General features: G+C 38.6%; 17 protein-coding genes across 17 annotated transcripts; 7 read left to right on the top strand and 10 right to left on the bottom strand.

Moving 5' to 3' along the window:
* Positions 1-19,757: 19,757 nt before the first annotated feature.
* EAF02_012090 (uncharacterized protein) lies at positions 19,758-21,353 on the bottom strand (the record flags this gene model as incomplete). The annotated part of the gene is made up of 7 exons (XM_038908138.1): positions 19,758-20,100; positions 20,150-20,251; positions 20,316-20,698; positions 20,745-20,824; positions 20,879-20,915; positions 20,964-20,983; positions 21,083-21,353. The coding sequence occupies 7 exons, from the start codon at positions 21,351-21,353 to the stop codon at positions 19,758-19,760; spliced, it is 1,236 nt and encodes a 411-aa protein (XP_038752158.1).
* Positions 21,354-23,316: 1,963 nt separating this feature from the next.
* EAF02_012089 (uncharacterized protein) lies at positions 23,317-25,375 on the bottom strand (the record flags this gene model as incomplete). Its single annotated transcript, XM_038908137.1, has 6 exons — positions 23,317-23,540; positions 23,637-23,778; positions 23,837-24,626; positions 24,680-24,903; positions 24,959-24,986; positions 25,065-25,375. The coding sequence occupies 6 exons, from the start codon at positions 25,373-25,375 to the stop codon at positions 23,317-23,319; spliced, it is 1,719 nt and encodes a 572-aa protein (XP_038752157.1).
* Positions 25,376-27,231: 1,856 nt separating this feature from the next.
* Positions 27,232-27,735, bottom strand: EAF02_012088 (uncharacterized protein; the record flags this gene model as incomplete). The annotated part of the gene is made up of 1 exon (XM_038908136.1): positions 27,232-27,735. The coding sequence occupies one exon, from the start codon at positions 27,733-27,735 to the stop codon at positions 27,232-27,234; it is 504 nt and encodes a 167-aa protein (XP_038752156.1).
* A 633-nt stretch (positions 27,736-28,368) lies between these two features.
* On the top strand, positions 28,369-29,484 carry EAF02_012087 (uncharacterized protein; the record flags this gene model as incomplete). Its single annotated transcript, XM_038908135.1, has 1 exon — positions 28,369-29,484. The coding sequence occupies one exon, from the start codon at positions 28,369-28,371 to the stop codon at positions 29,482-29,484; it is 1,116 nt and encodes a 371-aa protein (XP_038752155.1).
* Positions 29,485-34,145: 4,661 nt separating this feature from the next.
* EAF02_012086 (uncharacterized protein) lies at positions 34,146-35,207 on the top strand (the record flags this gene model as incomplete). Its single annotated transcript, XM_038908134.1, has 1 exon — positions 34,146-35,207. One exon carries the CDS (start codon positions 34,146-34,148, stop codon positions 35,205-35,207), a length of 1,062 nt encoding a protein of 353 aa, XP_038752154.1.
* A 636-nt stretch (positions 35,208-35,843) lies between these two features.
* Positions 35,844-36,778, bottom strand: EAF02_012085 (uncharacterized protein; the record flags this gene model as incomplete). The annotated part of the gene is made up of 2 exons (XM_038908133.1): positions 35,844-36,487; positions 36,541-36,778. The coding sequence occupies 2 exons, from the start codon at positions 36,776-36,778 to the stop codon at positions 35,844-35,846; spliced, it is 882 nt and encodes a 293-aa protein (XP_038752153.1).
* Positions 36,779-37,874: 1,096 nt separating this feature from the next.
* EAF02_012084 (uncharacterized protein) lies at positions 37,875-40,892 on the top strand (the record flags this gene model as incomplete). Its single annotated transcript, XM_038908132.1, has 5 exons — positions 37,875-38,113; positions 38,360-39,190; positions 39,242-39,673; positions 39,727-39,944; positions 40,042-40,892. 5 exons carry the CDS (start codon positions 37,875-37,877, stop codon positions 40,515-40,517), a joined length of 2,196 nt encoding a protein of 731 aa, XP_038752152.1. The 3' UTR covers positions 40,518-40,892.
* Positions 40,893-42,266: 1,374 nt separating this feature from the next.
* On the bottom strand, positions 42,267-42,810 carry EAF02_012083 (uncharacterized protein; the record flags this gene model as incomplete). The annotated part of the gene is made up of 3 exons (XM_038908131.1): positions 42,267-42,382; positions 42,460-42,691; positions 42,766-42,810. The coding sequence occupies 3 exons, from the start codon at positions 42,808-42,810 to the stop codon at positions 42,267-42,269; spliced, it is 393 nt and encodes a 130-aa protein (XP_038752151.1).
* Positions 42,811-43,476: 666 nt separating this feature from the next.
* EAF02_012082 (uncharacterized protein) lies at positions 43,477-43,682 on the bottom strand (the record flags this gene model as incomplete). Its single annotated transcript, XM_038908130.1, has 2 exons — positions 43,477-43,589; positions 43,610-43,682. The coding sequence occupies 2 exons, from the start codon at positions 43,680-43,682 to the stop codon at positions 43,477-43,479; spliced, it is 186 nt and encodes a 61-aa protein (XP_038752150.1).
* Positions 43,683-44,401: 719 nt separating this feature from the next.
* EAF02_012081 (uncharacterized protein) lies at positions 44,402-45,294 on the bottom strand (the record flags this gene model as incomplete). The annotated part of the gene is made up of 3 exons (XM_038908129.1): positions 44,402-44,826; positions 44,876-45,005; positions 45,277-45,294. 3 exons carry the CDS (start codon positions 45,292-45,294, stop codon positions 44,402-44,404), a joined length of 573 nt encoding a protein of 190 aa, XP_038752149.1.
* Positions 45,295-46,095: 801 nt separating this feature from the next.
* On the top strand, positions 46,096-49,290 carry EAF02_012080 (uncharacterized protein; the record flags this gene model as incomplete). Its single annotated transcript, XM_038908128.1, has 7 exons — positions 46,096-46,248; positions 46,307-46,402; positions 46,521-46,589; positions 46,636-47,786; positions 47,836-48,376; positions 48,423-48,659; positions 48,760-49,290. The coding sequence occupies 7 exons, from the start codon at positions 46,096-46,098 to the stop codon at positions 49,288-49,290; spliced, it is 2,778 nt and encodes a 925-aa protein (XP_038752148.1).
* Positions 49,291-49,550: 260 nt separating this feature from the next.
* On the bottom strand, positions 49,551-50,060 carry EAF02_012079 (uncharacterized protein; the record flags this gene model as incomplete). The annotated part of the gene is made up of 2 exons (XM_038908127.1): positions 49,551-49,856; positions 49,911-50,060. 2 exons carry the CDS (start codon positions 50,058-50,060, stop codon positions 49,551-49,553), a joined length of 456 nt encoding a protein of 151 aa, XP_038752147.1.
* An 889-nt stretch (positions 50,061-50,949) lies between these two features.
* EAF02_012078 (uncharacterized protein) lies at positions 50,950-51,964 on the top strand (the record flags this gene model as incomplete). The annotated part of the gene is made up of 3 exons (XM_038908126.1): positions 50,950-51,112; positions 51,162-51,883; positions 51,935-51,964. The coding sequence occupies 3 exons, from the start codon at positions 50,950-50,952 to the stop codon at positions 51,962-51,964; spliced, it is 915 nt and encodes a 304-aa protein (XP_038752146.1).
* A 453-nt stretch (positions 51,965-52,417) lies between these two features.
* On the top strand, positions 52,418-53,372 carry EAF02_012077 (uncharacterized protein). The gene is made up of 2 exons (XM_038908125.1): positions 52,418-52,553; positions 52,657-53,372. Exons 1-2 carry the CDS (start codon positions 52,546-52,548, stop codon positions 53,264-53,266), a joined length of 618 nt encoding a protein of 205 aa, XP_038752145.1. The 5' UTR covers positions 52,418-52,545; the 3' UTR covers positions 53,267-53,372.
* A 124-nt stretch (positions 53,373-53,496) lies between these two features.
* On the bottom strand, positions 53,497-54,889 carry EAF02_012076 (uncharacterized protein; the record flags this gene model as incomplete). The annotated part of the gene is made up of 5 exons (XM_038908124.1): positions 53,497-53,703; positions 53,753-54,245; positions 54,294-54,385; positions 54,435-54,529; positions 54,589-54,889. The coding sequence occupies 5 exons, from the start codon at positions 54,887-54,889 to the stop codon at positions 53,497-53,499; spliced, it is 1,188 nt and encodes a 395-aa protein (XP_038752144.1).
* A 1,999-nt stretch (positions 54,890-56,888) lies between these two features.
* On the top strand, positions 56,889-62,024 carry EAF02_012075 (uncharacterized protein; the record flags this gene model as incomplete). The annotated part of the gene is made up of 2 exons (XM_038908123.1): positions 56,889-56,960; positions 57,537-62,024. 2 exons carry the CDS (start codon positions 56,889-56,891, stop codon positions 62,022-62,024), a joined length of 4,560 nt encoding a protein of 1,519 aa, XP_038752143.1.
* An 835-nt stretch (positions 62,025-62,859) lies between these two features.
* On the bottom strand, positions 62,860-63,699 carry EAF02_012074 (uncharacterized protein; the record flags this gene model as incomplete). Its single annotated transcript, XM_038908122.1, has 1 exon — positions 62,860-63,699. One exon carries the CDS (start codon positions 63,697-63,699, stop codon positions 62,860-62,862), a length of 840 nt encoding a protein of 279 aa, XP_038752142.1.
* Positions 63,700-71,284: the final 7,585 nt, after the last annotated feature.

Genomic DNA, 71,284 nt, shown 5'->3' with positions numbered 1-71,284 from the left:
TTGCTGAATTAAGCTTTGATGTTATTGAGAGTATTATTGATAATGAATCTGATTCTAAACATTATTATTTTATTAAGGAAAATATTAATAAGATATTCTTATCATAATAATATATTGATATTAATATCACTTTATATATATCTAACTAATGTTCTCTTTTCAGAAATCTAATCTATATTCTATAATAAAGGATAACGGTTGGTAAGGGAGCTATATACTCAGATAAACAAGGAATAATGAATATGATATACAAAAATGAGACAAGGATATCATTAGTTGGAGTGTTATATATACTAGGATTAGGGGTCAATCTATTCTCAGCTAAGAGAATTTGTGAGGTAAGGCTTAAGGGTATATTTAGTCTCAAGGAAATATATTTTATATCAGAAAATAATAAGAATAATAAGATTATCAAAGTTATAATAAAAGATAGAATATATATCATTTTGTATATAAAACCAGAATACAAGGATTCTGTATTCTTTATATTCTTTACAGAGATTATTGATAGAATAAAAGGGGAAATCGAAGAATTAATTATAACAGAAAAAGAAAGATACTTTCTTTAACATAAATACTTTAATTATCTCGATTCTAATAAAATCAGAAACCTGTACAAAGTTATTATATTCTAAAGATTAATCAAGATTCCTTCAACCTTTGATATTTATAAAATATATATTCTTATAAAAATAACTAATAGAATTCCAAGCCAATTAAATGTACAAAAATCTAAAAGATTGGAATTGATTTATTTTGATATTACTAACCCTTTTCTAAAACTATTTGAGAATATAAATACTTTCTTCTTATTATAAATAGCATTACAAAAGTAAATTAGATTATTCTATTAAAACAGAAAAGCAATGTAATACTTTTATTGAAAGTCTAAAAACAAGAGATTGAATTTGTTACAAAAGTAACTATAATTGCTGTTAGAATCGATAATGTATCAAAGCTTTTTCAAGCCATTCGGGAATAAAAGATTAATATATGATTAGAGGTTACAGTGATTATATTATCTCACCAAAATGACCCAGCTGAATGCAATATATACATTGCAGAAACCAATATAAGAATAATATTGAAAGAAGCTTATTTATTATTAAAGTTTTAGGACAAAGCTGTCGAATACAATATATACATTCGAAACCGTATTATATTAGCTTAAATACAAGTAGAATCGATCGAAGCCCACTTGAAGTATTTACAGACACATTATTAGATATCGATATATATAAGATCTGGGGAGTTGATATTATATTTATATCAATCCCAAAAACTATCCCAATAGAATAAAGGCATAATAAACTTTACAATACACAAGAATTGGAATATTTTTAGAATACTTAAAAGATATCATTAAATATATAAAGGTTTATTTACTAGAATTAGATTATATTTATTACTTTTATTATATTACAATCAATAAAAGCTATAAAGAAGAGGATCTGAATCTCAAACTCAGAAACTGTACAACCAGATTACAAGGTATCAAGAATATAAAACCTGATTGCAGATCTCGTGGTAGACCTAAGAATGTCCCTAAATCATTGTTTATTCCGATCAATCCATTAATATCACTAAATAGAATAATCACAGACTCGATAGAGATATGCTTGCTAATACTAAAACAAACAAAAACTAGAATATTATATTTAATAAAGACGAATATGGAAATATCCAATAAATAATTGATGATTTATTAAAATTAATAAAGGAAAACGACAAAGAAATAGAGATTATCTTATTTGAGATTATTTTAACTTCTGATTTTATATTATTGCATTCGATTATATTACTTTATAAAACTTTATTACTTATAGTATCTATATCCATACCTACTTCAACATTATCAAATTCGAGGTACGATTTTAGAAAAAAAGAGAAATAATAATGATGATATGGAAGGATATATCTCCAAGATCATTTGGTCTTTACTCACCTTCTTGAATAAGCCAGCATCAGAATTAATCGAGTATGCTATGATTGCGATCTTAAATATTCATTAATTCGAAATAAAAACAAATAATGAAATTGCTTCCAAGATCTTAATTCTTTTGGAGAATACACTAACAGAGATTGAAACCACTTTGCTAGCAATAGAAATACTAAGAATCAGGATACCAAATATATACAAAAATGTAATAGCAAACAAAAGGCATATAAAAAACTGGCAAACTGTAATTCAAAAAGAAATAAACTTATTAATCAAGAATAGCACTTGGGAAGAATTTATTTTACCACAAGGAAGCAATCTAGTTTCAACAAAATGGGTATTTATTATCAAAACAAAAGATAATAAGGTAAAGCGATTCAAAGCCAGATTGGTGGCTAGAGGATTTAGTTAAGTTTTAGATAAAAATTATAACAAAACCTTTACTCCTATAATTCGATTCGATACTTTTCGTTTTTTCCTTATCATTATTATAAAGAAGATCTTGAATATTCTTATTTCGATATCAAAAATGTATTCACCGAATTACACTTAAAAGAAGAAATCTATTTAATACCCCCTCAAAATATCCAAATTCGTTACGGTTGTATCCTACATATACTTTGGAGCCTTTATGGGCTAAAGCAAGCTGGTAGAGATTGAAATCTTTTTTTAAAGGAGAGTTAATTAAGATGGATTTCATATAAAGCCTTTCAGACCCGTGTTTATATATCAATCATCCGCGACAACTACTTCTCCTAGTTTATATAAATAATATTGTTATCACTGCTACACAAAAACAAAATATTAAATGATTTTATTACAACTTTTCGGCTCGATTCAATACTAAAGACCTAGAGGAGATTAATAAGATCTTAGGAGTACATATCATTCATAATAGATCTGAGAAAGTATTAACTATAAATCAAAAAAAAGTATCTAAATACAATACTTACCCGTTTCGGGATCTCCTATAATCAATATATTCCAAGGAAAATACCAATCTCGAATTATAACCAATTGTAATTAATATTTCTAGATAATGAGCTTACTAATGTAAACAAATACCAATAAGTAATCAGTAGCACAATCCACCCTATGGTTTATACTAGACCGGATATTGTATTTAGTCTTGGGAGATTAGCACAAGCTATATCGAATTCTGCTAAACATTATAGTATTGTATTCAAAAACCTTATGAAATATTTAAGGTTGATTATCAAACAGAAACTATGTTTTGGGTCTGGAGAAGTTCAATCAGATATTTGTAAAGAATATGATCTCCTACAACGAACTATCAAAGTATATACCGATGCAGACTGAGCAAGCAATAGAACTAATCGAAAAAGTATCTCTAATGGAGTAGTAATATTTTATAATGAATCAATCTTATAGGCAAATAAGAAGCAGATATCTGTAGCTATATCTAATACAAAAACTAAGTACATTTCTATAGCAATGTTTACCAAACAAGGGCAATAGATAGCTCAACTCTTGAAAAACTTAAAGCGACCATAATATATCGGGAGTAATAGTGAAGTTTAAATGCTTGGAGATAATCAAGAAGTATTAGCACTAATCAAGAATCTACATCTATACAAGCAATCAAAGTATATTGATATATATCATTACTTCATTCGGGATTTCACAAAAAAACACCTAGTCAATATTAGCTATGTTAATATAAGTAATATGGCTGTAGATGAATTAACAAAACCATATATAAAAATGATATTTGAAAGATTCAAGAATATGCTAAAGCTTCAAAACTAATTACAGAAGCTAAGAGAGTACACTCTCTGGAGAAATATTGGAAGTTGTGGCATGTACGCTACACTACTGTGCATATATTATTTCATTTTATAATTAGATTTTATCTTAATACTACTAATCTACATAGTCAATATTATATGCATTCCACTAGCCTGCTCCTTTATTGTGAACATTCCTTATATAAACCTTTATACTGAAATCAACTAACAAATCGATCAACAAGTCGATCGATAAGTCGATCGGCTTTTGATTATATAATACTTGTTCTGTGATTCCTGTTATTCTAGCTTATCCTTTTATCCTGAAGCCTAATCCCCTGGTATCACGGTGCAGGAGATAGGTACTAGGTAAGATGTATGATATTCTACAAGGAGTGAAGAAGGAGGCGGAGAGGCGCCGACTATATGGAGGGCGGATGTTTAAGGCATTCATATAGCTACGTATTGAACCTGTGACAGTACTTCCTCCTAATGGCTTGCTTGTTTTAAGCAAGCAGAAGAATTGGTATCCTGGTGCTTATTATAATATTTAAATCAAATGGACAAAGAAAATAAACAGCCTTTCATTATTTCCCTCTGCGGGCAGGCGGAATTATTCTTGTTTTTATTTTTGGTTTTCTCTTGGTTTTCTTTTGGTCTTCTCTTAATTACTTTTTGGTTTCTTTTTGGTTCCCTTCAGATTCGATTAGAGTTCGTTTGTTTTTTGTTTCAAGAAAATCTAACTTTTTTCTATCGAATTGATTTTCGAATTGTTGGTTCTATTGTTATATCAATTGCTGGTATTGGCAAAAGGATTGCTTTTGCTATGAGGTCTTCCAGGATTTATTTCGGTAGTCCGGGTTTCTCAGGGTGTGTATAGTGGTATTCTGCTAGGAGCTTTTCATTCCCTTTCAAATCTGAAGCTGATTACCAGGTAGGGGTGTAGTGTTTTTACTTGATCAGATAGTGATAGCCATCTTCATTGTGATTGTTTATAACTCTTTCGAAAATCTACTTTTGTATTGATTCGTCTTTGCCATTTTCTTTTTCGAAAACTTTGTTCCTAGTTATAGCTGACTCTGATTCATTAATTGCTGTTTATACAGAGAATCGCTCTTTATTATTGACTGGAAAAAGAAGGGAGTAGTGGAAGATTGGGAAAATACAAACGTTTTCTGGTAGTTGGATGAGACAAAAGCGTGGGTAGATTTTTAAGATTTTGTATGGTTCGATCCAGCGATTATCTAGCTTTTTTATTTTTCGAAAGATTTTCATATTTTTAATATTGATAAAGACTCTCTGTCCGATATTATAACAAAATGAATTGATTTGGTATCAATTTGTATTCTTTTTGTAAATCACAACCGCTTATCAAGCCAAAACCTGTAATTGAGATAGAATCCATTCCATTCTTTCAATAATCTTGTTGTCCTTAAAAAATTTGTGTTTCTGTATTAATATTATCCCTGATGGACACACAACAAATTTCGAAGGAAACTTTTTCTTCGAAATACGACCCTTTCGCGATCGATTTAGATCATAGTTATTAAACCAAATTGATTGCAATTGCCCCCAAGTGATTCTGACCAGTAGTTGTTGTGATACTGTTGTCGGCGCTCTAAACACGAAACTCACACGAAAATTCGCGTAAAATTTTCACTCCAAACCTCCAAAATAAGAATATAACTCCCAATATGGATTGTTGCAATAATCCATCAATACTTCGGGATACAGCTATGATGGAGGCTTCTTCTGAAGCCTTCATCATACCAAACACTTATCCCACTGTTGTCCTAGGTACCCCAATACCTTCAAGCCCTCCCCCGCCTTCTGAAAACCCTCAATTCGAAATCTCTAGCCCTATTCTACCAACCAACCAGCCAACCAGTTCTGGAAGAAGAGTTGAAGAGTTCAATCTACTTAGTGACCCCTTCATTACTCAAGATACAACCAATACTACCTATATATTCAATCAGAATAAGAAACGGTGCCCCACAATACCCCTTAGCAATCAGAACAAACAACCTAGAATACAAAATAAGGCAATTACACCAAAGGAAGCGATCCTAAAAGCAAGAGATCTTATAGTACTAGCCTCAACTCTTTCTCAATCACGTGATGAGCAATCGAAGCTATTAGATCTCCTAGAGATCTTTAGAGAATACACCGAAAAAGGAAAGCTCACTATAGCCTCCAATATTATCGCATCCCAAATCACTCACCTCGAATCAGCTACACGGAAAATCGAATCCCAAGCTAAAACACTAGCCAAAAATCCAATCCCAATTACTACAATACCAACTAAATCAACTTTTGCAACTATAGCAAAAGAAGGAGAATGGAACCTAGTCAGTAAAGGAAAAGCTATTAAGCCTACTCCAATAGACAAAAAGATTGAAATCACTCAAAGACGCCTAATCCTGATCAAACCAGAAATCCCAAACTCTACTTCCTTCTCCTCCTTAACTATTCGAAACAAAATAAACGAAGCCTTTCAAAAGAGTGGAATTAAAGGGCCAGTTATTGCAGCAGCTACTCTATCCTTCAATAACAATATCATTATTACAGCAAACGATCCCTTTACATCACAATTCCTCTTAGAAAAGAAAACTATTTGGAATAATATTATTAAATTCGAGAGGATTCAAAAGGATCAAGAATGGCATAAAGTTATTATCCACAAAATCCCAATAAGAGAATTCTCAGGACCGAAAGGAATGGATCTTATTTTAGAGGAAATCAAAACCTTTAATCCAGATTTCAAACCAATCGGAACCCCCTTCTGGCTCACACCAGCTTCCAAAAGAGCTCATCAATGAGAGGGAGCTATAGTTATTGCTTTTGCCACAAAATCAGAAGCAGAATTAGCTATTCGAAAGCGATTATATATTGCTGGAAGTAGTACAAGAGTAGAAAACTTCTATGAATCGAAACCAACTACACAATGCCAAAAGTGTCAAGGGTTTGGACACCAAGATGCTTACTGTAGAAGAAACCCTTCTTGTGGTTTATGTGGAGGCAAGCATATCACATCAGTACATTTGTGTATGGTATGTAACATCAGAGGAAAGTTCTGTCAACACTTAGCAGCGAAATGCTCGAACTGCCAAGGGAACCATGCAGCAAATTCAAAAACATGCGAAACCTATCAGGCTATTCAACAAAAATCGAACAATACTCATTAATGAATCACACCAATATTCGAATCATTCAAATAAATCTTAATCGGAGTTTACAAGCTACAGAGAACGTTCTACAGCTTGCAATAGAACTCAATATCGATCTTATTATTATTCAAGAACCTTGGATTATCAAAAATGGAAATGATTATTCAAATGCAAGATCGACTATACACTCTAATTTCATACAAACACTTCCGAGATTCGATCCCAAATACCGACCACGAACACTATTATACACTTCAAAAACCCTTCAATTTACAATCAACCTTTCTCCCGATTCTCCAAGAGATCCTGATATTCAGATCTTCGATTGTCGAAATGGAAATAAAACCTTCCAAATAGTTAATATTTACAATGAAGCTGATCAAGCTAAAGAAAAGGGCTTTACAATTGAAAGATGCTTATACAATTCAATGATTATACAAGAAACCATTCTCCTAGGCGACTTCAATTCTCATCACCCATGGTGGGATCCTTTTTCGGAGAAGAGTGGAAACGCTGATCAATTAACCGAATGGTTTGAAGACCAGAACCTTACTCTTTTTAACGAGCCTGGTTTCAGTACCTTTTATCGTACTAATCTCCTCAATCCAAGTATCATTGACCTTACATTAGCTTCAGAAGGAATCGCCTCTCAAATCCAAAACTGGCAAACACTTTCAGATACAGGATCCGATCATACAGGAATATTATTCGAGCTAAAGGGAAAAGAAGCAAGCCCCCTTAACACAACATCGCTAGCTAGATACAATACAAAGCTAGCTAATTGGGATAAATTCGAATCGATATTGAAATCAGAATCATTATATTCCCCTATTCTCTCTACTCTGGTATCAACAGTCTCATCTGAAGAGGATTCGCTAAACGGTTTGAAAGAAAGAAATAATTATTCTAATCTGGATCAAGCAGCAAGCGAACTTACAAGGATTATTCAAAAAGCTACTGAAAATTCCATACCTAAAGCTTTGTCGACTAGAAGAGCGAAGCTATGGTGGACTTCCGAATTAATAGATCTTTGAAAAGAGCTAGGAAGAGTAAAACAATCAATTGAATTGGATCTGGAGAACTCAAGCCTCAAAGAAGAATATCGAATTGCTAGAAACAAGTATTTTCAGGCTATTAAAACAGCTAAAAAGAATCATTGGAATGAATTCCTAGAAAAAGAGGATACACAGACAATATTCAAAGCAATGGCTTATACGAAGGATTATCAAGACCAAAGAATACTGGACATTTCAATAGAAAGCTCTTTTGAAGGAAAATGCTCTGCTTTTAGATCAACTCTATTCCTACCTCCTCCTATCACTCCAAAACCACAATGGGAAGGATACAAGCAATCCAAGAAATGGGAATGGCCTAGTCTTTCACAAATCGAATTAAGTAATGCTTGTTCAGCCAAAATCCAAGGAAAAACCCTTGGCCCAGATGGAATCACTCAGGAGATCATTATGAAAGCATACAAAGCAATTCCACGGATCTTTTTCAATCTATTCAGCAACCTAATCAATTCAGGATACCACCCACAATGCTGGAAACAAGCCATTGGAGCGATTCTAAAGAAACCTTCAAAACCCGATTACTCAGCCCCAAAAGCATATAGAGTCATTGCACTTCTAAACTGCCTTGGAAAGATTAGCGAAAGGATCTTAGCTCAAAGATTAGGCTATTTAGCAGAAACTACTAACCTATTACACAAGAGTCAAATTGGAGGCCGACAAAAGAAATCAGCAATTGATGCAGCCCTTCTTCTAACCACCGAAATCGAAAGAAACAAGCAAATCCACAAAAAGACTTCAGTTCTATTTATGGATATAAAGGGAGCCTTCGATTATGTTTCAAGAAATCGATTACTAGATATTTGTAAGAAATTGAAACTGCCAACGAATCTCATTTTCTGGATAGCCTCTTTTCTACAACAAAGACAGCTAAAACTTTCTTTCAATAATCAAATCGAATCCTTCAAGCCTATTTCGACCGGAATACCACAAGGCAGTCCAATTTCTCCAATCCTTTTCCTAATATATATTAGAGAATTATTCTTTTCAAAATCGATTAAATTTCTCTCCTATATTGACGATATTGCTTTAATCACAAACTCATCCTCATGGAAAAAGAATATTAGATTTCTTGAGAAAGCTACAAAGCAAATCTACGAATTCAGCTCGAAAAGTGCGATTCAATTCGACTTAGTAAAGACAGAATTAATGCACTTCTCAGTATCCAAGCTAACCAAAAACTTCCCAATCACATTACCCAATTCGGATATTATTAAACCTCAATCTTTAATTAGATGGTTAGGTATATGGTTCGACCCAAATCTCAAATTCAATCAACATATCAATATCCGAATCATACAAGCAAAAGGAGCCTTTTATCGAATGACTCGGCTAGCAAATATTGAAAAAGGCCTGAGTCCTAAAGCTCTTCGACAATTATATATAGCTTGTGTGACTAGTATAGCTGATTACGGATCAGTGATTTGGTGGAGAGGACAAGCCCACTTCAAGGATAAAATGCAAGCTTTTCAAAACCTAGCTCTTCGAAAGATACTAGGAGTTTTCAAAACCGCTCCAATTCTTCCAATGGAAATCGAATCGGGATTAAAACCAGCAAATATTCGATTAGACTCAAACATCAAGCAATACGCTTTTCGATTAACAAAACTCTCACCCAAACATCCAATCAATATCGAAAAAGCTACTCTAGCATACCAATACGCTAATCGGGAAGCGATCAACACTCCTCAAAGAAAGCTATACAAGCCAATTCAACTCGATAGAATTAGGGAATCAATTGATAAAAAATTTGATTCATTCTCTCTCGAAAAGATTATCCATTTTCACTTCCCTTCATGGAAAAAGGAAATCCCTTTCAAAGTTAATATTAGCCAGGCTTCAAAAGAAAATGCAGCAATACTCCACAATATCATTCTTAAACACAGAGATCAAAATACTATTTACATTTATACAGATGCCTCTTCCACTGAAAAGGGAATAGGTATTGGTATAGGGATAGTATCAATACAATCGAATGATCAGATTTCATATCAAGAACAAGTCAATATTGGAAGCAATCAACTAGTTTATAATGGAGAGCTATATGGAGTTACCCGAGCCATCGAATATGCTAGCTCAATCGCTAGTAGTGGAAAGAAGTTCAAGGTCTATTCAGATAATCAAGCAGGCCTTCTTCGATTGAAAACACCCTCAGACCACCCAGGGCAAGCATACCAAATTCGAGCAATCAAGGCAGCCGAAGCCATTATAGCTAAAGGATCTGAAATATCCTTGAATTGGGTACCAGGGCACACATCAGTTAAAGGGAACGAGCTAGCAGATAAGCTAGCAAAAGAGGCTACTACAATACAATCCACCTCGAATGAAACCAGTTTTGGATTGCTAGGAATGATAATCAAAGAATCCTCTCTCGATCAATGGAGTTCAACTCTCAATCAATATAAACTCAGATCCAATCAATCGGCATTAACCTATTCAAAGCTATTTCCATGGAAAATCGGATCGAAAATTAAGCTACCAATTGGAACCAGTCGAAATACTGCTAGTGCACTCTTCCAATTGAAATTAGGTCACGGATATATCAAATCATATCTATATCGATTCAATCACTCTAATAATAGATGTATATGCGGTAATATTGAGACACCGCAACACCTCCTGATTAGCTGTCCTATATACAAAACAGAAAGAAAAGAGATATTCCAGAATATACCATTATCGAAAATCACTATACAATTCCTATTGCATACCAAAATAGGTATCGAATTAGCTATCAAATTTATCAATATCACCAAAATCGCTACAAGGGCATGGCATCTAGCAAGAACTCTTGAACAAGAAGTAATAGAGGAAGGAGTAGTAGTGGAAGAGGAGAGAGAAGAAGAGAATGAAGAAGAAGCAGTTGAGGAAATAAGAGGGGGGCTTGACCTCCTCACAATTTCTTGATCGTTAGAATTTTCTTATTATATGCAATGCGTATAATGAGCGGGCACTGTTCCCCAGCATTTGTTTTCACTTCCCTAATAAGATCATAACCAATATTGTAAATCAAAAAGTTACCTGTTGGGCCCATCGGGCCCAGCCGTTCTATATAGTCTTAGACTGAAGGTGGACGTAAATTCAATCAATCAATCAATCAATCAATCAATTATCCCTGATGGGCATAATTTACTAGGCTCAATTTCGAGGTATAAATTGAATCCATAATTGGCGAAGAATGGGGAGTATCCTATAGTTTTAGATATCATATTGTTTGAAGCGAATTCAATTAGTAATAGTCACTGCATCCAATCGTCTTGATAAAAGTTTATAAAGACACAAAGATATTGTTCTAGAAACAAATTTACTCTTTCCATTTAGCTGTTTGTTTGCGGATGAAAAGCCGAGAAGTGTTTAAATATGACTGTTAAATACTTCGATAGTTAAAACCAAAACCCAAAAATGAATTGTATTCTTCGATTAGAGATTATATTATCTGGCAAATTATGTAGTATATAGATACAACTAATGAAGGTGTCAACAAGTTCATCCATAGTTAATATATGTATACCAATAAAGTATCGCATCTTAATTAAATAGCATATAACAACTAAGATATACTTATAATCAGAGTTATAGTATGCACAAATAGGAAGCAGGGTGATATAATCTATTGAGATATCTGACCAGATTCTAAATGGGATTGGTAGAGGGTGCAGAAAATTAGGTGGGGCTGATTTAGAAGACTTGGTGTGTACACAAAGTTGGTATGCTTGAATGTATGCAGCAATTTCCTAATGCATTTGGGGCTACCAATAGGTTCGAGAGATGAGGTCGATCGTTTTAGTTCTTCCAGAGTGTTCTGTGGGGCTGGAGGAGTGCATTCTATAAATTATTTGGACTTTCAATTCGTTGTTTAGTAGGATCCATAGCCTTCTGCAATAATAAATCTTGCGATCGACTAGGGTACAATCTTGCATAGAAATACATAGTATCTTTTTGAAAGCTGTAGGCCACTTTCGAATAAAGGGATCTTCGATTGCAGCGATTAGCTGCTGGGCTATATCTGATCTCTCATATATAATATCGATTAGTTCATCGATTGGTCTATCGAATGGTACAACGAGATCCGCTGGAGCAAGACGGACTCCTTCTATTAGTTCGTTATAGAGGTTGATATCGAATCTATTCGCTGGTAAAACTGTACACTCTCTATTCTTGAGGCGCTTATTATCTTCTATTACAAAATCAGATCAATCCTCCCATTTACAGTTTAGAGTATCCAATTGGATAACCTTAGATCCTGGCTGGTAGACAATGCGGAAATTATATTAAAAGAGAAATTCAGATTAGTGGATCTGTTGCTGATTAAATGTTTTTGTAGTTATGAAATATTCGAGATTCTTATAATCAGTGAGGATTTCGAATTCGTATTGGAAACCTTGAAGCTCTAGATACCATTCCTTTATAGACTTGATAATCACAAAAAGTTTTTTATTGTAAATCTTATAGTTATATTTAGCTGCTAAGTACTTCGAGGAAAAGTAGACTACAAGTTGAAGTATATTATTTAAATTGTATTGTAAGAGGACACTGCCAGATGCCCAGTCCAATACATCTATTTCCAAGACTATCTTTTTATTGTAATTAAAGTAGGCAAGAACTGGTATTATAATAAAAGAGTTTTTAAGTATAAAAAAAACATTTCTTTAATCAATCCCCCAGGTCCATATTGAGTCCTTTCGTATTAGATTGTTGAGTGGTTGATAGATCTTTAAGAAGTCTTGTATGAATCGCCAATAGAAATTAGCAAATCCCAGGAATTGTTATAGGTCTTTTACGGAAAAAGGCTGCTTTCAGGAGGTAATAGCAGCAACCTTGTCTGGATCCATTTGTATACCTTTAATTATAATAATTAGTCCTAAATACCATATCGAGATGGTTTCGAATTCGTATTTGTTAATATCAATTTGGAGATCAGCATCAGTCAGTTTCTGTACTACATTTTGAACATAGTCTCTATATTCAAATACGTTTGCCGAATATATAAGAACATCATCGAGATAGGCGATATAATATTTATCAAATTCATTAAATAAAATATAATTAATATAATATTGAAAAGAGACTAGGGTATTACAAAAACCAAATGGTATAATTAGGAATTCGAAAAGCCTGAAGCAAGTAATAAATACTGTCTTCCATTTATCGCCCTCTGCAATCCGTATTTTGTTAAAAACAGTAATGATATCTAATTTAGTATACACTTTAGCATTACAAAGTACATCCAGGGTTTCACAAATAATTGAAAGGAGATATTGATTCTTTATTGTAACATTATTCAATCCACGATAGTTCTAGTAAATACATACACCACCACCAGACTTTGCAGCTAAGAATAAAGATGTAGCACTATGGGATCTAGATTTGTAAATAAAACCTTTATTAAGATTATCATCAATCTATTTACAAACCATTTATAATTCAAATAACGAAAATAATCAGTTCTTAAAGTAAGAGAACTTTTTCCCAAGTATTAATTCGATCTTGTAATCCTAGGCTCAGCGTGGTAAGAGAATATTAGCATTTTAGAAAAGAAATACAGATAGTTTGTCCTGTAACCAACAAAGAAGCTTTTCTCATATATCAGTATCACTGAGCTTGGGTTTTCCAGTAAGAAACTTAGAGACATCCACCTCCAAGATTCGTTGCAGGTGGGCTGGTTTATAGCAATCGAGAACAAAATCATATAGATATAAAAGCAATTGCACAAGGGTTTTGTGAAGATCTCTACTGCCTTGTAGAATACTCTTGTATTCCTGATCTCCGAGATTAACAGAGTTCGGGAGAGAGGTTGCTCTCAAAACCATCGGTTTTGTAAGCACAACCCGATCCAATTCATTCTAGGTAAGCCGGATTGCCCGAACATCATCTTATTGATAAAAGGAAACAAAACTTGTAGTCTAAAACCAACAGATATCCTCCATATTAGGGCTTTCCCTAAATAGTTGCACATTTAATATTAGAATGGAGAGTGGTGATAATGGGTTTTGTTATAGATTGGGATTGCAATAGTATGATCCGGCGATCTTCTTGATTAGAATTGGATAAGTACTGGAACAATTACCAATCATTTGGGCTTGTATATACACTCCTCCTTTGCAAGTTCTAGTACAGTAATGATTCACTCCTTCTGTAAATGTTTTGTCTATAGCAATATTATAATCTTCATTTGAATGCTCTAAAGAAAATGATAAAGCATAGCCTTCATCCTCAGTATCATCCTCTATATATAGATACTGATAAGTAATCTTTTGGCTCTTGTTTGGTCCTCTCCGAATTTTAATAAAACTAATCTTGGTCGAGGGCTTTTTTAAAATTCCAGTAAGACTTAATACTAATCGGAGTAAATTTACTATCGGGGCTTGTATCGTATTCGAAGAATCCTAGGAGCAGTATTTTGTGGCGTAATAGATTGATATAAAGGAAAGGGTCATTTTGAATCAGTCTATAAGAGGGTTATAGCATCGGAATCAAGGTAACCCAAAAATGACTAGTGTTTCTGAAAAAAGAATGGTAATAAAGAATAGCCAGATCTCACGATGCAGACCCATAGCTATCTCTATAATAAAATAATTAGAGATAATATCTGCTACTTTACCATCTACTAAATAAAGTTCTTATCAATATGGTAGGGTTTGGGTTCGTATCTTATAGTTTTCGATAAAGGTACAATCAGCAAAAGCTTTTCCGGAATACCCACTATTAATGAGACTGGTTACATTAAAAGTAGAGCTATACATTGGGAACATAGTAGTTTGAATAAGTAAAGATTTACTATCTATAGAGCTAAACTATAAGGGCTCTATACTAACTACAGTACGTTTTATCCACTCCTTATTCCCAAATAACCTCCGCGGGTGATTTATTACGAAGGTGATATATTTCCCGAGAGATTGTACGGGCTGGGTTAAACAGGTAGCGGGGCCGTGTTCTGCGTGGATATATTGGAGATACTTTTAAAGGATAATAAAGAATCACTTTCGATATAGTCATGGAATATATTAAGTTGCTAATAAGGTCTGGGGTTATTTTGATTATTGTTGTTATTGCTATAATTACCCCAAGAACCGTATTCCTAAAAATCGTTTCGATTATAAGATCCTCCCCGATTGTTAGAATATTGATTAGAATATTGATTAGAATATTGATTGCCTCGACCGATGGAAACACCTCGATACGAGCCACAGCCGCCGAAACCTCCACAGGAACCTGCGAATCCGAAGCTTCCTCTAGCCGCTCATTGTATATCCGCTTGTTTCTTGACATTACAATCCCATACCGAATAACCAGGTTTCTTATAATAATGACAGAAACCAAGTCGACATTCCTCGTCTCGTTGTTGATCTTGTGTTTTGAAAGTATCGAGATCTATAGGTTCAGATGATGCTGGTACGGCGGATGATGTATTAGTCGGGGATGTATAGAGATATGTAAAGCTCGAGTTCATTTTTGGTTCCAAAAGGTGCTCATTCTCTTGTAGATTTTGGTTTCAAACTTCAAACTTCTGTTTTCAACCCTTAATATTAATAAGAGAACAAGAATTGGAATCTTGCATAAATAATCATTGAAGATTATAAAAAACCTTTATTTTCATTACTGCAACCATTTCGTATGATTGCTTGTGATATGTTGTATCAAGATATTCTAATTGGATATAAAAAACCAAAAAAGATATCTTGTCGGTTATCTTGAGTTTATTAAATCAGATTAAGATTTCGCGCACCATATCAATTGAAATATAAAGCCTATCAAGCTTGTTAAAAAAGGAGTTGTTAGTAGTATAAATCGAGATTCTATTGATAATATCATTTATATTGATCAATCTCTCTTGACGTACACAGCCATCAATAAGAGAGGCTAAATACAAAAGTTTCTTTCTTTCTGTATCGAAAATAGTCGGATCGATTATCCAGCAGATTTGTAAGCCTTGCTTTCAGGCAGTGTATTCCTTTTGTCGAGATATCAATCCTGTCTTCTCCCCTCGAAGGGGCTCAGGGTTCTTCGAAGTTTATTATCGGCCAGCCTTACCTTGGGCAGAAGCGCCTGATGGATTTTGTGTAAGTTGAAATTGTAGCAATTGAGTTAGTTAAAATTGAATGTTTAATTGATTTTCTACAGCAATCTTAAGAAAATACTTTGTAGCCAAATCTTGTTCAAGTGCTTGTTGAGTAATAAAAAATAAATCGAGTATGTAATTAATAATATTATATAGATAATTAAGGTAATCCTACTAATCTTATATTAATATCAATAAAGGAAAGAGATTGTAAAATTCATGATCCTGGAGACTAAATAGTTTTCCTGCAATTCACTATTATTGATTAAAAGCATTGTTGATTTCAGTTCTAAGTGTTTCAAACAAAACAAGTGGTGGTGAGCTAGTGCTCGAAGTATTCGGTGTGTCAGCCATAATAGGAAAAGAGGACGAAACAAAAACAAAGACAAAAACAAAGATAAAGACAAAAACGAAAAGACACAAAAGGCGCAAAAGGCACAAAAGATCGTAAAAACTATAGAAAGACCTGTCTTAAGCAGATGAAAACAGAAATAAAGAATTTCTTTTCAAAGTCGGATTGCTTTTGTTGTAACAAGACTCTTTTGTAAGGTAGAATATACTATCACGGTGCAGGAGATAGGTACTAGGTAAGATATATGATATTCTACAAGAAGTAAAAAAGAAGACGAAGAGACGCCGACTATATGGAGGGCGGATGCCTAAGGCATCCACATAGCTACGTATTGAACCCGTGACACCTGGGATATTATTAATCTTAGTAAAGCCTTTTTACTTATTATATTCTGTTTTTCCTGAAACTTATTATTCTGGGAATTTTGTTCTAGATTCTTAAAGTATTCTATAACTAATACTATATACATACCTAAGGCTTTCCTTGGGTGCTCAGTATCCCCCGGTATACTGCAACTGAATCACTGAGGCCTATAATATCATTATAGCCTATAAGTCAGTGATTCTACAGCCTGTTACTAATCCGTTGTAACAATAGTCATGGACTGAAAAAGGACGTTAATAAAATCAATCAATCAATCAATTAATTAATCAATAGATTCCTATTATAAGAGGGATATTGGAAATCACATATATAGTATATATATAGCATATGCACACTACTACAAAACTCCCTCTTGGGATGCGAAGACTCAACACCTATACGCGGTGCATCCTACAAACCTCCAGCTCTCTCTTGAGAGTCTGCAGAGCTAAGATTGAGTCGCAGATGGAATTGAAAGAATTGGAAGGAGAGAGGTTTAGAGATATAACGAAGGATTATATTATGATTTTATAATAACAATATCTACAAAAAGTTGAATATTAGCTTTAAACATGGATACGAAGATTACAGAAACCCCAATTAGATTCAACATCTATTATCGATTACTATTTCAAATACAGAAATATAATATACAATAAGTCTCTTCTTTTAAAAAAGTCTTTTCGATATAAAGCTTGCTATCACTCTATTTATACTACAACCCTTTTTTATACCCTTTGGCTTTCAACTACTTGAATATTATGATGATACAATATAGAAAATACTATCGCCTTCAAATTAATATCATACTCTGGGCATTAATACAATACAATGTTTTTCTTTTAATTTTCGAATTTTCGAATTTTCCGAATTGATTTGTGTGTGGGCAATAGGGCTTAGGATTCGGCCCTGCCCTACTATTTTCAACAGTTTCGATTATACACATTTAATAAGAGCTAGAGGATATCAAGTTTATAAAGATATACAAGGGGCTAGTTTAAAAGAGATAAAGACAGAGAAGAGTGGTGCCTTCTTCTGCTACCTCATTAGTAAAAGGACTCTTTATTATATTGAAGGTAACTTGGGAGGGGATAATTCTTGCCTTTTATAGAAAGGGAAGGATAGTAAATTGGATTTAGGATTTTAAAAAGAGAAATTAGATATTGGGATACTTTAATTGGATTAGGGGTAGAGGAAAAGTAAGAAAGGAAATGTCTTAGAGAATAAAGACTATTTAATCTCTATTTGCACTCCGAATAGAGATCGGGTATAGCACCCCAGTATTCGTTTTTACTCCCCCAAATTGAATATATCTACTTTAGATACCCACTAGCAGTTATTAGGTTCTTAAAGCCTAGCCATCCTAAATAGTCTTGGACTGAGAAAAGGACGTTAATTAAATCAATCAATCAATCAAAACTCCCTCTTCCAAGCCTTTTGCTTTAAGGTGATAATTATATACATAATACATTCTCCATATTACTCTATAGATTATGCGTAACTTGCTGTCTATTTCTGATAATTATATATAGGATATTATATATATTAACAATCTTTCGAATACTTTGTTTTTTGTCTTTCTGAATAGCTTTGATAGCAAGGAATATACAGGCTTCTTGATTATTCGAATTCATAGTAGATTGTTAACAAAACGTATATTAAAAGAGAAAGGTATAAATTGAGGTGAAAGTGGGCCACATGCTGATATGGGCCACATGCTAATAAACTACGTTATTAGTATTATTAGTATTAGTATTGATCATGTGATTCAACTACCCTACATCACTTTTTGCTGATCACCACTCCCCCCTATTACTTTTTTAGCTGGTCACCACTCCCCCCTGCTTTCGAAAATTACTATAGCTTTTTTCAACTTTAATAATCCCTTCAAAATTAGAATTATTTCAATTCAATATATAAGCTCTTATATAACAAATATCTGAAATATTTCTTTAAATAAATATAATTCAATTGAATCTCTATTCATTTCTTTTTTTTAGATTTTTGAAAAGCTTTAAATTAATACCAGAAGAAGTAATAACCAATTGAAAAGTTTTAATAGTTTTTCGTGGATTATTACTACTCTATTTTCGAAAATTACCATAGCTTTTCTTCAACCTTATCAAACTTAGGATTATTTCAATTCGATCTCGAAACATCAATTCAAAAGATATCGAACAAGTAATTTCATACATAAATAATTCAATTGAATCTCTATTTATTTCTTTTTTTCAAATTTTCGAAAAGCTTTGAATTGAAGCCAGAAAGGGTGGTGACCAATTGGTGACTTTTTGGCTGGGTCACCACCTCCCTTAGGGTTAGGGTCACTACCGATGCTGACCACCAAAAAAGTTCGTAGAATAATAGTTAGGTTGTGGCGAGCCCCTGCGGCTTGCCCTCTGAATATAAATTAAAAATAAATAAATAAAATAAATAAATAAAATAAATAAATAAAATAAATAAATAAAATAAATAAATAAAATAAATAAATTGAATTCTGAATTTTTTTTTTTTAATATTGTAATTTTCCCAAAATAATTAAAGACTAGGTAAAAATTCGTGATTGATATTCCTTAACACTTTTTCTAATCCAATAAGAAACTTTTGGTTAGACCGAGAATATCATGGTGATGGAAGGTAAATTGTATGAATATAGACGTGCTCGTGATATATACGAAGGACGAGAAGGTATAGATTATTGTGCATATCCTATATTATCAATATCAAGATCTACAAGGAAAATTCAATTCCTGATACTGAATCGTAAAATTTCAAGGAAAACACATTTTATACTCGGATTTCTTGTTAGCGGTAAAAATCTTTCAAGAACCACATACCAATTTCATGATAATTTGTTAGTATTATGTATAGGGAAACAATTTTAGAAGAAACGAAACATTTCATGAACCAAGCTGAATGTGTACCATGAGCCTTTCGGAATTGAAACATTACTTTAGACTGCTGTGGTCGCTGACCAAAGGATTACATATGATAATCACCCCGAGCTCCCCAAATTGTACAACCATTTGACCTCTCTTGGTATCTTGATTCTCATGGAATCAATGATTTGCTGCTCGATTCGTATTCTCAAGCTCTTTATCTTCATTTGAATCTTCCTCAAGTATAGTTGCATTGAAATTCGTCATGTCAAGATTAGGATAAAGTTTAGGTTGCTTCTTACGCCGTTCTGTGTTGACTAATTCCACGTTTGTTTCGGAACCCTCACCGCCTCTACTGGATTTCTCGGATTCTTTTCTTCCCTTGGACCTCCTCACGCATCTGAAGCATAAAATAAATGCAATTTTCGAGCCCAATTTTCCAAACTGCCGGTCATATGTACGGAAGAATTTTGACATGTGCCAAGTACAAGCAATAATCATGCCGATAAACAATTCTGCGAGGCTGTAAAATGAAGTTAGCAAATATGATATTCACCTTTTGTGATTCTTACGTCAAGATAAATACGGGTACTAAAGCCCATGTGTTATCCAATCCAGATACCTGATTGAGTCGAACGCGGTAAATGATACTCAAGATTGAAGCCACAATGGCTCTATTTTCTTATGTTAGTATTCCCATCGACGAGCCTTCGGTCTTCCTATTAAAATGAAACTCACAATGCTCCAGTAGCAAATATCAATCCTACTCCCAACTTCTTTTTTGTTGCCATATGTAATTTGCTTACTGCGAGTAATGGTATAACAAACAGGAAAACGTCAAGTGCTAAGCCAACAGCAGCTATAGGAATAGTCAATTTCTGAGTGGTGAATATTCCATCCGAGATTAAGCTGTATACGAAGTTCTCGCCATGCGGCGGGGTTGTCCAAACAAGTGTAGCAATGGCCACTGGAAAATACCAAAGAGAGGTTATGGCGGCACCAATATAACAACAAATTCTAACCCAACGCATAGAGGTAAATATTTCGATATAGGTGAGCCAAATCGTAAGCTTTACGAGCCCGAAAGCCAAAGGGGTATTCCAGGTAGGTACAATGAATCCCTGTTCTATGTTAGGAATAAATCAAGATCTCTCCAAGAAGACGCACAACTCCGTTGTAATTGGTGAACAACCTAGCGAGTGAATAATCCCATGTATGCAATCCTACAGTTCCCAGACCAGTGACAGCTATGCCTTTTGTTAGTTGAGTATACATTAATAAGCAGAGATGAAACAACCTACATATCATGGTAATTACATAAGAGTTTATGGAGGCGAGCTACAGATGAGTAAGAAACTTGACCTTCATGACAGAATCAGCACATACCAAGGCAAGAAGCCAGGTCACTAAAGCTTTTGATTAGTATTCCAAAATATAATAAAAATATTGACAAGTCAAGTTCGCAGCGATCTGGCTGGTGGTAGAAGATGAAATATGTTACTTACAATCGTTCCAGCGCAGTTTCACAGGTCGCATAATCATAAATTTTGTCCACGTACGAATCCCACAACATATTAACATAAGAGCAAAGAAGAGACTACACACTGCGATAATGACCGGTTGTAAGGTCTCTGGGTTTTCAGAAAAGGATTGAACCCCTGGAGGTGGCGTTCCCGCGGGAATGGTAACAAGGACTGAGTGTGGTAACTTCACTATTTGTGCAAGTTTCTCTTGAAGAGGAGATTTGCGTCTGAATAATTGGATTATTGGACTCATGGTTCCTTTCCACTTGAAATTAATCGAAGAATAAAAGATACGATGGATGAAGATAAATTCAAGTACGTAAATATTAATCAAACGTATCTGTAGGATTATGAATGATGAAATAACTCAACGGTATACAATCTAGATTAATTGAAGAGGACTTCCATCACCTGCATGCATATAGCACGAGGACAAAGGATGATAAATTCTCATGATTGGCTAGGCCGATACCAGATTCAGACCTCAACAGGTGTTTAGAATGGTTGAAAGAGACGTCTTCAACGACGATGTGATCTAACAAGGAGGTGTCAGATCATAAATACCGCAGACCACACGAGCAAAATTGCACCTTTTATTCCGGTTTGTTTTGAGAATATTCGAAGAGCCTGAAAATTCAATGAAAGATGGCGAGATTCCAAGAAAATCGATTGTTTTGATTAGTAATGATGTGAAGAACAATGAAACCAGAAAACAGGAGACTGGGAGAGATCTGGAACGTTTTACCAGATACTTGATTGGGATTGGATAATGACAAACAAAGAATTACGGCAATTTATAACTTAGACAGCGCAGTTTCGAATTTTAATATTGTGCGTCGTTGAATAGTATATTGGCATTTATGATCAAAATCTCGTGGTGGTAAAGTTTAATCTGAAAACAAGGTATCGAAAGTGGACTGGTTTCAAAGCATTCTGTAACATGAACACGACAACGACATGTGTTTCTCTGAGCTGATAGCCTTTCAAGGTAAAAAGGTTATAATCAATATCGCGTGGGAACAACTAGCAAAAACAGCATAATCCTGTATGGATTGAGTATCTGAAGCGTGGGCTCGGGAGAAGGGGCAACACATGTGCGGTAGTCCTACTCATGTCGTATCAAAAAGAAACTCGACGCCAATACTACACACGGTCATCAGGGAATGAACATCCAACTTTGGTAAAGTTTTGGTGGTGAGAGGGCGCAAGAAAGACGCGGCAATGGGAAGAAATTGTGCTGCGAGACTATTTGTCCGCCACGAAATTGATCTGAGGATAATAATTTCACCCAGAAAACGAAAGTTCCATCATGATTGTTTCCATATATCCGTACATCATTAAATCTCCGTTCACCGAATCTATCATCTCCAGCAGAGTTTTCTTGGAAGAGAACTCAATAGTAACCGCTCTTGGTATTCGCGTGCCTGCGGCCAACTTGAGCATTTTGAGATCTAACTCGACGTTAATTGTCGAGCACGTAAAAGCTTCGGCAGCTACCAGTTCGACTGGCAGAATAATGCCATAAATTCTTGCCTGATATTGTTCCATGAGCGACAACGCACATGAGCGCAAAACCACTCTGGAAATCGATTAATGCTTTGAGACATCCACCTTCCGGGGTGTTATAAGCAGAAATTCCCCTTGCCTTGGTATTATCTCCCATTCACCATCACTACACCCTACCCTTCCCAGCCTCCTGAAACCAGATATTCAACGTGTTACCACCAAAGTCTTTGATACAGTACTCCACCGTTGCGTGCCCAATCATCGTCATTGCGTATATTCTTGTTTGTTCATGCTCGAAGATTCGTCGTCAAGATCTGAGTTCCATCTCGCACACTTACCATTTCCCCAAAGTATCTTGTTATTGCGGCACAAATACATTCAGCTTTACCAATCATTGATTCCACGAATTGTTTGCAGAGAGTAACGTCAAGGACGGCAAAAATGGTTGGAGGTTGAATAATTGTGTTTGACGCTCGCCACTACGCGTTCAGGCAGGCTAGAAGACCCCGGAACGGAAAATCCAGTGCCCCGCACAAACATTTTGGCTCAACCACATGTGGTTCAAAACTTCATAAATTTGTTGTACCGATCCTATCTTTGGCCATCGTCTGAGAAGCAAATCGGTGTCGCAAAATTTAATCATCACAATTAAACCCGGCCGAAACCTTATTGGCCATTATGGACTCTTTGCCCTCCTATTTCACCTGACACTAACTAAAGATTTTGTCCACATAAGCATGCCACCTTGTCCTCGGAGGCCTTTCAACGTAATTTCTCGTATACTCTTCAATCTCTTCCACCTCCTGATTTCTCAATATCACCTCATGTGGTTTTAACCATTTTGTTTTCTTTACAATTTTCCATCCGACAAAAACAATTGGAAAGACGCCAACCATTGCGTAGGAGAAGAGGAAAGTTGGAACATCCCACGCACCTGTCACAAAGTTAGTTCTTTCTATCCAAGAGGCCAAAAGAATTCGTAACATGCCGGGGGAGACGATGTCAGAGAGTGGGTAAAAATTCGACATACCAGGTAAGAAAACTGTATATCCACCGACAAAAGTCATGATAAAACATCCTGTCAATGCATAATATGCACTGAATGGTTGCCAAAAACTTGTATGTGGTAAAGTATTTCTATCAAGTCCTTGCGCATCACATGCTCTCTTCCACTACATCAAGTCAGTATTGTCCGCATAGCCACTCTGAAAATTCAACAGGTTCACTTACACATATAAAGGTATAAGCCATAACGCTGAAATTAATCAATTGACTTGCAGTAACCAAATTAACAAACCATTGAAGTACTACCGCTGCATTGTTCGATACTTGCAAAAAGCTCAATAATGCAACGGCCAATGTAGCACAAACACAATAAATTGGAACGCCTTCCTTTGTGCACTTGGTGAGAAATTCGGGAGCTTTTCCTTCAAGCGCAAGACCGAAAAGTGATCTTGATGCACAATAAACATAAGAGTTACCCGCCGAGAAAGCAGCTCCAAGAACCATGGCGTTAACGATATCCGGGAGAATTCTGATTTGAAGTCGATTCATGGCGACTACATAAGGACTAGCTGCTGCTCCTGGTAGACCATTTGTAAATGCATCTTTGAGTTCTTGGTCATTGTATGGAACCAAGATTCCCACAGCCAAACTTCCCAGAACAAAAAATGCGGTAAGCCGATAGAAGACCCCATTAAATGCTCTAGGCATAACAACTCTAGGATTTTGGGCTTCACCGGCTGCCATTGAGACATAATCTGGACCGGCTATGGTGAATGAGGCTTGAATGAGACATTGCAAGAATCCTAGGAAGCGACCAAGAGATCCCGTTTTATAAAGTTCGGTGAAAGCTCCTGGATTTGACCAAAATCGGAACCCGAATCGATCATGAAGTGGATTTACACCCAGCATCGTGATGAAAGTGAATATGATCAGACCAACAATCAAGAGAACTTTCCCCATTGCGAGGTAAAATTCCGATTCTCCATACCATCTGACAGCAAATAGATTGATAAAACTATAATAGGGGTGGTCAATAGTTTGAGCAGAAGAGAATTCAAAGTAGCATACCCATAAAGAACTATCACAATAGCAATAATTCCACCAGCAGGAACTGCATCACTCCAATAATGAATGATGATGTTGCAAGCTACAATTTCGAATGGAACGAGAGCAGCTTCAAAGATAAAGAAGTTGTATCCTGCGGCAACTCCGAATGCTTCATCGACATACCGGCCAGCGAATCGTATGAATGGAGATGAAATCGGTAGATAAGTTACCATTTCTGCCATACACTAATAAAGTTCTCACAATTAGAAGGGTGAATAATGACCGAGAGTGGCTACTTACATTTGTGACCGCCAAAATGAAAGTGCACCTAACATTTCAATACATCAGATGTCAATTCCGTGTCTTCAAATTCGACAATGGTCTAGAAGAAAGTACCTATACATACCAAATAGTGAAGGCCAAGAATAAACTTCCCGGTCCTCCATTTATCAACCCATGGCCAATTTGAACATAAAGAGCAGTTCCAATTGTCCCTCCGATGCCAATCAATTGAATATGTCTTGGTCTTAATTGCCGATGGGTAGAATCATGCGTCTGGTTGATGGATATGGTTTCGTCATGATATGGTGGAGAGAAGGTATCAAGTACTTCTTCTTCATGCTTCTCTTTCAGATACCCATCATTTGTAGGTTGTCTACATGAAGCAATGTTTTCATGATTAAATGGATGGGGTGCTTCAATACCAGAAGAAGACATGACAGCAATGATGATAATTAGGGAAGAAAATTGAAGAAAATATTTTTATCTCTCAATCAAGAATATTGTCAGCGAGCAAGAATTCGAAGACCCAGCCAACTAACGGTTAGTTACTGGTAAGGTTACACCAATACAGTTCGTCCGTGCCCCCCACTAAGGTTAATGAGACATCGACATCGACATGGGCAAGAGTGAATGACAAGGAAGAGAAATCCCCTCCCCCCGCAAATTTTAGGAGGGGTGACATGCCATTTGTAAAATGGGATTTCTAATGAGGCTCGAGTCGAGAATAACCTTGGAAGGCGAAAAACATTTCATATGATACCTCGTAGTAGGTGAAGCCCTTGGCTTTTCTACGCCAACTGCCATTCTTCATTTCATGTCTGCAGTGCAACCTTGGAATCATCATAAGGTTGCAGTCATACGTCGGGCGTCCCGTACCAGATCCCATGGACCATGGACCATGGACCATGGTTAATGATTGATACGATACCGGTATGTGCTTGAGGCAGCGTGGAAAGGGCTAGTATGAATACCTAGATAACGAAGAAAGTCGGTTTCTCTCCCGTTCCGACTTTTTCATTGGCTGCGCATACCATGTAGGTCAATCCAGGTTAATGAAGCTTTTTACAAGGGCCGAAAGAGCCTCGGTTTGAGATGGAGTCCACGGGTTTCCAAGGTTCCTGGCAATTTTTCAAGCCACAACTGCACCGCCGCATTAATAAACGTGGGGTGATTGGGTTTTCCTCAAGCTGAGGTCTCCAGCTACCATACTGGTATTACCAAATTGCTTTACTCGTACCATTATCTTCTAAGAAGCAACATGTATCGTAGAACTGTTCAATTTCAAATTCTGTCAAAGGCTTTATCTTGAGAATCAGCGTTACCGGTAATTTCTCAATGTCAAACGAAGACCCAGTAAATGCTGGGACTATGGTTCAAGATGACCACGAAGCTCTGCCACTATGGTACGAACAAAAAATTCTACCATGACTGAAATGGATGCAGAATACCTTATCCTGTACTACCTATCTCAGTGCAAAACCCGATGGATCACATTGATCGTTGGTGTAGCCATTTCCCTATCAGCGCAAATATTTACTTTTCCCTGTGTTCCTCTTCCTCAACACGGCACGAATGTTAGCCTTCAATTGATCAATACCATCATCACCGCAGACGTGATCATCCAGGGGGTACCACCTGCATTCTTGGGAGAATTATTAGATGGACTTGGGCGTCGACCAGTATATTTATGACGTTTACTTCTTATGTCGCGGCGAGTATTGGCTTGCATTACAAGATAGTTATGATTCATTACTTATGGTCCGAATATATTGAATGACTTTAGATTTTCAAGGGAACATAACCAGAAACTATAGAAACTTATGGAATTCTAGTATTTCAATATTTTACTACAGTAGGCCGTCTACAATGACGGAAAGCGAAAGCGAAGTCGAAGTATTACATCTGCTATAGCTCTTCAAATCATATTTCAGTTGTAGATCTGAATTTATTATAACTTTCCCAGTTTTGAGTAAGAGTAACAAACCCTTGCTCTACCCATTGAATCCTATCTGTCTACTCCGTAATACCACATAGCTTTATCTATTACTCCATTGTTCTTATTATATCCATTTCGTGCCCGCTCGATTGATTTGCTAATGCTACCGATTTTGGTATCTCTATGATTAAAGAGCCTTAGATATTTCTTTCCAAATTCGAATCCGAATCTGGGCTCCACCCGCAAACTTCCCCTACTCGGTCATTGGTGGTCCGTTCCATCTTTTAAAATCTTCGGTGTCAAGCCCGAAAAGATCCAAGCAACGCCCTATCATTTGATCTACTAGATCATCTATCTAACTAGGTCTTGTATAGAATGCCGGCATCTGCGGGCAAATGATCGCTCCAGCTCGGGTGATCGTCATCATGTTTCTCAAATGAATCTCGCTCAACGGCATTTCTCTGACTGCCAAGACTAACCTCCGTCTTTCCATTAGCATGACATCGGCAGCTCTGGAAATCAAATCTTCGCAATATCCGTAACTGACGGCAGCCAAAGTCTTCATGCTACATGGAATAATAATCATAACATCAGCATGGAAAGATCCACTCGAAATTGGGGCGGTTTGATCATGATTAGACCACACATGATCAGCAAGAGCTTTAATATTTGCAGACGTATAATCCGTCTCGTATTTTATAGTAGCTAAAGCCCAGTGAGTGAGGACGAGGTGTGTTTCGACATTCAGACGTCGTAGCGCCACAAGGACTTTGATTCCCAGAAAAGCACCAGTGGAACCAGTCATCGCTACCATAATGCGTCTGCGAGGAGTCGGAGGGTGGGTACCTTCATTCGTCATTGTTTCTGACAGGAAGAACATTGTATATGTGGAAAAAAGGTGACTACGGGAAGAAAGCTTAGTTGCGTGCAAGAAAGAAGATTGATGAATGATGTACTATTTTCGTTCACGACTGACATCTTTAAATAATGATCCTGAAATTCATCATGACGCACAAAGTTCAAAGCATTTGAAGTTATACGGGGGCCGCTCCGAGTCGCGCCGAAGTCCCCCGAACTGTTACTATCCCACATAATGCTATACGTGAGTTTGAGAGAATTTCAACTCAAGACAATTGATTTTTTAAGCTTTACTGGTTTTGAATGTCACATTACATTTCCGAAAGAGATAACGTCACTTCTGTTCTTCTCAGCGGCTAAAGAGTAGCTCATATCATCACTCCCACAGCTTTCATATCAAAGATATGATCCATCTTCAATTTATGCTATAAAACCGGGTATATCGGAATGAGTCTCTGATATGCACGATTTTATGGATGCAAAAGCAGGGCCCTTGAAAGCTTCGGAGCTGTAATATTGTAGTTGTGTGCACAAGTCGTCGTAATTTGTAACAATGCCATATGATGTTGTGCCGATCCTCATCAGTGCCGACAAACATTATCAAATAATTCCCTACAACACATCGAACACCATCATGGCTCCCACAGACCTATCATCGTATTGGCTTCATCAGGCTGATGGAGGGAAATATGTACAGACCTACGGCATGCATGTCGTACAGACACCGGACAAATCTTGGACGAACTGGTCAATTGCACGTGCCATGGTCCATGATAAGAACCACCTTGCCGGATGGGTAATTGAACCTCAGCACATCTGGAAGATTCATCAGCAATGGAAAAAGATTGGAAAGGATATACCATGGGTATTGGCTTTTGGCGTGCCTCCAGCAGCTAGTATGACAGCTAGCATGCCCATTACAGATGGCGTCACTGATTCTGGATACATTGGGGCTATGACCGTATCTGCTTTAGATGATGTTGTCAAATGTGAAACTAACGATCTATACGTTCCAGCCAACGCTGAGATCGTTTTCGAGGGAACACTTTCAATCACAGAAACTGCTTCAGAAGGTCCCTTTGGTGAAATGCATGGTTACGTATTTCCTGGAGACACACATGAATGGCCAAATTACAAGGTCAATGCGATCACTTATCGAAACAACGCGATCCTACCTGTTTCGAATTGTGGTCGTATCACAGATGAGACACACACACTTATTGGCTCACTTGCAGCCGCGGAGATCCGTCAACTTTGCCAGAATGCCGGTCTCCCAATCATGGACGCATTTGCGTCATTTGAAATCCAAGTCACCTGGGTCGCATTAAAAGTGGACATCACAAAACTCAAGGAAATGAACACTACTCCAAAAGCATTTAGACAGAAAATTGGAGACTTACTCTTTTATCATAAAGCTGGCTATGCCATTCATCGTTTGATTCTCTGTGGTCCTGATATTGATGTCTATGACTTCAAAGATGTCATGTTCGCGTTTTCAACACGGTGCCGACCAAATCATGACGAGACCTTTTTCGAAGAGTGTCGAGGGTTCCCATTGGTTCCTTATATGTCTCACGGAACTAGTTCGCCTGTCCAGGGTGGAAAGGTCATCTCGGATGCTTTAATGCCCACCGAATATGAGGGAAGTCAGAACTGGCAGCAGGCCTCGTTCAAACACTCATACCCCGAGACTTTACAGAAGAACATCAACGCTAAATGGATGAATCCGTGGGAATTTCCAGATAACTGAAGGAATGTACAGATTAATAGCCGATAGATTAAGTATATAGACACTAGTAAATTTACATTAACTACCTAAGGAACCAAAATTTCGAATGCGAGAATCTAAAACCTTGACACATTTATAGTAACTGTATGAACGATGATGTGCATAACATAGCGATTTCTAATGATACCTGATTATATTGTTGGCACACTGGTTAACAGACCTAAGGATAATAACATGTTCTTGTAGAAAAATTAAAATGGTACCATTGATTGAAGATGAGGAGAACATATACCATTTAGGAACCTCTGCTAGCTCCATCACCTGAAGATTCTGTTGCTTCAACACCCGCTGGCCCCGATGCAAAAAATTTCACGATTTATTGACCTCAAGGTATGTAGTTCTCTAGCGAAGAGTCAAATCCAAACAATTGACTTTCAACCATTGAGGAATCTGTCTATACGATTAGCAATCTTGAGAATCTCGAGAGTGAGGATCCGTGCTCACCCCATATAATTGGTTCAAACAAGTTTATTGAGTTCGCAATTTCTAGACTGTCTACTGGTTGATAAGAATCAATATCGTTGCTATCATTCTGAAAATTTATGAAATCCTGCGGACCCGGTGTTCTTAAACTCCCAGAGATTAGCCTTATACATCATGGATGCCACTGTTGGAGTAGATGCAGGACATAAAGATCTAGAGGTACATTCAAAGATCCTGAAGCAATGCCTGGCACCTTTTCGGTAAATCCATCCGCAGTTCAATCGATAGATTTGCTTTGGATATTTTATAGTCCCCTGAGTGCGGAAACTGCTCATTGATGTTGTTTCGACAATTCCATGCTTTGATCTGAAGCACCGCTACTTCCAGCGAGCAGATCGAGAAAATCACCCAGTGAGCTATTTACCTCTAGATTTGATGGTTTTTTTGGCATTAAGTAGGCATAATGATAATGCCAAGCTGAGTCCGTTGTGAAATATAGGCCATGAGCGTGAGGCAAGGGAGCTTAAAGAATGAAGCTGTAAGAATGCTTGTGTCCCCTTAAGCAGATAGGAATCGTATTTTCCAACTACCAATTTCTGACTCTCATCCATTATTTGACAGCCACGAACTTTTCGGAGGGTCAGAAGTCACAGCCACACAACCGCGAAACTGACATGTAGCTCAAGCGCATATATGGTTCACACCGCTGGCGAATGTTACCACTCCGTGTTAGCTCGTCCAGCGGCTCCCTATTAAGGAGAAGAACCTCCTCAATTTGTTTGACATTCTCGGGAATCATAGGAGATTCAATTCTGCACATCTTTGAACTGGTAAAGAGCGGAGAAATTTATTATAGAGAACATTCATACGCTCCGAGTAGGAAAAGGCACTCTTCAGTTCTCTCAAAACTCCTGATGGCCGAATCGTTGGAGGTCTGTCGAAACATTATGAAAGAAGAGTGTCCTGCCACAATAGCGCTGACCATAATCTGTAATGTGGCGAAGACTCGACGGAGTTCTCTTAAATGTAGACCAAGGCTTTGAGCAATTCTTACCGTAGTTCCTAGAAGATGCCAAGCTGCTCCTGGCTAAATGCAAAGGGTGTTGCCTTCGGTCCTGGAATTCTGTGAATTGAAGTTCCACATGACGTAGAACAGCCTGGCCCAAACACTCTCGTCTCGGCTTTTATTTTGGAGAATCTTCGGCTTGCTCATCTTCTAGTGGTGCCCGAGTTCTTTCATTATGATGCAAGAGATTGGAGGACGTGGAATCCAGCAACAGAACTTCTCAAAGTTGTCTACAGTTTGATTGCACAAACCATAAATATGATGGGGGATGATATTGAGACAGATGGAACGTGTCCCAATTTCTCCACCGAGCGCTTCCAGGAATTGAAAGAGAATACTGACGCACTACCCGCTGCAATCCAGTTGTTAGCAGATCTAATTTCAGTCGGACCAGCTTTGTAGTTTTGCATTGTGGATGGTTTGGAGATACTCGATAGCTGTGAAGGAAATGTGTTGCTTAGGAAGAGTTTCAAAGATCTGATTACCCTTATGTGTAAATCTGTTGCTGCAAAGTCGTTCTCGGGTCGAGGACGGATTTTCAAAGTTCTGTTCACAACCAACGGTTTTGTGAGAGAGCTCGCAGATCGTCATGATGCGGAATATTTTGTGCAATTGACATACGACGACGAGGAGGAAGACGAGCTTCTTACATATCCCTGACCATCGCATTAAAAACTCATTGCAAGTGTTGTCCCAGGGTGGTATGGAATCTTTGAATTCCATCACAATCTTCCGAGTCCAACACCACGCATCCATATTGCTGTCAGGCAAATTTAAAAGAATAAATTCAAATACTGCTCACTCATCTGATTGCCACGATTACTATAGGTCACGAGATAGCAATGTATTTGTTCATCACCAACGGGTTGAGATTGAGCACATCTGTAACCGTTGGTTTGGTTTGCTATCATCTCCAACAGCTGGATTGTGGTTTACAAGGTACATCTGGCCTCGTCTATGCATTTTCAGGATTTAAATGGTCTTGAGGAATGATGAGGCTGTGCCAGAAGTGTTCTTTTGCTCTGTCTTATTCAGTTTTCGAAATTTATTTCTCTTTCGACCTCCAATCATGTGTGGGACAGAATAAATCTCCCCAGCTTTTCCGTCGTTGGGTATGTAGGCCTGCCTTCGGACAGCTTGGATATCATTGTCGTGATTACCATTCAAAAAGTTCCTCACTTTACCTATTCACGATTTCGTAGATCAGTGGATCACTCGCAGGCTTGATGCAGGCCATAATACTCAAACGCCTTAGTCACAATATTCAGATCCTCGAACAATATACCACTTCAATTGGGGAAGAACAAGCCGCTTAGCATGATTGTGACGGATGAGGATCTGAAGACTGGCAAGATTCGAACTCACCATCCAAATCTTGTCATTGGTGCCGACGGTGCAAAATCAACGACCTGAAAACTGTTGTATCCGGAAGTAAACCTCCCTCATGCTGGTCACTTAACATGGAACGGGACTGTATCGGAGAAAGATGTGCCTAGGGAGAGGCTGCTATCATTCATAATAAATGCATTCGTTATGCTGATAGATATTATATCGTGGCGTATGGTCTCCTGAGTATATTCTTTGCATTGCATCAATCTTTGAAGCTGAATTAAATTCCAGATGCCTGATTCCAGGCGAAAACAGGAGTGTTATCCCCGGTAAACGACAAGTGAAATTGATTTTATTCGATGCATACGAAGCCAATTCTTCAGAATAGCAAGTAGTAATCACAAATATCGACGGATTGAAGCATCAAAGAACTGATTCATTTATCAAACTTCGCTCCGAAATTTGGGCACAAAAGCAAGCAAACGATGACCACTCTCCGGAATCTATCAAAGAAATGATGAAAGATATCCAGAAAACAGTTTGTGACAGGTATCTGTGGTTGCATCTCACGAAAGCCAACACATTTTGATGGCACGCTTTTCTTGGTTGGAAATGATTTCGTACTATTTCGACCATCGGCAGCACAAAGTACAAATCGATGTGCTTTACATTGCCTACTCCTAGAGCAACTTCTTCTGAACAAGATTACCTTGCAAAACTATGAAAACTAAGTTCGTTTATGTGAAAATACTACTCTTCATTGGAGTAGGGAGGTTGTGTCATGTGTATGAGCAATCTCGCAGGCCGACTGTACCACAAAGTCCGTCACCAATAGGCGTGTCAAAGCAGGAGATGAGGTTTTCAGTTATAAAGCCGATTCTTAGCGATTATTTGATAGTAACCGATCGTATTCATCTTTAAGTTGGCCTGGATTCACCTGTTTGAGTTTGGTATTTCCCCGTAATCAATGTATAATATTATGTCAGCATCAGATGTAGATTTCTTGGAACTTCTCATTGATTTACTCGCTCAATGTCGAGTCATGATCCAGAAATCTTAAAATTGAAATTTGTAATACGCCGCTACTCCGTAAAAATGTGTCTGCTCTGACTGTACTTTGAGAATATCCGGGTGGTACTAGTGAAATACGGAAGATAATCGGCCCAAAGTTATTGAAACATACCGTTGTTCCCGTCAATCATGGCCCACCGAGCAAGTCGGCATCATCGAGCACGCACATCCTTTCGATAGAATTCGATTAAGTTTGAGCTGCTCATACTCATACCGTTTCTTGAGACACTAAGAGTGTTTGGATTGACAGATAAAAGTTGTATTCCGACCCACTTTTCTCGTGAGTTATTAACTCCCCGATGAGCCAAGAAACATAACTCCTTGAAACAAGAGATGGCGAGTTCAACATCACACAATGCAAGAATTACCATGAGCTAACAATGCCTTCAGTATCATACATCGGAAATTTCTCAGTGCGAGCGCCGATCTGGATAGTAAATCATTTCGACTACGGATTTGTGGCGTCGGTCCTAGTGAATCCGACGACCCAGACTTGCGTGCGTCAACGTAAAGCTTCGGAAGTAGTGAAATATGGTCAATGACATGATGTATACCATTGACAAGGTAGATGAAGTTGAATCTTGTCGACATCTATATAAGAGCTCAATAGGCCTCCCATTTTCATTCCCATCATTATCAAACAATAATCTCAAAGATCTGATTATCACATCAATCAAGCTCACTCAAAAACCTCAATTATCTCCTGTTGAAAAACACCAGAATTACCATCAACATGCTCGGAAAAGTCTCCCTCGAAGAAGCCTACGAAATCCCCAACTTGGCGGATCAATCTCGTGACCAGGCTGCCATGTATATTGCCCCAAAGGACCTCGATCGTTACATGCGCCAAATCAAATCCATCACTGGTGAACGTGTCAAGGTCTCTGATGCGAATGGAATTGGTTACACCATCGTTTCTTTGACCGTTCCAGGTATTCAAGGAATCATAGACCCAACTAAGGCCGAGAAACATGCCACTGAATGCAACAACTACATCGCCAATGAAATCAAAGGCCACCGAGATCGACTTGGAGCTTTCGCGTGCCTTTCAATGCACAACCCCGAGCAAGCTGCCGCAGAGTTGGAACGATGTGTCAAGGAATTTGGATTTCACGGTGCTCTCGTCAATGATTTTCAACATGCTGGTCCTGATGGAGAGACCTACCTCTACTACGATCAACCTGCTTACGATGTTTTCTGGAAGAAGTGCGTAGAGCTTGATGTTCCACTCTACATTCATCCTGCCGCACCAACTGGATCCATGTATGAGAAACAATTTGCTCAACGCAAATATCACATTGGCCCACCACTTAGTTTCGCTAATGCCGTTTCCCTTCATGTCTTGGGACTTATCAGTAACGGTGTCTTTGATCGTTTCCCAAAACTCAAACTCATCATTGGTCACTTGGGCGAGCATATTCCTTTCGATTTTTGGAGAATCAATCATTGGTTTGAGGACATCGAAAAGCCTCTCGCCGAGAAAAATGGAGACATTCCTTGGAAGAAGACTGTCGTTGATTATTTCAAGACAAACATCTGGATCACTGCCTCCGGTCATTTCTCGACCCCTACTCTCAAGTATGTTTGTGAGTACTTAGGTCCCGAGAGATTGCTATTCAGTGTTGATTATCCATATGAGACAATTGAGAATGGATGTGGATGGTGGGATGGTGATGCGGAGAACATCAAGAAGGCGCTTGGTGGCCGAAAAGCATATGAGGATGTTGGAAGGGCAAATGCAAAGAAGTTGTTGAGACTCGGAAAGTACCATGATTCGGAAGTTGTGGTCGAGTAAGGTCTAAGGAATCCACCAGTAGAAGGAAAGAGCCAAATTCTTTTTTCAATGCCTACTTATAGGCCAGATAGAAATAGTTTTTAGAGAATCAACCATACATTCATTTGTCAAATTAATCTCACCTAGAAATGCTTCTTGTGGATGCTCGACATAAGTTCAATCTGGATGACTGTGCTGACCGACCTTTTCTCTGGAAAGGCACTTGATACTAACGTGAGAATCGATGTTTCGGCAGCAACTTGACCTCATTAACTATGCAGGTCTCAAGGGCGGATCGAATGCGTACCAGGTAACTACCTTTCTTTAAGCCACGAGCCTTATTGATATTCCCGAAATTAGAAGGATATATCCAACCATATCTTGCAATTATGATCTTCACTCGTAGATAGGAACAGAACCTTCGACCTTCGATTGTTATGTTCATTGAAAAGAGGAATAAAGCAAATGTAGATAATTTGAGGCATAGAATCATGAGTGCACTGGAGATAACACGTGAATGTATTGAAGTATTGTAATGTCGGGGAATGTCTGATGGGGGAAAGTAGCACGCAAACATTTGAGTAACGAGGAAACGTAACGACAGGACGCGTTGAGTACGGAAGAATCGCACTTCAACACCTTCGACGATAATAATTGTCAAGCAAACCATCTGTTGAACCAATCAATAGCCTGAGCCTCCGCCTTATTTGCACATTCCAACTCATCCTTATCGTCAGGATGTGTTCGAATAGCAAATCCATGCTTTGCACCTTGAAGAATACTGACTTCAGAATTACGCTTGTGCTTCACCTGAAGTATTTCCTTCATCTGATCAATTTGAGGAGCTTTCATGGCTGAATCATTATCTCCGATTGATACACTGAGTGGAATTCTGACTGCTTCGATATCGTTTGGGACCTCGATATAAGAAGGATGGGCAGTGAATGCACAATCGATCAATGGTTCAGGAGTAGTAGACTTGGCTTGCGATTGATGTCGTTGAACGCGCGATGACAAATCGTCTTGTGCAAGAAGTATAGTATGTTTTCCACCCCAACAGAAACCCGCAACACCAATCTTGAGATTGTTCGTTGGAAAGGGAGGTTCGGATGATCGAAGAGCTTGAAAGAAGGAAACTACTTTAGGATGGGTGATGGGAATTTTGGTCTTTGTTTTCCAAGGAATTGCGATAGTCATAGCTTGAAAAATATATATAGGTTTGAAGAAAATTGTCGTCAACCAAGACGCAGGTTCCATGATTTTATCAAATAGAGAAATGGCGTGAGGATTCATTGCATTGCCTATGGAGAAGTCAGGTTGTCTTAGAAGGTAGATGGAGCTGGAGAAAACGAACCATCCATAAAGTCGGGACAATAAACCAAGAATCCGCCTCCTTTGGCATAACGATCTGCCATTACTCTGTTGTTGACAAAATCCCAACCAAAAGCATCAGTAATGATAACAACTATACCCTTTGGCACATTCCCATTTTCTGGTTCTGCAACATAAGTTGGGAGACCGTGAATCATAGTTTCTTTGCCAGTTGCGGTTGTTGTGGTTAACCCCCCTCGAAAGCAATCTGGGCACGACATCTTTAAGAGGTTTTGAATTGATTGACGGGAATTGTAAGAGGTTCGAAAGGAGTTTCAATTGCGATTAAAGACACTCTTTTATGGACTTACTGAAGACATATAAATACCTGATAGTTGAGCATGTACTGATGGAAGGATGATAAATTCCTTATCATGAACTACGCCTCGGACGTTCACCACCATCCATCCTTACGACGTAGCCAATCGGTGTCAGCTTACCTTGAATTCGAGACGCCACGGTGTGACTCATGTGGTTCAATTGCATCAAAAATATCATCCAGAAAAGAGGTAAAGTGAGAGCATCGGCGAGACCAATCTGGTTGTGAATGTCCAAACCGTAAATGAAGGAGTAGAAATTGGTCAACCATGGCAAGAAGTCTCTAGGTCTTACCGCTCGAAGACCTGTCAGTACAAGCGGTAGTGTTGTATATGGGAAATGGTCGCCGAACTAACATTTGCTCTTAATGGGAGCAATTGAACATCTGGAGGTGATTCAATTTAGTACTATGGATCATTTATGTCATTTATGGAAAAAGGCTGGAATATGTCGTTCTTTGTGGGAATATTCAAACATGCCCAGGTGAGATCAAAATAACAATCGAGCTAGAGAGAGTATTCCTAAAGACTGGTCCCGTGTAGCTCTAACCGTATTAGTTTTAGATCGATAATTTTTCTTCTAGCATGACGGACCGACCCTTCCATCTTCCATCCTCTATATATTCCACTACGTAAGAAGTGAGTCGACTGGAATCGTAAAATCATGTGACTGAGGCCACGACCATCATAACATGAAGAACCAGGGGATTCTCACCGATTGCCCGGATCATCTTTCTACGGAGTAAAGGAAGAATATCAACAATTTAAAATCTCATAATTTCTCATAACATACATCTTATACATCAAGAATATCATTGATATATAGGGCTGTTGTCAGCACAATCTCACCTCCCCTTTACCAACTATTACGTGTGATCCGAGTCTTGGCACATCATTATCTCATCAACTTTTCTTCTTACCTCTCACCCCCCCCCCCCCCCCCCCCCCCCCCCCCCACACTCTTACTGTCTCCACGAATCCCATTTCTCCATCTCTATTCATGGATATTCCTCTCTCCGAAGATGTGCCCGAAGTTTCTCAAAATCAGGACCAACTGCAAACACAACAACCTGTCCGTAAACGACGGAGAACTCAATTAGCTTGCAATTCTTGTCGTCAAAGAAAGACGGCTTGCAACGGCGATCGCCCTTCATGCTCATCGTGTATAAGAAGAGGTGTTCAAGACAGTTGTTCTTATGAGGAGGCAACGGTAGGCTCTAAAGCTTCTATCAACACTGGGTGGGTTGTTCTTATTTTCCCCGGCTGCACGGCCAGGCCCTTTTGCACGGGATTTCACCCAACAACCAAGGCGTTATTTTTTGACTTTTATTTCCATGAAGCATAATGTACTCATTCTGAATATCTGAACATTTTGACTCTTTGATCCTTCTAAGATGTTGGATATTTTTTCAACCATAGTCTACACTCAGACAATTGTCCCACATTATGAAGTCGTGTCCAATCAGCTGATTTGCCGATATTCAGGAAGTCTTTAATGATCGGTAGTCCAAAACCAAATGTTCACTTTCGATCAGTCAGTAAATCAACCTCATCTCCGAGTCCAGCTGCAGGGATTGCAGCTTCTCCTGGAAATGTTGGTGGTTTGGCTATGGTTTCCGATACAGAGACACAAGATTCTTTTTACGGAGGATCATCGACGATTGCATTAGTATCTCAAGTTCGACAAGCAGCGTTAGATCAAGCAGTGCCGATCAATGAACCGCATAAACCACTGATTGACAATCTACCTCAACCACATGGTGAAGTAGAAATACTCTATAAGCAAGATTTTGCAAATTTTATTTTACCTCAGCGTCAACAGGCTGATGAGTTCATAAATTGTTACTGGGAATTCGTTCATCCAGTATTTCCTCTTCTGGATCTCCAAACTTTCAATGCCACTTACGAGAAATTGTGGGTATCATCACCAGGAAAAGGATTAGACGGAGATGACTTGAACGAAACAATCTTTCACGCTACACTTAATCTCGTTTTTGCTTTGGGATGTCAATATAGTAAGGACGTTCCTCCGCAACGAAAATCAAGCTATGCAGATGAATTATATCGACGCTCGAGAAGGTTACTGAACTTTGAGATATTGGATGCACTACAATTATCTTTGGTTCAATTGTTTCTACTCACGGGGGTTTATTTACAATCCACTGAACATGCAAATAGATGTTGGAATGTGGTTGGATTAGCCATTCGAACTGCGCAAGGATTAGGTCTTAACACGGAAAACAACTCGCATGGGACCAGTCAACTAAGTTATGAGATTAAGCGAAGGGTATGGCATTGTTGTACATTGCTTGACCGGTCTGTAGTTCTCTTTGAATTTTACTCCTTCCGTGGCTAATTACCAAAAAGATTGCTGGCCATGACATTTGGTCGACCGACTATGATTAGAACCGGATCCTACGATGTTCCAGAGCCATCGATAATCGATGACCAATATCTAACAGCAGATTTCCATCAAGTTCCGGGAGCTCAACCATCTGGAGTTCATTCTCGGATGAATTTATTTGTCTACTCACTCAGGTTATTCGACATTATGGATGAAATACTTTCCAACTTTTATGTACTTCAAGGTGGCAAGAGTGAAAGCGATTCTACCAAGTCTTTCGATCCTTGGTCGGTAGGTGATCTGGCCAGTATACTGACCATCAATGCGAAACTCGATGATTTTCGAGAGAGTGTGCCTCAAATATTCAAGGATGTTACTTCGTTTGCACTTGGGACCGACGCTTTCGCACCTGGCCAACTTCATGTTGTTTTACAGTCAAAAGTACTACGAAGCAGGTAAATAAGCAAAGCCCGTCAATTTCAACTCAATATCTAATATTATCTCTGAGATTTTTACTTGTTCGCATCTTACTCCTACGACTCATACTCTTAGCATCCGTCTTCAAGGAAAAGTCAGCCCTACTCGCCAAATCTGAGCCTGGGACTAACGAAGATCTCGCCATTGGAGTTTGCACATTATGTGTGAAATCTGCTCACTTGCTTGTAGAGACTATACACGAAAATCTCAACACGGAGTATCGTAGCTCAGGATGGCACACTGTTTATTGTAAGTTTCTTGCAAAAACTTATTATCATCTGACAGCAGGTCCATGCTCTTGGAAACCAAGGAACCTTACTCAAATCTCATATACTAACAATAACAGTTGCATTCGCTGCCGCGACTATCCTTCTTGCGGCACAATTATCTCCGCTGATCCAAGCCAGTTTGTCCACCGAACATTGCTTCGAAACGTCATGGACTTCATGCATTGAGATTCTCGAGCATCACCAAGTGCAGATCCAATCAGCCAAACGAGCCATAAACATTTTAGAAACGTTGAAAGAGAAAGTTCAAGCAAGAAAATCGGCTGAAATTACGAATCCATCAAATGGAAACCCACTCGAGTCAAATATAACTGGCAATCCAATACTTGCCGAGCAAGACTTCGCTAATCCCCAAGGGTCAGTTTCCCAGGATTATTCAACTATTGTGCCCGGAGTCCCCAATGGAGGGCTTGGGAATGATAATATTATCATGTTTAATACAGGTATGCAGATGGATTCGATGAATGATGCTTGGTTTACCCAGCAACTTTCGGATTTGAATTGGTTGGATTATTATCAAGTATCACCACAGTGAAGGGGAAAATGCATTATGTTCTGCAACATCAAATATGCCTCCATAGAGAGCCTCAATATTTGTGCTCTGGTCAACAGCCATCAAACTGCCAGACCTGCTCAAAGCGGCCCTGAGAAATGCTGTGTCACTCTTAAAACCATCGCGGACTTCTTCCAGAATTAGTTATGCCACCATACATCTAAATATAACATAATTGGCGTAATTTGCGCATCCTGTTATTATTTGGATCTCCCATCAACATTGAAGGGGCTGGCTGCACCATAAGATATTTTTGATGTACATACCACTCGCAGTCTTTTGTTTGTTTATTACAAAGATTCCTTCTTGCTTTCACATACCATACTTATGAAATCAACTATGATTCCTTCTCTACGTTTTTAAACCCCTTTGTTGCAAATATGTTGCGGAGTTCTGATCTGGAGAGGCTCCACTTTATCACTTCTGAGTGCCATAAACAATGATACAGTGTAGGTATCCAGAAGCGGCATTTCATATATTTGTGCAACAAGTATCCTATGGTATGAATTCTCTCCACCAACATGCCCCTTGAGAATACCCACCTTTTAACTGCTAGAACTTAATAAAGTTCTCACCACTGAATAACTCCACATCTATGAAAATCTTTGCCATTCAAACTAGTTCTTAACGGAAAGTTAAGAATCGATAGACTAAAGGGATTAGTGAAGTACACGGGCACAAGCAGGCCTGACAGAAATATTTCGAGCTATTCAGAATACTTGAGCGAAATTAACTTCTTATGGAGATATAGAGAGATTGGTCTAATCTCATCGTCGGTCTTACCTGGAATGCCTCGTTACGGTATGTCTAATTCACCTTCAAACGTTTGAAATCTCAAGAAAAACAAAACATCAACGTCACTCTGAGCTTTGAAACGGCAAGCTCCAGAGCCAAGAATAAATCGGAACAATCATTGACCAGCGCCTACGCGTTGTCAAGAAAACTGGATCTTAAGTGCTCTACTAATCGACTTCTCAATGCGAGTAATACAGACAAGTAGCGACACAAAAAGGAAACGAGCTCTGTTGTACTACTCGAAACTGACTACCCCAAAGGGAATAAGAACCCTGCCATGAGCATGAGATTTGCAAGTGGAGAGGAGCTCAACAGAAATATTTGCAAATTTGAAGATTAGGTCGAGGGATTCTCACAGTGCCTACAAGCGACGTAGGAAGTCGTTGGCAACCCACGGTAATAATGCAGGAAAAGCATCCAAAAACATTATTGCTCTAATCATGTTGACCTGAATTCTTTTTGGGGGGGCCGAAGCAATTTACCTTCCATCAATCGACCCAGTTGTCTTCTGTTAACTTCCATTCGTAGCTCCGTGCCTCGAGTTGTCTGACCCGCTGAATTATTGAATCGGCAAAACTTTTGTCTTTCCAGCCCAACATTCAGCTGTTTATCATGGTAATTACTTCGTATATCTAGACTATCAAATGTTAGCTGTCTTACTATAGTTTATACGTATAGTAAGTGGGCTTAGGTCCCCAATGTTCGTTTTGCAACTTCCCCAAATTGTTTATTCCTATTATTGTAAAATAAAAAGTTCTCTACTAGGCCCTTAAGGCCTAGTCGTCCTATATAGTCTTAGACTGAAGGTGGACGTAAATTCAATCAATCAATCAATCAATCAATCAATCAAATGTTAGCTATTCTCCTATTGAACTCGAGCAAGCGAGATAGACACTCACTTCCTCACGTTCCAGCCCGCCTTGACTCTGACCATCCTTATCCAATTGCGCACGAGGGCCCATGAATTTCCAAAACATTTCCATATCTGCAAAGTTCATGTCCATCCCAAAAGTTTTCATTCAATTCCTCTTCCGAGGCTCCTTGCGATTTATCTATATTCAGTATAATCAATTAAGCCAATTGCCCTTGAGCTGTCATTCAGCCTCCTCATATCTGCAAAAGAACTCACCGAATTCCCTATGAAACATAACAGCATCACGATGAGCAGTCTCAATCGCTTCCTCGATTCTTCTAGCTTCTTTTACTTTTCTCTCTCCGGCTGCCTTGAATAACTCGTTCTCCTTGGCTTTCTTGGCCTCTTTGGCCATCCTATCAGCTTTCCATTCTTCGGTGCCGCGAATCCCGAGATTCTTTTCTACTTTTACACCTGCTTTGTAACCTCGAGATACTCTTCCAGGGTGCTGGAATTTTAAACAGTTTCTCTACTCTGTCCTCACGAAATGCTTGTTTGCCTGCTTCTTTTCCTTGATTGAACTGTTCCAGAACTTTGAGTGTGGGGTTTGGGTGGAGGTGAAGACATTTTTATTGAAGAGATAGAGCTGGTGAGGATACTTTGTAATTCGACGCAACTGTTGCTTTGGGAAGGATTGTTTGTCTGCTAAAATAAAATGAGAAGAACGTTAAAAAGGTTGAGTGTGGTGATGGTATTTGATCGTACATGGAGAAAACAGCTGTCGAATCCTTTGAAGTGAAGGATAAATTCATGTTGCGATAGCGGAGTAGTGAATAGCTTGCGGTATAGCAAAGCGCGTATCTTTGAGTTCGTTCCAACTGCGATGTTCGAAATTCACTACAACATTAATCCCAATCCTCAGAACGCGGAGAGAATCAGGAAAGGGAGCCTCGTGCGGAATTCGGTACTTGAATAAGTAGACGGCTGGCTACCTAGATTCCGTTGATCGGGTTATTCCAGTGGATTGAGGTTATTTCAAAGAATAATGTAATGCACATAGATCATAAATGATAAGTCCAAATGACTGCTCAACAATAACTCAACGTTGCTTGTTACGCGCCCCTTGACAAATTGCCTCCCAACTTCGACACTCGTCTAAAACATGAGCACATAAGAAATCAAAGTCGGAAAAAAAAACAACTTTATCCGGCAGTTATTCCATCAGCACTTTGATGATCGTCGACACATGTTAGTGAGATATATCACAATCTATAGTAACTACACTTCTTTGACTCAAAGCTGATTCAACAGCTTCCCAACAAAGTTCTTCAAATCATCAACCCTGACATCCTCCTTAACATGCAAATCGTCTACACTGGACCTCACATAGACCTTCCTTCCACTTCCTACCCAGCAAAACAATGACCGGATAACCAATCAAATCGGCATCCTTCATTTTCAGCCAATCGATACCTCTCGATCATAACCACTGGATCCATTGCAGCAGCAGAAAGATATCAGATATCTGGCAATGCATCTTCCTTCAATCCCTTTCCAGGGACCACAACGATTTCGAAAGGAGCCATAACTCTCGGCCATTCAAACCCTTTTCGTCAAGCTAGGGTTTCTGCAAACGCTCCAATCATTCTCGTTCACACCAATACCATGGCATCCCATTCCATAGGAAACCCGATCTGATCATTTCCTCCTTGCTGAGTTTCCATTCTCTTTCAGCTTCGAGATTTTTCTCCACAAGGCCAGAAGGTACAGTAACAGTTGCTTCCATCGGTTTACTATATCGTGTACCTAAGTGGAAAGTATGCCCGAGTTCAATGGCCTTTTCGACTTTCAACGTTGATTCTTGACATTTGGGACAAACATCGACCTCCGTAATGCGCTTCAAATTTAGCGGTTGCCCCGTAGATGGATCCTGCGCGAAAGACGAATTCTTGTAATTATTCAAAGAAGAATGAAAGTGCACTTCTCGTTTCCTTGAAATCGCTTCTGAAAAGTTCAAGAGGGACTCCGTCCATCATAAGATTAATCACATGGGTGATATGGATTCATCTGCTTCATTGAGACATGTATTCGTGAGTAATAAAATCCTCATTGATGAGTCGCGACAATTCACATCACAATGTCCTATTTTTTCTCGAAGGGTCATAGTCCGGTACAAGTCTTTGATCGACGTGTGTTCAAATCGTACTCCTCTCCGTTTTCAGAATAAAACCAAGTGGACAATTAGGGTAGATCCATCACGAGAGAACCCACCAACCTTCTTCAGGTTTTTAAACTCGTTCTCCAAACTCTCGGCCTCATTCAATTTTGGCAACCCACTTTCTGCTAACTCCTCATTTGCCACATAATTGCATTTACTGCAACTGATGATATTGTCTTCCCCAATCTTAGTTGGAAAGTGAAACTCATGACTGAGGTCACCACCTATGTCTCCTGAATCGGCTTCGGCTACAAGATATGGAATTTTTAGTTCATCGAAAAGATTATGATATGCTTTGCGAACATTTTCGTAAGTTGACAGAGCGGAAGTGTTATTGTAATCAAACGTATAAAGATCTTTCATGACAAATTCTCGAGAACGGAGAAGTCCTTGCCTCGGTCGTAGCTCATCACGATACTTTCGAGCTGGATATGGATGAGCAAAGAACAAAAAAGATGACAGGTCTGAACAAACTAATCTGGTATAAACGAACAGGAAGTTCTTTGTATGATTGGACCGAGTTTGAAACCAATTCCGTGATTTCTTCCTCATGTGTAGGAGCAAGAAGATACCTCGCCTCCTTTCGGTCTTCCAATCGGAAGAGCTGATAGTGTTACAACCATGACAACGGAATCAATTTGATGGAAATACCTCAGACTAGAATTCAATCGACCACTTTTAGCCCAGAGCTCTTCAGACGACAAAGACGACAAAGCAAGTTTCGAAGCGCCTTTTCAAAAGATATTAATGTTAGCATGAATGGCGAAAACAATCTGGGGGAACAGGATTGCTAACCTAACGTTGACATATGTTTTATCATGAGTGCTTCTAATTTGTCCTGTACTCTTCTTCCTAGCGTAACCTATGAAAGATACCTGTGTGAGCCTAGCCATGCTGTGTGAGAGCATGCCCTTATGAGCGAAAAGGAATGACTTGAAAACGCACCTGACGTAGAAAACCCCCCTCGAATAAGTTTAGCATGAGAATCTATCCCGAATCAGTTTTCCCAAGTTCGATGAACATATCTAGTTTGAATTTTAACCTTCATCTGCGCTTGCAGCTATACCACCAGTAGGTATCCAGAACTTGGATAATCTTGCCTATCATCATTTCTACCACATCAATTAATCAATGATATACCCACGTGATTAAAGGGTATCTTCATGATGAATTAGAACCTACAATTGTAGAAAGATTTGATTGCGTTTGAGATATGAAAGCCTAAAAGGCCGCGATAAGATCGCTGCACGGCGACACAAGCCCCAGTGTTTGTTGCAGATCCTCCAAACCGCGAAATGCTTCGGAGGGACATGCATCGTGGTGTACTTCCCGTCCTGCGTCCTACGTTCAGAACAAACAAGTTCGAATGAACTATGAGGATGGGAAAAAGGCAGAAAGTCTATATTTTCATTCTTATCATATATATCTTTCGGGTAGCCTTTTTGTTCCACATCGGCCATTATATATCAAGCCAATGAAAAGTTCCAACTTACAACCATATGGGAGGATGAAGCTTTCCTAGCATCGGAAAATCTTTGTCCCGTCAGTCATTGGCAGAATAAAAGGCGGTGAAATAAACTTTTTTTTCCAATTAAGAACTTCTAAGAATGTCGCAACTTTGATCAGAAATAATTTGAACACCCCCCGATATTCTCACCACCATCATTTCAATTGAATTATTTTGATTGTACAAAATGGTGCCAAATAATAAAAAGCGAAAGCGCGACACCAATAAGGAGGATCAAGATCGTCTGGTTAATAAAACGCCAAAATCAGGAGGAAATGAAAAAGAAGTTTTGTTACAAGAAATATTGGCATTGGGAGGAACAGAGGAAGATTTAGACCTTGTACTCGATGCACAATCCGATTCCGAGAATGAAGCAAAACCAAACAACTAATCCACAGACAAGGACTTTCAAAAATGAGTTTGCCAAATTTGTAGCAGGTCTTGGAATTGAAGGACAGGCTTCAGAAGCAGAAGCAGATGAGGAGGATGAGGAGGTAGATGATGATGATTGGCGGGACGAGGCCTTGCAGTTCAGAATCAGAATCCAGTGAACCGGAAGAGGCGCCAAAAGTTCAAGAGAAAAGCGCGACCAAAGTCAAAGAATCTTTAAAGACTCCCAAAGTAGCAGAGAAACCCGTGGCCATTCAAGTCAAAGAATCTACGAAGGATCAAAACCGCCTGGTTTGTAGCTCCTTACCTTCATTTTGAGTCCACTGACCGATTATAGAATTTTGAAGCGCGACCAGACTGGCATGCAGCAGAACTCCCCGTCCTTCCGGCGGGAGACTTCAGCGAAACAGGACCATACCGATCGTCAATCAATAACTTAAACGAATATGCCAAAGCTCTTCTCGAAGCCGACAGTACTTTATATGCCTCGAAACATCTTTCTGCGACTTCTTCACATCGTTTCCTTGCTACTATTATGTCCTCCGGTACATTGTCCGATAAAATTTCCGCTTTAACTTTGGTTGTTCAAGAATCCCCGGTCCATACTACAAGATCGTTCGAAAGTTTATTGGATCTGGCAAAGAAAAGAAGTAGAGGACAAGCCGTTACAGCATTGGGAGCTATGAAGGATTTGCTCGGAGCCGGTGTCGTACTTCCTGTGGATAGACGTCTTCGTACATTTGCTTCACAACCTGGACTTCTCGGTACATTGCAAGAAAGCGATACTGGTGTTTGGAAATCCGGACAACCCCTACCAGGAAACATGACCAAAGCACATCTCATTTCATGGGCATATGAAGATTGGCTCAAGGAGTCATATTTTGATATGCTCAAGATTCTGGAAGTTTGGTGTAGCGACGAGGTAGAATATGCTCGTTCAAGAGCTGTTATGTACGTCTACGAACTATTAAAGGATAAGCCAGAACAAGAATCCAATTTACTTCGACTCTTAGTCAACAAACTTGGAGATCCAGATAAAAAGATTGCTTCACGGTCATCATATCTCCTGATGCAACTTCAAACCTCTCATCCTGCGATGAAAGAGATCATTATCAACTCAATCGAGAACGAACTTATATTGAGACCTGGACAGAGTTCGCACGCTAAATATTACGCCATTAATACTCTCAATCAAACTATTCTCAGTTCGAAGGAGGAAGTTGTTGCGAAGAAGCTTTTGAGCATATACTTTGGCCTTTTCGTATCTCTTCTTAAAAAGCCCGAAGTTATCAAACCTACAGGTCCTAAACTCAATAAGAAAGGAGAGATCCAAGGAGGTGGAGGCGCTATGGGAAAGAAGGCAAAGGAAAAGTTGACAGCAGAAGAGGAAGCGAAGCAGGCAAGTGAGGAGACAACAGAGAAGATGATCTCTGCTGTTCTGACCGGTGTCAATCGTGCATTCCCATTCACAAAGACTGATGATTTAACGTAAGTTTAAAGAACTACATTGGCCGAGGACAATACTGACTAGATTTAGCCTTGAGAAACATATGGATACTTTGTTCCGAATTACGCATTCATCCAACTTCAATACCAGTATTCAAGCTTTGATGTTGATTGAGCAACTATCAACAACAAAGCACCTCGCTGTCGACAGGTTCTACAGAACTCTCTACGAATCTTTGCTCGATCCTCGTCTAATCACTTCTTCGAAACATGCACTGTACCTAAATTTACTCTATCGGGCTTTGAAATCAGATGTCAATATCAAGCGTGTAAAGGCTTTTGCGAAGAGAATGTTACAAGTTGTCACTCTTCATCAACCTCCATTCATTTGTGGTCTCATCTACTTGTTAAGAGAGTTAGAAGTCACATTCCCTGGACTTAAGACTCTACTCAATACTCCTGAAGCAAATGACGAAGAGGAAGAAGAGGTATATCGAGATGTGCCAGAGGATAGAGAAACTGCAGGTATTCAAGCTACAACAGCCCCATCGAAACCCAGAACAGACACATATGATGGAAAGAAGAGAGATCCGGAACATAGCAATGCTGACAAGAGTTGTTTATGGGAAATTGTGAGTTACGTTCCAATGAATGAGGGAGCTTTACTAATAATATTAGATTCCTTTCTTGAGACATTTCCATCCATCTGTATCTCTATTTGTCGACCGCCTTATTAATGACGAAAAAATGCCACCAAAACCTGATCTTGCTCCTCACACCTTAACCCATTTCTTAGATCGTTTTGTCTACAGAAACGCAAAAGCAGCAGCTGGAGCACCAAAGGGAAGTTCCCTTATGCAACCTCTTGCTGGTGGGGCAAGTCAAGGTATACTTGTATCCAATCGTGGTACTAAGGTCCAACAATCTATCAACTCGGAAGCATTCTGGAGAAAGAAAGCAGAGGATGTTGCAGTTGATGAAGTCTTCTTCATAATACTTTAACCAAATTGGTAAGGGGAAGGAGGCATCCAAGAAGAAGGAGAAGAAGAAGGGTGAAGATGGAGAAGATGATGAGGATGAAGATGAGGATGAAATTTGGCAAGCTTTGGTTGAAAGTAAGCCAGATATCGAGGGTCCAGAGTCTGACGATGATGATTTGGATATGGATGACTTTGACATGTCCGAGGATGATTTTGAAGGTGGTGTTGATATTGAGGGATCGGATGAAGAAGTCGACGTCGAAGAAGAAGATGAGGATATGCAAGATGCTGAGGAAGATGATGGAGAGGGTATTTTCTCAGAAGAAGAAGATGACCTCAAGGACAGTGATGATGAAGCAGGATTAGATATGGATGCATTATTCGAAGCTGAATTACAGAGAGCGAAGAGTCCTGAAGCAGAAGAAGAGAAGAAAGAGACTGGCAGAAGTAAGAAGAGGAGACTTAAGAATCTTCCAACATTCGCCAGTGCAGACGATTATGCGGCTATGCTGGACAAAGATGACGGAGATGAGGATATGGGCACGGGAAATGGAAAGGGAAGATAAAGTAGTAATATCAGAGATGGGGACAAGGAAAATACTCGCACATAATTGTGATGGGTGTTTTGTAAAAATGTTTGAAGGTAGTCAGAATGAATATCTCGAAATAAATTCAAGAAGTTATACCCATTTCAAATCACAAGTTGAGGATGTATGTTAATTGATTGAAATATCCTGATTTCAGATACCATTGCTAATTTCCCTGTTCATGTGCAGTGATTGCCTATCGTCAAACCAGAATCATCAATAACCCCTGCACTGAAGATCTATTCATCAAACCACTTCAACTCATCCTCCTCCCCAAATATTGCTCTGAAAAATTTTCCCTCCTCACCTCCAACATCCGTTTCTTCCATGTGTATACAATGAAGAGTAGCGGTGTCGGAGTCTCCTGGAATGAAAGCTCTGAACATGAAATATTTATCTTCGGTCTCGGGAATGAGGACTTTGCCGAGAAGGTGGAGTCCATAGGCACTAGTGGCTACGCGGACTGAGGTGAGGGAAGAGGAGGTGAAGGAGGTAAGGGTGTGATCTGGGAGGTGGAGATGGAGCGAAGTATTGGGGCTCGTGTTCTGTTGGAGGATGGATTAGTAATGGGGTTGGGGAAGAGTATAGGAAGAGAGGACAGGAGAAAAGAAGAGAGACAAACTATTGGTTTCATGGCGGAGATGTTGAATTTTCTTCTTGAGTTCTGTTTCGATTTTCTTGAAGGCAATGATGCTATCTTCTTTTGGGGCATGGATATCGCCAAGTTGGACAGTCTCTGCGGTTGCCATGATGAACGTACGGATAGTGTTGTTTGACTTGATGTTTTTGGATTTGTGGTCGAGAAAGTGCTCGTGCAAGATGCAGAAGATACTCAAGGGTTGGAGTACAAATCAGGTTTATTCAATATTGCGAGGTTGAGGTGAATATGTTCAGACGGAGAGGTCAGTTCATGGTGGATGTTCTTGCCTTATAAGTGAATGAGTTGAGGTCAAACAGGGGTAGCTGTAACTGCATAAAATGAGGGGCTGTTGATCATTAGGTATGCATCACTTAAAAACAGGTGTTGACTTTTGATTTCCTTGGCTATAATTTTCTATGGCTGTCAATGTCCCAATACACGTGATGATGATTAGGTATTGAGTTATAAAAGTATGGATACAGAGCCAGTATTATATAGAACTGAAGGTTGAAGTGATTAATGACTAGAACTTCCAGAAGATGACGTCGTTGTTCGGTGGTTTAATGAATAAAGATGTGGAAAGTTTCTACCACAATATCCGTTCCCATTCATGACATCGAAGTTGCTAACTATGACCCCTGGTTTAGGCCTTTGTATAATAGCATCGATCCATACTAAAGCAGGTACAAAATATATCAATACGTACCTAAGATGCTAGTCTAGTCTAGTTTGTTTAGCTGGCGAGGCCTAGCTGATCTCATGGGATAAGATAAGATAAGATCTCGGCAGAACACATCACCGACTTTTTATGGGCCAGCCGGGAAGTCATTATCCTCGGCTTGCTTTCTCCATCAATTGCGATAGTTATCAGAAAATACACCGCGCACGAATTGTTTTATTAGTTGGCGTTTAGTGTAAATAAGTTTTACCATAGATTTGCCCTTTTCTCTTATATATCAGCATGCAAAGATCGTAGCTTGAAAATAGCACAATCTGAAATGTCTTTCTCTCGTCAAATTTTACAGCCTCGAGCTGGTATATACAGAGCTGTAACTCGCAGTTCAGGACTTGTACAATGTCGTAGAACAGCGTTCAGGAGCTCATCTCCTTTGAATTCTTCTCGAACATTTACCGCAGCTCGTCGATTATGCAATGCCGAAAGTGAGTTCTTCCCAATACCCCTCTCCGAGCTCTAGCTAACCTCACAAAGCTACTATTCCCCCGCCTCCACCTCCACAACCCTCATTACTCTTACGAACTCTCACTTTCTTTGGAATCGCTATTGTCTTCACATCTGTAGGCTTCTCAATAGCTGCATATCCAGCCTTCAAAGCCGCCAATGCCATACTTGATCCCCCATCTGATGAGGAGTCCCTTAAATTATACACACCAACCGATGCGAAATCTATAGAAGTCGAAGCCTATATAAATAATCATCCAATCGTGAAGGAGCTACGAAGCCGACCCGAATTCACAGAATCAAGGCCACATATGAAAATCCCAGAATCACAGCGAGGACATAATCTTACAGGCGGAACATTGATGGGCCCGGGACGTGTTCAAGTACCACCATATGTATGGACTGAAGCAGGCGGGAAATCTCTTGTATCAATCTCATACCTAGGAGAAGATCTTTGTGGACATCCGAAGATCATACATGGAGGATTTCTAGCCACGATGTTAGACGAGGGACTAGCACGCTGTTGTTTTGGTGCATTACCGAATAAGATTGGTATGACGGCTACTTTGACAGTCAATTATAAAGCTCCAACACCAGCGGGAACCTTTGTAGTGTTGAGGGCGGAGACTACGAAAGTTGAGGGCAGAAAGGCTTGGGTGGAAGGAAGAATTGAGACTTTAGTTGGGGAAGGAGAGAAACCAAAAGTCTTGTGTGAGGCAAATGCATTGTTTATTGAACCCAGACAGGCTAAGGTAAGTTTTACAGCTAAGATGATTTAATGATTGATGCTAATTGACTATCAGATGATGGCTAGAATATACCCGGTCTCATAGAATGTTATAGAGGACGTCTCCTTCGTCGAAGGTCGGAGGGGACCAACTTTATCAAGTACAGAGAAAGAATGCGCATTCAGTGTTCTAGACGTATATATGATTAGACAAGAAGCGCGAGGTCTAGATTTTACTTGTAGATTTACCTAGCAACCTTGCTTATACAGAAAGATATTAGACTCATGGCCTTATTTTATATCAGTACCAACTTCCAATCTCCAAACTTCCATATCTTGCACGAAACTGTTTATCTCCCCAGCGTCTAGCCATATCAGCATGTAACAAATGCAGGAGATAAATTACTTCCCCTGAAAGATGCTCGCAAAACAATTCCCACGTGATCCTGAATTCCCCACCATTCAGAAACATATTACGCGTTTGCCAACTTTATGTGTAGTGCGGGGCAGATTTTATAGTGCATCAGTAGCGGGTTAATAAGGGGAGACATTCGGCTTGATAACGATGGCAGTCCATTGAATTTCGATTGCGTGATTGCGTGATTGCTCTTTCTCTTTATTTCTTTAATACCTAGTCACAACTTTTTCCAAAAAAATACTCTCAATTTTCTCATACAAATCTTCAAAATGTCTACGTATGTTCTCCCTGTTTGCGCTTAATCTTTTAATTTTATCCTTACCCTGAGTTCCAATGGGAAGCAGAATTAACCAAAGATAAATAATACTAACCCCCCTCAGAAATATCACTTGGCACCCCTCACTCACCCGCGCTGAGCGCACCACCCTTCGCAAACAACGCGGCTTCACAATCTGGTTTACCGGGCTTTCTGCCTCTGGAAAATCCACCATTGCCACAGCTCTCGAGCAACACCTACTCCATCTCGGACATGCCGCATATCGTCTCGACGGCGACAATGTCCGCTTTGGACTCAACAAAGATCTCGGATTCGACGAGAAGTCCCGCAACGAAAACATTCGTCGTATTGCCGAAGTCGCAAAGTTGTTCGCAGATAGTTGTACCATCGCTTTAACATCGTTTATCTCTCCTTACAAGGCAGATCGAGCTGTTGCGAGGGAATTGCATGAAAAGGCCGCCAATGGGGATGACGCTATTCCTTTCATTGAGGTTTTCATCGATATTCCTGTTGAGGAGGCAGAGAAGAGAGATCCAAAGGGATTGTACAAGAAGGCTAGAGCGGGTGAGATCAAGGATTTCACTGGTATCAGTGCGCCATATGAGGAGCCCGAGAAGGCAGAGATTCATCTAAGGACGGATAAGCTGAGTGTGGAGGAGTGTGTGCAGAAGATTGTGGAATATTTGGAGAAGGAGAAGTTGTTGAAATTGTAGATTTAGATACCTTGGGAGAGACAATTCGAGCGATTGAAAAGGATTATTTCATCAAAAATGCTAGACATTATAGAATTCAATGAATAAAATATTGATCGATCTGAAAACAATTGCTTTGTTGATATCTCTTACTACGATACAATAATACAAATGCATGCTTCAACAAATATGTCCCCGTTGCCATGCGCCAACTTTCAATCGCCATATTCTCATAATCCCTCCAATACTATCTATATGATTTCGAATTCGTAATAGACATAGGCCGTGTACTCGTTGCCTTCTCCTCCACCAACGCCCGCTGCAGCTATTTCGGACGATAATGCCGAATCATCTTTCAAAGCCTTTCCTTTCTTGTCTCGACCGAAGGCATTACCTCCGAGGTACCCATATGTCGAATCGAGTGCCGCTTTCGCTTTCTTGGCTCCTTTGGGGTTTGACTGGAAAGAATTAGTAAAACTTGACAAAACTTGGGCTCAATGCGCATACCTTAACCAAACCACAGACGAAATCCAGGGGTAATCCATATCTCAGGACTGTCTCAACAAACACTCTCAAAGTTAAGGCATGTATCCATATCATAACAGCTTCACTCCAACCAGTTCTACCAAGTCTTAGAGCTTCACCCCATACCTTGCGCTCATCCTTCTCTACTTTCTCGGCCTCTTTTCTTTCCACCTCCTTTCCACCCTCTACGTATTTGTAATCACGAGGTGTCCATTTATTCTCTCTACATTTGTGTTGGAAATCTGCGCTGTGCTTTTTGAATGTTGTGACCGCAAATAATGTGAACTCATCGTCATGGGTCACTTCCACGGAGGATCTTGGGACAACCATGGGCGATATGGTTTCATAAGTCTTGAGGAAATCCTTCTTGACGTTGGTTGGAACCACGACAAGGTGAGTTTCGAGGTATTCAGAGTCTTGTACCAGTAATTTGGGATCGACGACTGGAGTAAGGGATTTCGTAGAAAGATTTCCCCTTCGCATTGTTAGCCTTTTGCCTTATTCTCAGATGCCGAGCTCTTACGTTTGTTTCCGTTGTAAAGTTGTAAGATTCGTCTTGACTTGGTTATATTGGTTCATTTTGCCCTTAACATCATTATCGATACTAACGAGTTCCTATATCTCATCAGCAATGCTTCAACTCTCCTTGTAAAACAATAACAACCTTTTGTAACGAATCGATTAACTCAGCGAGTGGTTTGTCGGCACGATATTTGACTTTGTTCCATGAGAAAGTACGTAGGTATTGATCCGCGGGTTCTATAATCAATCTATTAGCCCATAATCGTAATCACAAGCTCGCAAATCATCAGACTCACTGTCATTTACAGTCTTCTGTTGTTCAATCTTGCTCTCATCTCCTTCCAATAAATTGCGAAGAGATTCCCCAACTTTTGCTACAACACCTTGACAAGCGCTTTCCAACTTCGCGAGATCATCTGCTTGCCCAACCAATGCATCTAGTGTACCGATTTTGAATTCAGGGATCTTGAATGGTATCGTAGTTCCATTATCGGCGGAGATTGTGGACCGGAGAGCTGTTAAAGCTTCTTCTTTGTCGCTGGATTGAGAGATCGACGTTGGTAAAGATACCAATATGTATTTCGTAGGAACAGACATGGTTGGAACTTCCGAGAGATTGCTACTCGATAGAAGTGGTAGGTGGTATTGGAGAGAATGGGATCAAGAGAAACCCAGTTGCGCTCCAGTTGAATAACACGAATGTATTACCTCGTCGTCGTGGAGTTTCTTGGATTGTTGTAAGTTGCCTCTTCATGCTAGGGATTTGGGAGCTTCGAGCTTGCTGTGAGATTGAGGAAGGGCCGTGCACGATAAACTAGGGAGCTGCGGACAACCTCATTCCCATCTCACCACCAAGACCACATGCTTCACTCACCAAAAGTTACTCGCTGGGAATGTTTGATTTAAACACTTTTGGCTGATGTACTTGATGGAACAAATCATTTTTATATCTGCGCTTCATGTAGCCATGTGTCTGAATGTTCTCAATGAATTTTAAAATTCACTTCCTTCCCAACCTCCTCCTGTTTTCACTTCTCAAGTAGTATGCTTCGAGATAATGCAGTCACGCAAACAAGCGAATGGCCACGGAGCGAATTATCTGGAGAATCTCCTAAGACATCTTTGTGTACCATAATTACTTCAAATTTATGACATTTACCGGCTGTACTTTTCCAAAAATGCTATAAAAGTTAAGCAACTTGCCCTTCACATGAGATTCGAGATCTCACAATGATGAAGAGAAGTATTCGTGTAGAATAATTGTACATCAATCGTTCTTTGACGACCTCATTTTCCCCCTTTGCTATGCTGGTAGCCTGCAGAGAGCTCGATGGTAACTCGGATTTGAGCTCTAAAAATGTAGCTTTCTGCATTGATGTGCCTACTCCAGGACAATATCAAATGATCGAGACTTCTAGATCGTGGCTACTAAGTTCTTGTGGCTTTTCTTTTGCATTGTTGAATAGAAGAATGTCTAAACTTTCAGCCAAACCATGGATGTTCATGAAGCATGATGGATGTATTGAATTCTTGTCCTGCGTTTTTTTCCCCCATACACTTCATCATACTTTCGATACTGATGGTTCGACATGATAAAAGTGGATCAGAACAGCAGTAAAGGATGTAGTGCATCAACCCTTTGTTACCCAGCATGCAGTGGGACCTAGATTCCCTTAGATAATTCGAGCTTTCATAGCTACTTGTCACCATTGTTAGTCGAATAGCATTGTGCGATTAAGGGTTAGCCCCTTGCAATGTGCAGTGTGTGTGATAAGATGTGCTCTCCATTTATTCTTCAAGTGCTTCCTCATTTGCGAATGATGATTCAAAGATCCCCTATCCATTCATCTTTCACATCGGGCGTATCGAACTGGAAAGTTTCCGTGAGATTGCTATATTTCCAATAATGCATCGTTAAGATCATCGAAAGCATACCAAAGTTCCGCGCATGAGGGCGAGAATACCACACGTTTGCTTTGCTCCGCATTGTCGCTGTGGCTGCCAGTGCTTTGTGAATCGATTCTTGGGCATTGCGGCAGATAGAAGGGTTTTCAAATTAATATGTATCGTTAATGAAAGGTTCCACAGGCTCGCTAGATAGTGTTGATAATATAGTAACTATGATTGATAGGGCTGCGAAAAGAAATGGACAAACGCCACTAGAGGGTGATTCATATTGCCGGAGGGGAGCAAGACGATAATCCACTGTCGCGAGAATTAGCTTCACCTGTTTAAAGAGCAAACACAGCTTGAAGAACAGGTCGGACATTTCGTTGTTGTCGTTGCTCGATGGGAATAGGAATAGGAATGGCTATCAATGTACTCCTCATCTTGAAGTGACTTGCGCTGTTGTCGGGGCTTTTTCAATAGATGCTGGCTACTTGACGAAAGGACATAGATATCAAATACATAAGATAAGGAGGATCACATTCGGAGTAGCTGAGCCGTTGAGAAATGTTTAGTTCAAGTCAACCTATACAGCAGCCATCTCGAATTCCAAAGTCAATCTAGAGTAAAACTGTATGGCTAGCTTGAAGTCAAGTGGAATAGTTTATGCTGTACACTATATACTGTTTCACGGTAATGCCATTGGGGAATGTTAAAGTTCAAACATGGAACGGTAGTGTTCAACATGAAACTAGATAGGGCTGACCATTCCTCGAAACTTGTGAGATTCAATGTACCCGGTAGCCTTGGAGCCAGACTAAATATACACAGCGTGTATGTTCCATCGACTTCATGTCCATATGCCATCGATCAACTGGCTGAACCAATGCTGTATTACGAGGACCGCACCGAACATCTTTAGTTTCATGGAATAGCTACGGCAGCATTTCTTTTATGGCAGCCATTTGTGCCATTCAACCGTAAACAGTCAGTACGGTATTGTATCAAGTCTATACATTTTAGCGTCTTTGGAGACTTGGAACGATTGCTCTATCCTACTACTTAAGTATTCTTCTGCTCCATCCTAATCCCCTTTAACTTTGTCTTGACACAGTACTTTACGAAAGCAAAGTAATCACAAAGCAATTACAACTGCAACTTTCACGCAGTTCCATTTCCCAATACAGATAATATCTCGAATCGATCATCGACTTCCCATTTACAGTTAATCTTCTTCTTCTAGTATCATCTAATTGCCGGTATCTTCCAATCACATACATTTGCACGGAATATCCACCACTTTACCACACATCAATTTAACCTTGCACATTGTGCTTACCACAACCATGGGTTTCAGAAAGTCTTTCGCTCGGTCGCTCACGCTTTCTCCATCAAGGACAAGAAGGTTGCGAACCAGCAAAACACCAAGAAGCCTAGGAAGCTCACCAAGAGCCGATATCCTACCAAGACTACCAATTCCACCAATAGTAGAGTCAAGAATCTGGTTCACTTCTTGACCGGTAGCAGATCTGGAAGACATTCCACTGGTAAGCAGATACCTGAAATTCAAGCATCCATGATACCAGATACTAACATGAACTCACCAGAATCGGCACCCAAACCAGAAACACTTGTTGGTTCCTCAAATCCTTCCTCAACAGGAAATCACACAGTCGAGACATTTGAGCAAGTCCCAGATCATGCTGGCTCAGAGAATGCGAATAGCTATCACATTGAAGATGGAATTACAGGCGCTTCATCTGCACAGAATGTCTTGCCAGTGTTGATGGCGGTTATTGGTGGCAACCAGTTCATTGAGGACGTGGAAGTTGCAAATGTTGCTGCGCTTCCATTGGAACCACCCACTCCTGCAATCAAGCCGGTTCTTGACGGCGACTTGAATGATATCAATAATCAATCAGTTGAGGTAGTAGAAGCTGCTGGTCCTGCTATCGTTGTCAATAATGATTTTGTTGATAGCCAAGGTAAGCCACTCAGAATTTACATCCCTTGTGAGAAGACAAATACTGATGTTCAATTTCCCAATACAGATCCAACAGTTGAGATTTTGATTAATGGAGCAGATTGCGTGGAGCTTGCTGCTTCCGTATTCAATGAAAACACGGAGGATAATACTTTGGCCGTGGCAACAACTGAATTGTCTATCGATGTTCCAGAAGTTTTCCATTTGGCCTTCGCATCATTGGCTACACCAGATGAAGATGATAATTTAAAGGTGGTAGTAGAAGTATCCGAAGAAGAAGTAACCGAACCAATCGGAAGCGATATCTCAACTCCTGCTTCGATCCAAATCCCCTCGGCTGAGCTTTCACAGATTTTTGAAGCCGAATTACAATCATCTGAGGAATCCATCAGTAGCATCGATGGTTCTGCCATCCAGGATGAATCAATCACTTCAAATGAGGAAATTGTCTTGGTCTCGGAGGAAAATCCTGTTACGTTCCCAGACCATATTGGTGGGTACCATTTGAGTGGTTTGTTCGCCGAAGATACCACAATTCCATACAGGGCACGCAGCTTCTGTGGTAGGTTGTTCACTACTCCTCAGCCAGATGAACGAGCATTAAACGGGGATGAAGATACTGAAGATGTGGTCCGTCAACCACTCAATTCAGCACCTGGAAACCTAGTTTCGCCGGACTCGCATTATCCAACGGGGAGACGTGCCAGTCTAACACCTTCTGATGCGGAGAATGAGTCAATGTTCAATGATCCTAACAATTACATTTATCATGATGACTCTGACATGTACATTGAGCCTAAAATCAATATATATCCCTCTGTTTTTGCGGAGCCTGCCGTTCCGATGGTTGCTGCACCAATTGGTTTCCCTGCGGAAAACATTTCTCTTCAAACTTCGACACCAAAGATTATTTACGCTCATGTTGATGGTCCAGCCCCTCCGGGCTCTGTATCTGGACCACTGTCGCCAAGCGAACCAGACTCAGTGGAACAAGGACTCTTCATGTTGGAGCTTAAGGGGCAGTTGTCGTTGGAGCTTGCGAAGCAAGAAATATTTCTATCAGAGCTTCGAAACACTTTCCCTGTCGAGGAGAATAGTTCTGATGTAGTCGATGAACAAGCTGAGGAGGTTATTGTACCTCAGAAAGTCCACCAACCGGGTGAAACTCACGCGGAAGAAATTGTACGCATGTACCGAATTCCACGCTACAGTCAATTCAGATCAGTCTTTCCTCTTCCTGGTTTCACCATTCCTTGGGGTCCCCACAATCCGATTCCAACCAGAATAGATGATTTCAGAGGTAACGACCCTTGGCTCCCAACACCATGGACCGATCCAGATGCGTACCACCAACTAAACGGCATTCAGAGGCGCTGGGTTCAGTTGGAGGTACGTTATCAGACAAGATTATTCTGGTTAGGCATGAACTTCAAAGCAGCAGTCCATCTTGAAGAAAATCCAGCGGACAAGCTGTACGCTTTCAATAATTTCTGTGGGTGGTATGGATGCCAGGCCGAAAAATGTAAACATACTCGAGTCGACGGACGTCTATATTTCTTTGATCTTGATAGCTACTACATTTCGTGGAAGAACCTTCGGGATGAGCAATTGTTACTTGACAACGAGCCAATTAGCGACTACGCTGCTCATGAGCCTGAGATTGATGCAAATACTCTTGAGCAGACAGCGCTTCATGAGCAAGAAGCCCGTGTGCAACAAGCCCAAGAACAAGAGGTTTCTCTAGTGGAACCTGCCGATGATCGTTACGCTGATCTCAATTCATCGTTACAGTTTGCCCAATCGGTAAAAGCAGCCAGAAGAGAAATGCTGAGCCTTATGGATTCTGGGGTTGCGGTGGCGAAAGTGAACTCCGTCATCATCCAAGAGGTTCTGGCTCGCAATGAAGCTCAGCATGTGGAGTCAAGACCAACACAAGTTCCAAATGCTCACTTTGGTCTCGCGATGATCAATGTACAAGCCCAACCAAAGCAATCTCGATGGGCTCAAGTGTTTGAAGCACAAGAGAAAGATAGTTGCTCCAAATCAGAGGTATCACAGGATGTATTTTCAAATACTTCTGAAAACCCTGTTCCAGTTGGCAATTTTGGTTTGACGATGGTTGATTTCCCTGTCGAACCAAAGAAATCTCGCTTTGCAGAGTTCTTCCCCGTGCAGCCTAAATCTGAGCAAGAAACACAAGACTTGGTTGCAGAGGATACCTCTAGAGATCCTGCTCCAGAGGTTCACTTTGTTTTACAGATGATTGAGATGTCTGTCCAACCAAGAAAGTCTCGATTTGCATCGCTCTTTGGAGCGCAAACATCGACTGAGCAAGGTATCGCTCCGGCCCTAACATCCGATAGTAAAGATTCCAAGGAAACACTCGATTCTCTCCATGGTAGCAACAGCAATGACTTGTCTACTCGTGATACCAGTATTGAACCACCGCAGAAGTCAAACATCAATCTAGAGGCAAACGCTGTGTCGGAGATTGATGTTGCATACGAGGAAGAAGAAGGTGATCTGTATAGTGCATCACCACTAAGAGGACCATCTCTAGCTCCAACTGCGCCAAATCAGTTCATGGATGGCTCCCTTGCCTCAAGGCATCAAGGTAATTTGCAACTGTCCGATGACCAGGGATCTTTGCTTGATGATCATGTCGAGAAAGTCGGTGGCTTCGTCATCGAAGATACAATGGAAGGCCCCGGTGACGATTCAGTCTTTGTTTTTGGAAAAGTTGAATTTCCTATCGAATCACCTCACGAAGAATCAAGCGAGATGCTTGATGGGGAACCATGGATACTCATCGAGATTGAGGATTGCTCTAGAGATATTGAATTTGAGGAAGTCCCAGAAGGAGTCGAACTTCCAGAAGACTTCTACGAGGAAGGATGGCCACTCGATGAACGCGAAGAACATTATCTGACACAGGCCATCAGAGAGGGATTGCAAGAAGAGCGTTTTGCAGTCATTGAGATTGTCAATGACTCTGAGTACTATGCCAATGCTCCTGATTCTGGATGGGAATCTCCGGAGGATAGTGATACCACTGAGTCCAGTTCCGATGATTCTGATGATTCTGATGAAAATGGCGGCGACACCGAGTCCGACACTGAATCTCGGGAGTCGGATAAAAATAGCGATCCTGCTGAAACCAAAGCCCTGGGATCAAATGAAAAAGACAATGACCCTAAGTCCAAAGTCCAGCAATTAGCCAAGACTGATGAGGGCACTGAACCCAAGTATCAATTCAGTCGCATTCCTGTCCAAGCCCAACCCGCTGTCTCTGTACTAGCTCTGGCTTTCCAAAAACCCACCGTCGCAGAGGTTGGATACCATGACAATACGCCTCTAGGTTTTACCAACAATCCAGACGCTTTTATCGACAGTGAGCCCCTTCCAATCCTGCAAAAAGAGGCAAACATGGTGCACTCTTCCAACATCATCCGACAGATTGACCTCGCGAGAGATGAGCTGATCAACCGCTGGATGAACAATGAAGATCACTATGATCCCGATGGACCAACTTGCACATACGTCCTGAAGGAAGGAGAACAATTTGGTGAGAGGATCTGTGAGGACATGCCTCAAGTATTGGCTCTGCGGATTCAAGATGCCGAGAACAAGCTCTGGGCTAGCGGTGCAACATTTGCAAAGATAGGACTTGCTGAGAAATCGAACGGTCCCAAGAGAAAGATGACCTCCGATTTGGACTTTGCTCTTCCTGGCCAACTCAACAATCGCTGGAAGCCAGAATTCGTCGCGAAGTGTATCAAAAATCTAGACATCACAAAAGCTTCTCTTTTCCTTGGTGAAAACGTTCTTTCTGATTTTGATGAGAATAAATCAACATTCTAAGTTGCCTGTTCATCATCAAAATCTTCGGCACTGTTCCTTTCGCCACGGGACAATGTCTCCTAATGGTTCTTCTGTCTCTCTTCTGCGTCTTTCTGGTGTAAACGACCACCTCTTCGCTTTCTTCTTCTTTTCTGCAGCATTCATCTATAACAAGCCGTGTCTCCTTTCAGCACTTCTCATCGCATGATACTACAGTATTTGGGTTATCGGGATATCTTGGGAACCGCATTGCATAGGGCATTCGGTCTGGATGGGATTGCATGATTGGCAAGGGTTTTGGGTTTGGCATTTTCTGGGATAGCATGGTATGGCATGGTGTGGAGTTTACATAGATTTTGCATGAGAGAGAATTATGAGATATTAATATGGCACGGAGTATGGCACGGTTTTGTTCTGGTTTGAAACGGAAATACCCATGTTTATACATAGAGTTTACAGTTTTAGGATACCTATTCCTTTTGGAGTTTTTGGTTTAATCTCCAGATACCCAGTTTTTGCATAGCAACAAGCAATTCAGAAATTATGGCTCCGAATGCAACTTTTCGTGGTGATTTTGTACATCTTCTCGTGTTATGGTTGTGAATTTCTTCTGAGATGTTGTAATACAACGATGATGCGATGGGTACATCCATAAGCGATATCAATAACGAGATTGTTTATTCAATCCGCCTGCTTCCGTTCCTCTATTTTCTCCCATTCCGTATGTACCGCCGATTTCCTATCACATATACCGTGCGTGGATATTCTCAAGCGAGGATGCCAACCCTCCTCTCCTTTAGATTATATGTCCAAAACTCACCAAACAAACCTTCGTAATAAACCCAAGCCACATACTTTACTTTCCGAAAGCAAAAGGGCAACCGGGAGTTCTCTCCTTCTCCAATTTCTCTTCCGTGCCCCTCATCTCATCTACATCCTCCCCTCGTTTCCTATCCGGCCCCACCTCCTCAAATCTATACCCCTCTGTGAACCAATCGCCCCTCTTCTCATCCGGTACAAATCCACCCATCGCCCTCGTAACCAAAGCTATTGGTCCCCAACGATTCCAGAAACCCGGGAGTTGATAATACGGATGCACGAGATAATCGTTACTATGATACCTCCCATCTACCCCCTTATCGTCCGAATCCGAGACTTGTCTAACTCTCATCCATTCTGGTCTTGGGAGTGATAGGTAGCGGAGAAATAATTGACGAGTGCGTAGTATAGAGATAGTGAGTAATTCATTGAGGCGCGAAGTTTTTGGATAGATCATTGCGGAGCGAAGAAGAGGACCCATAAGAACCCCAACTGCATCTCTCGCAAAGGGTAGTAGTGCCTTTGGGACCAGAAACAACAGAAGCGGAACCAATTCATCAGCCGTTTTCTTGTTATACTCATTCGGAACCATGAATTCCCTCTCATAACCCTCGGCCCACTTCTTGATATCCTCGAAAAATTCAATTCCGTCTCTCCATTCATTGAAACAACGAAGATCATGATAAGAAATACCCATCGCGTCACCAATCCCTTTCCAGAACGTAGCAATTGCACAAATCTCCATCTCATTCAGTGTTCTCCACTCCCAATCCCCAATCCAACTAATTGGTTCCGTAATGAAAACGCTCAATGTATAGAGCAAATCATCATTCGAAATCTTCCCCGCTTTTTGATATCCCGAATGCAAATAATTCATTCTCGAAATCGCTTTTAAAACTCTCGGGTGAAGGGGATGATGAGAAGAGAATTCTGTAATCAACACTGTTGTATCCGCATAACGTTTACTCGCTGTTTCCTTGGAACTGAACTATTTTGTGTCGACGAGGAGTTTGGAGATTGTAGGGATACCGTAGGTTTTAAAGAGAGCGAATTGAAGACTGGTCACGTAGAAACGGGGGAATTCTAATTCGCCTATGTGACCGATGATTGCTTGCGCATCCGTATTTGTCATGTTTTTCAATGATTCTCGGGTTTTGTAGCCGAATTTTTTAATCATCGAGTCTTGTCTCGAAAGGCGAAGGAAGTGGACTGTGAGGAGATATGTAGAGATGATGAAGAGCACGGTGGTTTTAAAGAGAGCTCCTACAAATGGTGGGGGGGGGGGAAGTAGACGATAGGGGCGTCAGTGGTACTGTGGTATTGATAGACATGATGAGAGGTATCAGAGGAGTGAAGTAAAGAGGTGTAAATTTTGTGTTGATAGTTGAGATGTTGACATAGATATGAGATCACTATCTCGGAGAATTTCTATCCCTTTGTTTGATAAACGAGGAAACAAACTAGGTCCCCATTCACATTCGAGCTTGACGGCAGTGATAACTCAATAACTAATTGAATATGAAGTATCAACAAAAGAGTTGAAAATTTCCGACCACAAGAAGTAGAATGACGAACGTGAGAGGTCTTCAGATAAAATAAGACGGCCACGTTAACGTTATCATGGATTAACCGATTTCCCCACTATGTGCATGTCCCTACTACATGCACAACTTTGAAAATATCAACATTATAGCTTCAAATATTGATGATATGCTTTTAGAAGCTTGTATAAAACTTGTATTAGATTATTTGAAAGGGGTTTAAGCTTTTAAATATATCTAGATAGCTAATTTCTTTAAAATTAATCGATCCATGCTTTTTCGGTGGTATAGAGGTAAAATTATCTCGAGAAAACAATTCCTTTCTGATACAAAACAAGTGCTTTCTAATAATCAGGAGGAGATTTTAGTTGATCAAATCAACAAGCTGATATAGAGATCTATCCTTTCTACAAGCTGTATAATCAGAAACCTTATAGAAGAGATTCTAGACAGAGAGATGGGAAAAAACTAGACTAGCAATTTTGTCAAAAAGTATTTAATATATCTTAAAAGTTGATATTTCTATTATATTAATAATTTGTATATGAAAATTGATAATATTATTATATTTGATTACTTTTATAATCTGATTTGAGCTATTTTTTATTATTATTGATTTTTATTATCTAAAACGCTTTTACTAATACCCTTCTTTTTTTAATTAGCACATTGTGCACTGCCGCAAAGTCCTCGCGACCTACGAAACCTGGCCCCCAGATATCAGGCCCAAATACCTACCCCGCAATTGGGCGGCTCAAGAACGACTACTGAAACAGCTAATGCACATACCAGCCAAGTTCGCTGAATTTATTGCTATAATAGATTTCTACAGGAGCATATGCCCTAGAACGCTATCAGAAGAATAGAAAGAGGAAATGGAAATGGACTGACCGATCCGGGTGAACACAAATATAGAATAGGAGGCGACCGATATAGCAAGGCTATAAAGAATAAAATCGATATATACAATACACTATATTTGTCACGGGTTCACTAGCGTAGTATATTAGCGTAGTGGATGCTTAGTTATCTTTGCTATTATATAGCAAAGTTATATTGTACCACTTTCAACCTCTTTGTAGAATATTATATATCCAATCTAGTACCTATCCTTTATATCGTGATAGTATATTCTATCTTTTTAAAGGTCCCATTGCTATATGTCAATAGCAATTCGATCTTGATAATAATACTCTGATAGAAACTTTGTTTTTATTCTTGTTTTTGTCCTTGTTTTCGTTTTTGTCCTTATCTTTGTTTTCGTTTTTATCTTTGTTTTCGCCTTTAAAATAACAAATATACTTGGTTTGTTGTTTATAGAAAATAGAGTTCAAATATTTGATAATCTTAAAACAAATATTCAAACTATTTTTACTAAATAATAATAACTTGTAAATAAATTTTCAAATATCTTCGACCCCGATCTTCAAAATCCAGTGCTTAATCTTTTTGAAAATGAATAATTATATTTATACTATTTATATAATATTATTAATAATTTATTAGAATTACTTTATAACATATAAATTAAAATGGATATAGATCTGAATAATGAGTATACAGCCCTGGCTGATATATAAATCTATTTATAAATCTAGATATAATTGAATATAATATTACAAAACTAGTTTTCCCAACTATTGCAAAACACATCAGCTTAGACTCTCAATTTATTTGTTAACATTTGATAACAAATCTCCAAAAACCTGAAAATCTTTAAAGAAAAAAAGACTAGTATAATAACACAACAAAACAAGTATCTAGCTTGGAAATAAGGATTACAAATCTGCTAAATATTTGATACTATTATATTTGATATTGAAAAGAAGAAACTTTTATATATAGTCTCCCTTATCAGAGAACATGTATACCAAAAACAATTAAAAGATATTAACAACATTTTATAAAATAACTCGATCTATACAACCATCAATTCATTCCTCAAAAAGCTTGATAGCCTTTATATTACAATTGACTTTGAGCAGGAAACAGTGATTCAATTCGATAAACTCAAGATACTGGAGAAATAGGTCTTTACAATATTCTATATATAATTAAAATATTTAGATAATTAATATTACAAGTTTGATTAAAAAATAATTCTTGTTTTAAAACAAAAAGTTTTTGAAGAATTAAAACTTATAGTTTGTATAAACTCAAGCCTCTATATACTAGATAATATCGAAGGGTAGAAAAAGAAATTCACAATTTGGAACCAGAATTGTTGGGAAAATAATCATTATAATATAGGTCCATCAAAAAACAACTATAATCAATCTTGATTCAATATAACCCCTTTTACACTTGTCACCACTTTATATAATGATTCTATAAAACTCGATATAATCAAATTCCAAAATAAGATACAATAACGCAAAAAGGAGTATTATCTTAATCTTTGCTATTACTATAAGAAATTAGATTATTCTGTTTGGAATTGCAATATAAAAAAACAAGTTGATATATAGCAAATGGCTAGAGGATATAATACAAGATCTCTAAAAGGAGTGTCAAAATACAGTCGCAGTAATACCGGAAGAGGAAACCAATAATTTGGTTGAAACGGACAATATCGAAGCAATAGTAATTACAATCAGAATGATTTTCGGGAATATAGTTATTAACAATAGCTCTACACGCGATAACAGCTTAATATAATCCATAGCTATATCGAGAATGATTCTTTAGTATTCTCGGAAAGTATCTTTAATATCTTTTTATATAATAGTATAATATCACTATTACTATCTAACAGTATATACGAGTTTCCGGGAAATGTATCATCTCTGTAATAAGTCAGTTGTAAAGATTATCAAAAAACAAGAAATGAATAAGATATACTATAGATAATATTGAGCTATTACAATTCAGCTCTATAAATAGCAAATCTCTACTTGTTCAAACTACTATATTTCTAACATACACTTTCGGGTTTAACCCTCTCTACTCTATATCTTACTATACGCACTTCGTATAGTAAGCGGGAACGAGTCCCCAGTATTAGTTTTCACTTACCCTATTGTTAAAATTCCTAATTTTGTACTTTAAAAGTTATCCGCTAGACCATTTGGCCTAGCCGTCCTATATAGTCATAGACTGAAGGTGGACGTTAATTAAATCAATCAATCAATAACATACACTTTCCCCTTTAATATGACCAATCTGATTGATAGCGGGTATTCCAATAAAGCATTCGCTGACCAATCATTTGTTAATTAATATAAAATTCATACTCAACTCTTATCCTATCGCCAATAGCTTTATTTAGTTAATAGCAATATAGTAAATATTATTATGGAATATTTTACTATACCTATAGCAATAGGATTACATTTAGAAATCTGGATATTCTTTATTACAAAACTCTCTCTTAATACACCAGTCATTTTTGACTTGCTATGATTACAACGCTATAACCCGTATATAGATTGAGCGAATATAATACTTTCTTTTACTTCTCGATACTATGCAACACAGTGTTGTTGCAAGGGGAGCTTGTGCCCTCAAGCACCTATAATTAAATCGATCCAGCAACAACCTGATAATACCTCAACTCTTCAAAATATTAATCCAAAGACCAAAAGGGTCTTGGATATGTTACCGCTATCAAAGGTCGTCTCCCAAAAAGCGTATAAAATGAAAGATTATCGATCACTATATATAGAGAACAATGACAAACTTGATAATGATTATGGATTTGAAAATGCTAATACAGAATAAGATATGTCTATTAAAACAACACTTACCTCTAATACAAACCACTATTGTATAAGGGTCTGTAATAGGAATACAGATATACAAGTACAGATAATACAAAACCAGCCAAAGATATACTTAGTAGTAGTAAATAAGATCGCAGAACAAAAACAAAGAAAACCAAACCTAGCAAGGGAATCATTATTACCCCTTTCAATATCATTATCAACAATTCGAGAATACAAAACAAGCCCAAATATAAAGAACATTCGATAGTTATATGCTTCGAGCTTTATTTCTTTTTATCAACAAAATAATGTTCATATAATACGAATCATCTGGAACGAGTTAGATCAGACTATAGTACCTAAATATAAGCTTGATTATATCTCTATAGATAATTTTGCCAAAATAAGCAAAGTTATAAAGATATACTTTAGGAATGTGATAGTCTGATAGAAACACTTTCTATAATACTATCATATTTATATAACTTTGTTTGAGATTGTTATAAACCAGTTTACCTACAAAGAATCTTTAAGATTAATATATCAAAGTTTTTAGTAGGAAAACTAGATCTTAGTAATAAAGAGATATAAAACATACTTTCTAATTGACTTTGAGACAAATTACCAGCTTTCCTTCCTCGAAACGCTGAGGTACTATTACTACAATGAACTTGGGATTACAGAATCGAATTAATACTAGGCAAAAAACCATCTTATTTCAAAAACCGGCCACTATCATTATTAGAACTCGAGATAATTCGGAAATAGATTGATAACAATCTCTTTAAAGGATTTATTTGGGAATCAAGATCTCGCAATACAGCACTATTCTTTTTAATAGCAAAGCTAGAAGGTGGAGTTTGTATTTGTTAAGACTATCAAGGATTAAATAATGTTATAATAAAGAACTACTACTTTCTACCTATTATACAAAAGACTTTTAATATATTATATAATACTAAGGTTTACTCCAAACTGGATATTATCACTGCTTTCAATAAACTATATATCACAGAAAGAGATAAATGGAAAACAGCTTTCATTATACATTTTGGGTTGTTTGAATCCCTTATTATGCCCTTTGGGTTATACAATACGCTAGCATCTTTCCAGCATTATATCAACCATATGCTTTTCAATGAACTCGACAAATACTGTACAGTATACCTTAATGATATTCTTATTTATTCTAGTAATAAAACGGAATACAGGGAGTATATGCGAACAATTGTCCAAAAACTCGCTGATACAGGTTTACAGATCGATATTAGTAAATGTGAATTCGAGATAATATCTATACAGTATCTAGGCCTGATTATCACCACAAACAATATCAAAATGGACACCAATAAAGTCAAAGCGATTATATCTTGAAAACAATCCCTTTCGATAAAAGACCTATAGTGTTTTCTAGGATTTGTTAATTTCTACCAACGATTCATAAAAAACTTCTTGAAGATTTGTTATCCTTTGAACAACTTGTTATACAAGAATATCTCCTGAATATAGGATCAAACACATAAGAATACTTTTGAAATATTAAAATAGATTTTTATAACTATATCTGTCCTTATATATTTTGATCATAACAAACATATAATTTTAGAAACTAATATTTTGAATTGGGTCTTTAGGAAAATGCTTTTTTAATACAACAATAAGAATGTTTTGCAACCAATAGTCTACTTCTCATCGAAATATTTAGCAATAAAATATAATTATGAAATCTATAATAAAAAGCTTCTAGTAATAATCAAGTTAATAAAAGAATAACGATCTGAACTTCAAAGCTTATAATAAAAGTTCGAGGTTCTTACAGATTATAAGAACTTAGAATATTTTACTACAATAAAGACCTTCAATCAATAACAAGTTAGATAATCCGAGTTTTTATCCTAATACAACTTCCGTATTGTATATAAACCAGATACTAAAGCTATTCATCCAAATACCTTGAGCCGCAAGCGGGAAGATAGACCAGATCTTTTGAATCCTGATAATGAGTAGCTAAAAAACAGAAAAAGAATAGTCTTATTAATACAAAGGTTCGATATTGATCTGTACAAAGAATTGATAAAAAAAATAACACTAGCATCTATGGATTTGATAATATCTATAGAAAATAAGTCTATCAATAAATTGATTAATAATGCCTATACGAAATCCAATATGGCACAACAATTGTTAGCAGCAATTAGAAATCCGTATATACGAAAATGGCCAGCAGAATTCCGAAAGATTATGAGAATCGCTATACAGGACTATAAAGTATTCAATAATAGAATATATTATCGTAACAAGCTTTGGATACCACCTAATGATAAGCTAAAAGTGTGACGATTCAGTCCCTTTCAGGTTCCTTTCTCAGTCACTTAGCTTCTAGGACCTTAGCCTAGCACGTGACTCATTGGTGTATATAGTCCGGAGCCCTTATAGTTCTCTTCTTATTCTTTTCTTTTTTCTTTAGTTTTAAATTCTAAGGTAAAATTAAATCCTTTTATGATAGTTCTTTATATTATCTAAAATTCATTTATACAAACCTTTGTTGGTGATGGTATACCAAATAATATCTTACTTTTTCCTAGATTATCTAAGTATTGATATTGCGTGGACTAGAAGAATCTATATCAGAAGATAAGGAAACATTTCTGAAGAATAATTAATCAACAACAATTCCCTAATTTTTATATCAATTCTTCAAGAAGATCAAAAAGAATTGCAAAGAAGTGTACCCAAGTTTCTCCTCACAATTCCAAAGAATCTAGTACAATTATAGTTTTTCAAAGTAAAGGATTATTGTGTATTTCTCCTTTTTAAACAGAAACTAGCCCTTTCATTTCAATCTCAAATCAATTTACTATCCTTAATGATAACGAAAAAGATTCGGATTCCTTTATTCCTAAAATAATTATACTATAAAAAGATAAAGAATTAGATAAAGAAAAGCCTCCTATTTAGATTAATAATCTTTTTAATCTTATCACTTAGCAAAATGCTATTATTGCTAAATTGAAATTGGAAATCAATAATATTTGTATCTCTTACCTTTCTAAAAATAACTCTCGAAATCGATTTCTTACTTTTCAGAAAACTTTATATCAATCAGTCCTTGATACAATCGAACCTATGGATTCTATAGAAGTTATTATACACCCTTTACACAAAAAGGATACTCATCTTGTTTCTGATTCAATCTTTTTTTAACAATCTACATTTG

The sequence above is a fragment of the Botrytis sinoallii genome, assembly GCF_014898435.1.
Source record: "Botrytis sinoallii strain Bc 23 chromosome Unknown BSIN_039, whole genome shotgun sequence".
NCBI classification, from domain to species: domain Eukaryota; kingdom Fungi; phylum Ascomycota; class Leotiomycetes; order Helotiales; family Sclerotiniaceae; genus Botrytis; species Botrytis sinoallii.
Note: the sequence above shows the minus strand (reverse complement) of the source record. Positions and strands in the feature narration are given on the sequence as shown.